Here is a 64,979-nt window from a genome sequence, read left to right as displayed (position 1 = left end):
GAAATTAGGCTGTGACTTAATGTCACATAGATATTCAGACTCTTTTCTAAGCACGATATTTGAAAAAGTTGGATACAGCGAAAAAGCATACAAAGTTAAGTCGAAATTTCACTTAATGCAATTCTTAACTACAATGTAAAAAATTTGGTGTATAGTTTCCACCATTTTTGGTGTTTAGGTAAGCTAAAATTTTTATATTGCATGAAATCACATTTTTTTTTCACTGTTATATCTTTATTAATTTATTCATTTTTTTTTATTTGTTTACAGACATATTTTCATGCTATTAGAATCAATTTATGGCTTCATTGCAAAAACATTTCGTTTTTTTTAACGTTTATTTCGTTTTTTTTTTTACGCACAAGCGTATTTTTAGTAAGATATTCCTACTAATTCTTTCAAACAAGTAATATTTTCACAATTTTATACAATTTTGTGCATAATAACTACAGTACTGTACTTAAAAATGTATTTAGTTTACCTCAGCACCAAAAATTGCGGCAATTATGCACCAAAATTTTTTTACAGTGTAGTTTAATACTTAAAAATAACACATTATATGATTTTTACCTTTGGCGAATACATAAATTGAATTTAAAAAAAACTTATCTTTGAAAATAATGTTTCTAGAAAAAAAGAGAGAGAATACTTATATCTAGAAAAAAAAGCAAACATATTTCAACAATAAATTTTGGTTACAAGTTTAAAAAAAACCTTAACCTGATTAGAAACGAATATTCCTAAAAAAATATAATACAAATAAAAATTGTTTTGCTTCATAGCAGAAATAAAAAAATTAAAAAAAAGGTTGACAACTTGACGCACCTTGTCAGGACAAAACATGATGATAAAAATTTCGGAACAAGTCGCAGTAGACAAAGATAAAAAAGAAGCAGGAGGAAAAACTTGGGTAGCAAAAATTTAATACCATCATTACATTTGTTTCGTTATTATCTTCATTAAGTTCGTTATTTTTTATTAATTGGTTTATTTTTATATAGCATCATTCATTCATGAGCCATTGCTGCTATAATAGTTAATCTCTCAAATGTATTTAAAAAAAATATTGCATTTTTAGTTTACAAGTCAAATGAATAAAAATTAATATTACAGTTGTAGTTTACAATTCAAATGAATTCGAAAACTATATTATCTTAAGAGTTTACAAGTCAAATGAATTTGAAAACTATATTATCTTAAGAGTTTACAAGTCAAATGAATTTGAAAACTATATTACCTCAGGAGTTTACAAGTCAAATGAATTTGAAAACTATATTATCTTAAGAGTTTACTAGTCAAATGAATTTGAAAACTATATTACCTCAGGAGTTTACAAGTCAAATGAATTTGAAAACTATATTATCTTAAGAATTTACAAGTCAAATGAATTTGAAAACTACATTACCTCAGGAGTTTACAAGTCAAATGAATTTGAAAACTATATTACATCAGGAGTTTACAAGTCAAATGAATTTGAAAACTATATTATCTTAAGAGTTTACAAGTCAAATGAATTTGAAAACAATATTACGTTAAAAGTTTACAAACAATACTACATTAGTTTACAAGTCAATTTTGTAAAAGATTACCGAAAACACTTCTAACAATTACTATAACATCTAATAAAAACTAAAATTTTGCTGCTTGTGAAAATGAAGAATACTAATTTTAATTATTAATTTTAGTTATTTGATTTTAATTATTATAATAAAATCAGGATGAAAATTATATTAAATGTTTTAAACAATAATATTTTTATGTATTTGTTTTTTTTTTTTAGATTTTTTTTTTATTTTTACTTTTTTAAATTCGAGTAATATTCTTTGTGTACTAGTAATATTTTAGTGCAAATATATATGTTTATGCTAAAGAAAAAAATCTCTGTTTTAAGAACAAATTTCGTATTCAAAGGTTTCAAATGGATTTTCATAATAAAAAATAAATTGTAAATCCTTCAGTAATGCATTACATGTTAAGTAGCTCTTTTTTACGAACAATCAAAAGATTGTTTCTGAAATAATGATAAAAATACGAAAGGGAAATGTGTTGTAATCTCTTAGTCAATAAATATTTTCTATATGAATAAACAGTTCACAAAAGGTGGATCACTTAAAACTCCAAATGATATTCCATCTGGAACTTAAAATTTCTGAGATAACTAGAACTGTAATCGAATTTTGCTTAAAATGGCTGATGCCACAACAAAGTTCAACACATCTATTATTGACGCAAAATAAATGAACTTGCGTCAAACATTAAAAATGACCTGCATGAGATAGAATTTTTGTAATCGTAATCGAAAAGTTTTTAAGTTTTCCAATTGAACCAAATACGTACACAGCACTAGATAAGAACCCCAGAGGATCCCTGAAACTAAATAAATGGCCTTCAACCACCAAAATCATTTAAAATATATTAGGATAATAAATGTAGAAAAAGAATTCCAAAAATAATGATGGCAACTATTTCTTGTCTCCAAAGGATAGCCTTGTCTCCCCAGATCTCGAAGGAGAATAAAAATCTAACCGCATTTTGCCATATCTCTCAATCCTACAATTCATCTTTATAAGAAAAGGCGGTTTCCAGAAATTAAAAAGTAAAAAAGAACTTTTCTAACCAATATTCCACGGGGGAACTCTATTGCTGGAAGGTCTCCCTTTAATCGTCTGTCAGCAAACGATTAATCTAATAAATTACTTTTCAATCGATCACCTTCTTTCTAGTCTCGTTTGTATGGCAACATCTGCTATACTCAAACGAAATCTAATAGAAGTTCTAAAGAAAAATCTTTTGAGCTTTAAAATTATAGTTTTACTAGTGGAGTAAAAAATACGCTGGAAATTTTTGAGAAAGCAAACTTCCAACTAAGTTATTTCGGAAGAAAATTATACAACTTCATGTTTATTTTTTGACTTGATTACTAGATATATAAGCTACAGAATTGAATTACAATTAACACTAAACATACCATAGCCGGTCAAAGTACCGTTTAATAACTTTTGCATCGAAAATGCACTTATCATCTTATCGTTTTTGCACATTTGACTTCATGACTTTTTCTAACAATTATATACAGTTAATATTCTATTATTATTATTATTTCGCATTTTGTTTGCTTCGAATAATACTTGTCTTATACCTATTTCTACCACAAGCGGTCAATTGACCGGGGGAACAATTTATTGTTTTACAAGGTTATCGGATCAGAAATTACGATGTAATGCGTGTTCAACGTATTGCGTTCGATTAGTTGCACATTTCTGCGAAGACTGTTCCGTAGTTAGTTCAATCAGAATAACTGTGAATTCAAATTGCTAGGAAGAACCTAAAATTTTAGATTGGTATTTTTGAGTAAGAAAAATTGACAAAGCGATTTACCAAAACATTTAGTTAGTTTTAGTAAGTAGCTTTTATTTTATTTTGATAGCTTTACTTCATTTCTAACTAACTATCAGTTTTTACCCAGAAAAATGTCAAAACAATCAAGACAGCACAAGTTCTTAGAGGAAATAATATTAATTATACGAATAAATATAAGATTTATAATTCTTATGTATTCTTATAATTATAAGAATAATTATAAGAATTATGGAAATAATAATAATTAGAAGAAATATGTTTGCGGAAAATGTACAATGGAAACACTCCGTATACGTAAAAAATGCGTTGAGCAATGCATTAAAAATTCTTACTCTTTGTGTTTGTAATACATAAAAATTGGCAATATACAATTTTGCTTAATTATAATAAAGTTCTTTTTTGGTTTATTTCCTTCCTAACATCTATATTTCATACATTCAATAAAGAAACATAAAGTCCGGTTATTTGTCCGGCTATGGTAGACATAGGTATATATTAAGTGTTGCTATGTTTAGTGTCAAATTAAGGAAGCCACTTTCCCCATCGTTTTTTTTTTTATGGTAAAAGAACATCATTGGAGAAAAACTTGGGAAAATGGAATTTTCATTAAAATGTCCAATGTCTCCATTCAAAATTTTGCTCTTTCAATTTGCGATTGCAAGATTCGTGTGAAAAAAAAGTTCTTTACAATTCGCTTATTTTAAAGTTGTAATCTATACATTAAATGTATCTTGCCTTCCCAAATATTTTTAAATTAAGTTTAGCATGCTTAACTGAATTTTGTCACGTAATTTTTTTTACTAACTTTTTATCGAAATAGATGTTTAAAAATATTTCGTAATGAATAAAATGTTTTAAGTTGCGAATGTCAAATTTCGTTACTTAAAATATCGTCTACATTAATCAATTAGCATATTTTAGGTAACCCTCTCAAACTATTTAGATTGAGTCCTAGAAAGTGATGGACCGATTATTAAATCAAAGTTTTCTGACATAAATATTTATAATATTTATCTATTATTATAGACAAAATTAACTTGTTTGGAAAGAAAAAAAATACTTGTATCTTATCCTCTGTTATTCGGTGCTTATGAGTTTACGCCAAGGTACGTATTTTTTTTTTCTCTCCAGTTTCAGTAAACTACAACAGAAATTTTGTAATACAAAGATAATTTTTATAAAACTATTATCAGAGCAGCCGACCGGCCTGTGTAGGGAGAAGGGAACTGTCCTTACATCAGAAAGGTTCTGGGTTCGAATCCCGGGCAAGGCATGGATGTTTCTTTCTCTCCATTTGTGTTCTCTGTCCTTTCTCCTTTGTGTGAATGTGACCCGCCCTTTAAACGGGTTGTTGTAGTATGACGTGGGCGACGCTGCTCCACCGCCGTGGCTTCGCCACAGGTGACCACTGGGTAACGAAAAGAGAGTTAGCAGTTCTGGCACTTTCTGTGGCCAATGGACAATAGTTCCTAGTGCCTGCCTTAAAAAAAATTTTATCAGAACTTAACATTATCATTAGCCAAATTAAACTTTTATATGTATGTTTAAATTGTTTTAAATCTAATTCAATAAACTAATAATACAATGTATTTGCTTTTACCAGGAAAAATGCTTTTTGAATCTACAGAAATTCCGTAGGTGTATGTAAGAATGAAACATTTTTCAACCACTTTTTTATTTTTATGAAGGGTAAAAAAAAAGGCACCGTCCGTTTTAAAGGACCCTGCGCATTAAAAACAAAACGTGAAAATAGTACCCGAATCTTTGTTTTTCTCATTCATTCGTCCAAATTTCGATCATCGGCTTCTTGTACAATCCTTCATCGAAGCGTGGCACGCCAAACCTTCATTAACACTCTTCGAAAATTTACTTCTCTCAACTCTTCCAAAACTTCCGATCTTTTCTGGCACTCCCCCTTTCAGAAGTATGTGGAAAGCTGGAACTTTCATTTTGATTTTCGTTTGTGATCCGGTTTCATAACTCTCTCCACCCCCAACCTCTGATGTACAACCCTTTTCTATTTCGATGGAGTTAAGGTGTACGAAATTGGATTGGGATTTATCATTTAGTAGGAGGAGAATTGCCTCCGGGCTCCGGGCTTGCTCCGGGCTTAGAAAGTTTTGCCTCCAAAAGAATAAAAGGGTATTTTAGCGGCGAGGAATGCTGGTGATTAAGAAAAAGAGAAAGATTTATTGAACTGTTGTTCTGTTTTGATGAAATATAAATGGCATTTTTCTTAAATATTCTGCTTGATAGATTGAATTTTGAACATTTAATCTCATAAACTGAAACAGGCATGACAAGAATTAAAAATCAACGGCAACTTTAGAAATATTGGGAAATCAAGTTAATATATTACGGCAGACGCAAGTATTTGTTACTTCAAAATAAATGCAAACAAATTATATAAATGTATGGAATATGTTCTAATTTAAAAAGAAAAAAATTATAATTATCTGGGTTATTTTTTTTAATTGATGAATTGGAAAGGCAAATTTTTATTTTATTAGCATATATAATATAGAATTTTTCGGCTGCAACATGGCGTGTTATGTCTGCTTTAGAGTTCAAAGCCTACAGCAGCCTACGATCTCCTTCTTGCTGCATACGTCTTTACTCATACTTTTTTATTTCAGTATTTGCATAGAGCGGGTCCGTGCTATCTCAGGGGATAGCGCACTCACCTTCCAATGAGTGACCCGAGTTCGAACACCAGTGATGGTGGTCGAGACGAATTCCGCAGCCGGCACGCACCGACCACAATGCTGATGTAAAATATCCTCAGAGGTAGAAAGATCACGGGGTCGAGTACCTTTGCTTTCAGGTTAACCGTGTGAATTTTTCCTCTCCATGTCATGCAAACGTGGGTTAGTTTCATCAAAAAGTTCTCCACGAGAGCAAATTTCTCCCAATACTTGATCTTCTGGTTTGGGTCCAAAATTTCAAGGCTACGGATTTTAACACTAGTGGTCGTAAACTCAAAAATTGGGTTGGGTTTCAACAACGGTTATAAAATAAAATTATCTGGGTAAGAGGCGAGCAACGAGATGACCTAGGTTCGAATTCCAACGTTGGATGGTAGATACGAATTCTGCTTCCGGCTCACACCGATCACAGTGCTGACGTAAAATATTCTCAGCGCTAAACGGATCGAGGGCTTGAAGCTCCTTGTTGTCGAATTAACCATGGGCGGTTTTACGTGGTTTTCCTCTCTATGTAACGCAAATGTGAGTTTGTTTCATCAAAAAGTCCACCAAGAAGGTTCGTTTGTCCCAATGCTTGATCCCCTGTCTTCTGCTTCGGGTTAAAAATTACAAAGATACGGAGTAGCAGAATTGGGTCAGCTGTTCAACGACGGTTATATTAAAAAAACATATAATAATAAGCTGGGTAGGATCTTATTTTAGTCTTATTTCACTGCAACAGTTATTTATTTTCTCAAGTATTTAAATTTCTCAAGTCTTGATGATTAAAGTTCTAATCTAGTAATCCTGAAGTGTTTTAAAGGTGGAAGAAGGTTTCAAGTACGTTTTAAAACAAACAATCTGCGCGTTGTTAAAAGTTTCTCTATTGTCAGAAAACTAAAACACAATGAGTGCGAACGCTGTGAGGCAAACAGTTGAAACGAATATCAAGAATAACTAAAATTTAACAATTGGAAGTATTCCTGCTAAGAAATTAAGGCAAGACATAAAGTTTAATGTCAGTTTATTCGAATTCAATATTATGTCACTTTCATTAATTTACACTGCTCTTCAATTTCGTCATCAGTTCAAATATTTACGTTGTAAAAAACATGTTCCTTCAAAGGGATATTAATTGGTTAATGAAAATTTTAAACGACCATGTTCACTTATTATCATAATAAAATCAAACACAGCCTGAAAAACGTATAACACCGCCAAAAACAAAGGAATTCTGTACCATTCCTCCAATAAATTTCAGACTTTATTCTACCTGTGGTTTTTTTTTAGACGATGTCTGGAAATTACCTTTATATTTATTAAGATTATGTATATGCATTTACTTGAAATAATTCTAACGTTTTTAATACGTTTTTTTTTTCGACTTTTGGTAAAGAGAAAAAGAGTACTAGGTAAGCGAACTGTAATTAGAATCTAAGTTGATTCGTTAAGTTCTGTTATTCGAATCAGTGATCCGCACCACTTGATTCGAAATGAGATAGGAATCACTTGATTCAAATCACTGTTCTAAATCACTTGATTCGAATCACTGATTCAGTTAGTGATTGGAATTCCTAGATTCGTTTCGCATAATTCGAATCATTGATCTGAATCACTGATCTAAATGACTTGAAACGAATCGGTGATATAAATCGCCAATCAGACATCTGAATCACTTGGTTCGATTCACTAATCCAAATCGCCTGATTCGAATCACTGATTTAGATCACTCTAACCGAATCACTGATCTTGATTCGAATTACAAACCAGAATCACATGATTCGAATAGGGGATATGAATTACTTGATTCGAATAACTCATCCACGTCACTTGATTCGAATAGTGAATTGAATCGCTTGATTAGAATGATTGATCCAAATAGTGATTGGCATCACTTGATTCGAATCACTGATCCGAATCACTGATACAAATCAGTTGATTCTAATCGATAATCTGAATTTGCGATCTAAAATAATACAGATATTGCAGCTCCATGGCTTCTGAAGATAAAAGCCACTGTTTAAATACCTTATACATGAAGCAAAGCAATAATTTTAAACTATATATCTATATCATCTTGAATTATTTGGGCTTTATTTGGACTAATAACTTAGATGTTTTAAAAGCTATTTAACTTTTTTAAAAATCACCAACTAGGCGATATATTTCCATCTAGGTGAAAATTATCAAAATAACTGCCTTATTCTAAATTTTTGCAAATTTCTGTGAGCCAAGATAATGAAACATTGAAGTAAGCTTTTGAATCTTGAAAAATTAGACCACGAACTCTTTTCATTCTCGTAAAACTGTGTGACTTTTCTGCAAATTGACGTTTTACGTCATTTCCATACATAACCCTGACTTTAGATAAGTTAAACTTGAGGTAGCAGTCATGAATACCTCTGAGTAGTTGTGGAAATTGCAGATTGTTCGCAAAATAGCATATGACAACAGTACTTTCGAAAAACAACCTTAACCGAAACTTGGCTTTGTGACCAAATGTAAGATTGTGATTTATTTGATGACAGATATGTTGTGTTTTAAAAGGATTCAGCTACTGTAAACATGGTGGTCATTGCAATAAAAAACTATTATGAGACTAGACACTTATATTTATTTGATCTGGAATGCATTTTTATCTCTATGAGAAGGAAACTGTTTTTCTGTGCCACATATTTTCCATCTCTTGTAAGTACTGACATTTATATAAAATGTTTTGATTATTTTTAAAATTTTACTTCTGATCTAGATATTTTTATAGATGGTAATTTTAACATATCCATCAATAATGATTTCGTAAATTTAAATGGCACTAATCGCTGTTAATCGAATTGGTACACAATTTGAATCGTATGAATAGTATTTTTTAAATTTTAACAAGTATTTAGATCTGATTTTAACAAATATTAGTCTTTGTAGTGTTTTTAAAAAGCGTAGTGAATGACTTCTTCGTTCTTGAAGATCGACATCTCCTTTCTTTAGTTATTTACATCGATTTAGAGCCTGTTCATAAAATAAAAAAAAATGATGTAAAGTTCAAAGTTAGATATGCCTATGAAAAACTTGTGGAGTTTCATAAATAACGTTGATTGGAATTTTCTTCAAAACTTCAGTGTTATAAATATAGCTTTTTCTAGTTTTTAGAATGTACTTTTTGACATTTTCAACAAAACTATCCCGATCAAAAACTCTAAAAATATATTTCCTTTTTGATTTTCTCTTAAAATCCAAAACCTAGTTACGGGCCTGAATTGCAGAAAAATTCCAAGATTCAATTAAATTTGGCGAATTTTAATCGTTAAGATCAACTGTTAAACTAAGTATCAAAAATGACTATCTGAATTATGTGCATAGTATTGAAGCCAGTTTCATTTCCAAACCTCAGTAATTTTGGAATATTTTACGATTGGTTATACTTTATAAAAGAAAATAGATCCACAAATACTATTATCTATAATGATCAAGAGTATAAATGATATTAATATTTCTAATATATTTGATAAGTATTTAAGCTCTATTTTTAAAAATAGCTCTAAATATGATAAGATCGCTTCAATGATATTATTAAAATCGATAGGGTCACACAGGATGCTTTAAAAGATCTAAAATCTTCTTTAACTATTGGGGTTGATCTTATACCTTCTTTCATCATAAAAGGTTGCACATGCTTATTTGTTTACCCTCTTCTCATTTTGTTAGCATTGCAAACATTTTGTAAACAAGTTTTTGTCTCGTTTATTTTGTTAACAAGTTAAACATATCTCAGTTGCACAACATGGTTTTATGCCTAAAATGTCTACGGTAACAAATTTGCTTTGTATAAATGATAAAATCACGTCTTATTTTAAAAAGAGCTTGATGTGGTTTACACTGACGTTTCTAAAGCTTTTGGCTTTATTGATTTTGTTAAATTGGTTCGTTTTCACGAAAATGTTGTTCAATGGTTATTTTCTAATTTAATCGATCTTTATATATATATTAGAAATTCTATTTCTAGTAAATTTATTAATTGTTCTGAAGTAGCTCAGAGCAAAAATCTTGGACATCTGCTTTTCATTTCATTTATAGATTGCGTTTTTAGGAATTCTGAATTTTTAGTTTTTGCAGATGATTTTGAATTTTTAACTAATAAATACGAATTCGGATGCCATAAGTTTGTAACATGACATAGATAGCTTATATAATTGATGAAAATTAACTGTTTAGATCTTGATATTGAAAATTGTTTCATTTTTAGTCATACAAATAAATCTTAGCCTTTTATATTCTCTTATAAAATCAGCAATATTATTTAAACCCGTCCGAGTTTTATGTCTTGGTTTACTTGTCAATCTAATCTTGATTTTTTTTTTCTCCTCTCACTAATTAATTTTGTAAACTCGGTTTTATAAAACGTAAAACTTCATAAACAAATTTTAAAAATTCTTAATGTTACTTTTATTGGTTCTACTTTGGAATATTGCAGCATTATTTGGAATAGCTATTACAATAATTAAAAGCATTTTATTGAAAATTATCAGAATATTTTTTTACGTTTTCAATATTATGAAACAAATAAGCAATATCCTCATGGTCTTCCAATTGCAAAATATTTTTGATGTTTCCTCCTTGGAAGTATTGAGATTTGTCTTATTTCTTATTCCACTATAAAATTGTTAATAATACGGTGGATTGTTCTGATATTTTAATTATGTTTTGGTTTTCAGTAAATAGTAACAATGTAATTCAATACAGTTCAGTAATCGTCACAATTAAAAATAATTTGTAAGTTCATTTCGTTAATATAACATTAATAATTTTTCTTTATACAAATTTTATTACATCTTTAAAGAAAATGTTAAAAAACTTGATATTTTTAATATGTCTTTGAATGTTTTAAAAAAAAATTATTGTCAAATCTTTCATTGTTGAAATGAAATTTTTAGATTGTATACACCACAGTAATTAGATTTTATCTGCAGTATGTGTTTTCTCTTAAAATAAAATGGATTCAAATCGGTGATTTGAATCAAATGATACATACCGTAATTTGATAACTTTATTCTAAATTATTGAATCAATCACTGATCTGAATTGATTGATTCGAAAAGTGAGTTGAATCGATTAATTTTTATCAATGTTCCGAATCACATGATTTGAATTAGTGATTCGAATCACTGATCTGAATTATTTGATTCGAATGGTAATTTAAAACACTGATCCGAATCGCATGTTTTGAAATAGTGATCTGAATTACTCGATTCGATTCATTGATCCGAATCGCTTAATTCAACTGGCGATTTCAATCTCTTGATTCAAATCAGTAATCTGAATCACTTGATTCGAATCGTTGATTCTAATCATGATTGGATAATTAGATTTCAATCAGGTATGAATCCCTGATCTAAATCACTTAAATAGAATCGATAATCTGTATGACATGACTTGTTTAGTGTTTTGAATCGGTTAATTCGAACCACTGATCCAAATTGCTTGAATCGAATCTCTGATCTGAATCCATTGATTCGACTAGTGATTTGAATCTATTAATTCAAATCATTGATCCGAATCCCATGATTTTAAACAGTGATCTGAATTACTTTATTCAATTAGTGATTCGAATCACATGATTTGAAGCAGTGAGATGAATCACTTGATTCGATTTAGTGATCCAAAACACTTGATTCGATTAGTCATTTGAATCGCTTGATTTAAATCCCATGCTTTGAATCAATGATCTCAATCTTTTGATTCGAAACGTTGATATAAAAAGGCATTCAAATCATTCGTTGAAGTCACTTGATTCGAATCACCTTACGCAAATAGTGATCAAATCATTTAACTCAAATCCTCGATCCAAAACACTTGATTCGAAGAGAATTGAATCACTGATTTGAATCGATTCAATTCACTTTTTGAATCAATTTATTCGGATTAGTGATTTAGATCGATGTTTCGAATCAAGTAATTCGGATGAGTGATTAGATTCAAGTAGTTCAAATGAGTGATTTGAATCAAATGATTCAAGTCAGCATTCACCTCATTGATTCATATCAGCGATTCAGATCAGTGGTTCACTGTGATTCAGATCACTGATTCGATATAAGTGATTCGGTCATGCAATTTAAATCTTGTTTCAGATCCGTGATTTGGATGATTGAGGTACGGATCAGTATAAATTATTGAAACTTTTGATCAAATGTAAATCAAATTTTTTGTTTTGAAGTTTTTTTTTTTATACTCTGCACCTTTTTTTTATTAATACATTTTAAAAATTTTTTATCTGCATCAATGAGCTATAATTAAACATCGTTAAAATCTCTCTCTCTCTCTCTCTATATATATATATATAATTATATATATATATATATATATAACCGCCACTGAAACAGCTGACCCATACTTGGGTCGTCGGTTGTTCAACGAGTATGAATATTTAAATCTGAAATTTTGAGCCAAACTCAAAAGACAAGGGAACTAGTATATCAAGCACTAAAACAAACAGTCTACGTGGAGTAGTTTCTAATGAAAACAAGCAACATTCGCGTGTTACATGGAGAGAGAAACCACGAAAACTACCGATAACAATGGAATTCTCAATAATGGAGCGTCTATCATTGATAATATTTTACGCCAGTTCTGTTGTCGGTGCGAGCCGGGAGTTGAATTAGTATCGCCGGGATTTCAATTTGGGTCCCTTCATTGGGGAGATAGCATTCTGATCCTTGAGCCAACGTAGCTCTCTTAACTACTGCCCTCTAACGCAAAATAGTACTGAAATATATGTTTGTCAAAGGTTTCACCGGATTTCATAATTTCGGAAATTTATTTTATAAAAATGTATAACCATTCAAGCTAAGTTAGACTGTATTTTGTTAGCATTAAATAAGAAAACTTGGATTGCGAAGCTATTGAAAGGAACTGCGAAGGCAGTTCCGGAGGTCGGGGAGTGCAGCGAGTATAATTTAATCTATGCTTATAAATATATATGTGTCGTATATATTAAAATCCTAAAAATATATCATTTTGCTCTAGGGTTCCGTGGAGTATCTTTGGCTAAACGAATTTTATAACTGTGGACAAAAATTTTCCAATTCGCTTAAAAGGTTCTCGAAATATGGTAAAATACGCAACTGATTTTAAGACCGCTCTCCTGACGAAACTATAAGGAACACATTTCCCACACTGCGGGTACTCCTATATTTTGGGGGTGTCAGAAATCCGAATCCGTTGAAAAAAAAGGCATGTTATTCCGAGAAAGTACCTATTTGTGTCTGATTTCGTAACTAAAAATATCGTCTGCACTAACTCATTAGCCTGTTTAAAATCACCTTCTTAAAACATTAAAATTGAGTCTTAAAACGTGAGGATCCGATTATTAGACCAAAAGTTATTCAGGGTGATCCGTTTTTTTTTTTTTTTTTTTTTTTTTTTTTTTTTTTTTTTTTTTTTTTTTTTTTTTTTTNTTTTTTTTTTTTCGCATTGCTAGCACTCTTTTACTAATAGGAACCTTTTGCTTTATAAAAAAATTCGGATAATAATGAGTTCACAATTAGCATTGTATTTCATTTAAAAATCACACACAACCAGGAAAGAAAATCGTATTCACAAACTAACTTTATTAGAGTTTTTTGTTAAAAAATAATTATACAAAATATGTATAGTTTTAAATGCATATTCATGGAGGATGAAAGGATATGTTTTAATCCTCACAAAGTATAGTAAATTAAAATTTGTAAATGACACCAACGTTTCAAAAACATTATACATAAAAAAAAAGAAAACATTAAAAAAAAAACATTTAACTTTGTCATCTCTAATTTCTTTAGATATTCGTTTACAGCTAACAGATATATAAATTAAAGTTTTTACAAAAATACAATAGTTATTCACAAAACATTTTGTTCAAACTATGAAATATAAGCGAAAAAACATTATCTAATGAATTTAATTTATTCATAAAGTAAACATACCCAAATTAAACAAATTTAAATGATTTAAAAAAAAAAACAGAAAATGTAAAATAAAATCATATGTACACAAGAAATAGCTATTTACAATTCTAAATAATATTTATAATTTTTTAATCCTTAATTAATTTTGATTTGAAATTCTTTACAATAATGAAAAATAATAGTAAAAATATTTACATTTTATTATTTTTTGAATCCTTACATTAAAATTTCAAAAATTAAAGAATTCAAGAAAGCAGAACTCTTCACAATAAACTTTTTTTTCGAAATAATGTTCTACAAGTGATGCTACATATAAGTTATTATCAGTGGCCTAGTCATGATACAAAACATCTCAGGGGCAGTACAAATATTACGCAAGCACCTGTTGGTGATTTGTTTATTTTGCTGAAAAAGTTCGAGGTGCGCGGGCAACAATTACGTAAGACATTAAAATCTCCTTATTTTCAAAATGCAAAAAATTGAACAAAAAATTACGCTTGGAAAAATTAAAATATGGAATTAAATTTGTAGAGAGAAAAAGATGGAAAAAAAAACTCTTCAAAGCGTTAAAATATGGAATTAAATTTGAGGAAAGAAAGAATTGTAAAAAAACTTCTTTGGAGAGTTAAAATATGGAATTAAATTTGTGGAAAGAAAGAGTTGTAAAAAAACTTCTTTGAAGAGTTCAAATATGGAATTAAATTTGTAAAAATAAGGAGTTGTAAAAAAACTTCCTTGAAGAGTTCAAATATGGAATTAAATTTGTGGAAAGAATGAGTTGTAAAAAAACTTCTTCGAAAAGTTAAAATAGGGAATTAAATTTGTGGAAAGAAAGAGTTGTAAAAAAAACTTCTTTGAAGAGTTCAAATATGGAATTAAATTTGTGGAAAGAAAGAGTTGGGAAAAAACTTCTTTAAAGAGATTCAAGGGTCAAAAATTTTGATGACAGAGGGAAAACACAGATTCCTAAAGAATATTCTACCTCAAATTTTGTAAAGTAAATGAAAACACAAATTTTTTGCTGAGCAAAATTACATCTTTCATTAGCAACAGCAATAAAATTGGATTACTAGAATAAAGTTTCAAGTTAAAGAAGAAAAAAAACAAGGGGAGAGTATTTAGACTTTCTTACATGTTCACGTTATATTTAAAGGACCCCTAATTAAACTTTATAAAAATTTATGTAAATAAGAAAAATTGCGCATGGTTTCAATGAGTCTTAGAAAAGCTTAATAGTGATAGTAAATTCGAGTAGAAATTTCTTTTTAGATGTAACTTTTTATGATTAGATGTCCGATTGGCATTAGCGTTGTTAGAGGGGAGGGGCCATGGGTGTACGTTCCACTCAATAAATAGAAATCTCTAAAAGTTCCCTGCCATATGTTAAAGAAAGAAAAATTTCAAGCATCTTCATCGATTTAAATTTAGCTAAAAGATAAGAAAGATAGATTAAAATAATTTATCTTTTTGCAGATATAAGATTTTTTTTCTTCTTATGAGTGAAATTTAGAGAACTATTATGACTGTGAAAGTTAAAAGCAAGAAAAAGGTAAAAGAAATAATTATTATTTTTGTTGGTATAAGAATTTTTTTCTTAGGTGTGATGTTTAATATTATTACATATATAATGACTGCAATTGTTAAAAACAAGACAGAGATAAAAAATAATTTAATAATCTTTTGCAGACATAAGAAATGTTTTTTTTTTTTTTTTTTTTTTTTTTTTTTTTTTTTTTTTTTTTTTTACTTCAGATTTATAGAGCTATTATGACTGCGAAAGTTAAAAACAAGAAAAAGATAAAAAAATAATTAATCTTTTTGAAGAGAAAAGAAATTGTTTATCCTACGTATGATATTTAGAGAATTATTATGACTGCATATTTCAATTTCGTCCCCCCTAAAAAATTTTACCCATGTACTATTGTACTATAAAAACTCTTCTAAAACTCTAGGAAACTTTACATAGTAGAAAATTTTTTTTTTAAAAAGAATTATCCTCCTAAAACTTTGATGTTTACAATGCAATTATAGCCATGAAGGTTCGACACAACAACCACCTTCAATTTTTTTTTCTTAATCAATAGAATAAGAAGTATGATCAATATTATTGAACTTACACCATTTTCAAAATATTTTTGAAAAACATATTATGCATATCTCAAAAAATCAAAACTTTAAACAAACTATACAAACAAATATAAACTTCTCTTTTCCATTACAAACAATATATTAATACAAAAAAAATTAAAATTTAACGATCACAGACACAGTTAAATAAAGACAATAAAAGCAAATTTAAATATTTGCACTTGAAGAATATATAATGAAAATAAATTATGATTCAAGAAATTAAAATAACAAGACAGGTGTAATTGAGATCATAAATTTAAATGAAGAATAAATGCACTTCAAAATATATGCTTAATGAATATGTATTTTGTACTCTAAAGCAATATGCTCTATGAAATGATTTGACTTCATGCATAAATTAGTAATGTAGTGAAACAGCGAATAAAACCCAATATTGTAATATAAAATATTTTAAATTCGAAAAATATAACCAGTACACATAAATAAAGCCAATATTTTTATTTTGGAAAAATATTTCTCGCAGTAATATTAAATAAAATTCTGTTCATTTAAATTTACATAAACCTCACTCAAAAATTCTAAATACTCTACAGTCCAGAAGATGGCGCCATCAAATTATTTATTCTATTTTGATAAGGTTCAAAAGTTAAATTTTCAATTAAACTGACTTTCTGAAATCGCTGAAAGTGAAGCTTTATTAAGTAAAAAATTACTTATAAATATCGATATAATATATTTTACTCACACTTACATAGATCCTTTAAACATTTCGATTACAGAAATTACTATTCCTTGCAATAAACTCAGGGAAATAAAATATCATTGAATTACAGCTCTTTCTCTGTTTTACAATAACATTTAAACAAAGTTTCAATAAAAAATCAATTTTTAAAAAAATTATATCTATATATAAAAAAAAAAAAATTAACAAACATTTTTGACCAAAAATGTGCGTGCTCCTCTAATGATGTTAAAAAACAATGGTATTGCAGATGCTGCCATCTATTGGCAAAATGAATAGGACTTCTTTAAATTATGATCTGTAAAGAAGAAAGAGAAAAATAATTTAATATAAAATTTATAAATATAAAAATTAAAAAAATGCATAGTAACATTTAACAATTTTTTTCAAGGGCTACTTGAGAACAAAATACATAGATATTTTTACATAGATTCTAGATGGAAAAGAAAATTCTATGGAATCACCCTGAAAGATTATAAATTTCTAGATTTTGGTAAAATATTTCACAAAATAAGGATGAGTTATTACAAACTAAATAAATTTAAAACTCTGTTGGAATAAGTGATAAATATTTTGCTATTCATGATAAATATTTTGGTACATAAATATTAGCAAATAATTAAGTAGATATTACTGGACAAATAAATGGCATAATTACATCAAAATTCACTGTAATAAGAGCAATTTCATAACTCCGTTCACTTAATTTTTTATCGACTTATTTATTTCTTCTATTTTTATTAAAACAAAGAATTTTGAAAGAATAACAATAAAAATGAGACCTCATTGGAAATCACCTTTTCACAAACTAGGCGTCACAAAAAAAAAAGACAGACATAATTTAAATTAATTATTTAAAAATAATATAAATAAATTATTTTACAAATAGATGTCAAAACTGATATATGTTTTTTGAAAAAAATCCAAAACTTTACAGATAAGCATGTGCTTTCCACCATTAACGGATTTTGATTAATGGATGAAATTTTAAAAAAATTCCCCCTCTCCATCTTTCTCTTTTTTTTTTTTTTTTTCCCCTTCTGAGATAGAATGCTTTCAAATCGATTTATCTTATTACCTTGTTGCTATTAGATGTTTCAAAACATTTATAAGGGAATGGGGAATTATCGAATAGAAAAATATATTTCTTAAATTACATCAGGTATGTACGAATTTAACAAATTTGAAAAAAAATCATACAATGCGCATTTAGCTATAAAAACAAATTTAATGCAATAATAATAATTTAAACAGGTTTTTTTAAAACGTGAAAAAGAAACATAAAACATCTTTTTAAAAGTATGCTTAAAAACACATGAAAATATCATTAGATGTTCACTAAATAAAAAAATTTTTTAAAAAAACTAATTTTATAAATTTAGAAAAGTCACATAATATAACAAACGAACAATTTGAATGCAATAATAAATAAATTGACTTAAAAAATATGGAATCTAAAAAAATATTTTTAACTTCTTTCAGAAATAGCTTTTAAATTTTGTAAAATCAGAGAAAGAAATAAAGGGATAAACTAAACTAAAAAAACATTTAATATTTTGCCCTACTTTCCCTAAAAAAAATCAAATACTAATTTCACGATTTGATAAATCTTATATTAGACATTTAAATATTACACACGAAACAATTAAAAATAATTAAACTAATTTAAGAACGTGGAATTTAAAAAGCAACATTAATTTAAATCCCGTTGTTTGTGAAGAGTTTAAGATCAGTTAATGTAGTCTCAACTACTTATTACAACTACTCAATGTAGTCTCAACGGCCTTATTGGTAGAAAATTTTAAAAAATATATATATAAATATATAAATAAAACTCAAAATAAAATATTTTGCCATTATTTCTCAACTTGAAAAAAAATAATTACGTAACAAATTTGAAAAAATTAATGTAGCTAATTTAAGAAGCGTGGAATATGAAAAAAAAATAATTATTAATTCTGTTTATTAATTATTTATAATTTGTTTATTAATTAAAACCGTTAATAGAGAAAAATATTTTTTTAGCCACTATGTTTAAAATTTTGAATAATAGTAACGTCAAAAATTATACTACAAAGATATAAATAAAAAAAAGAACATAAAACAAATTGAAATCAGGCCGTTGTTCAAGTAAAAGGCGTGACAAGTTGACCTTGATTTTATGTTTTTCAGCGAATAAGAATACACCAAGCTAATAGCACATTTTGTTGAGGCCTGAGGCAATCACTTTCTCTTGCAGCTAGAACTTATTTTTTTTTCTTCACTTAGCATTTTTTTTTCCTCGTCTTATTAATTTTATCAACTTGATCAAATCAAACGATGAAGTTCGTCGATCGCTAAGATAACGTAGAACAATAAATAGTTCCAACAACCTCAACGGTATTAATATATTTTATAACAATACGATTATAAATTTGGTTAGAAACTTGGGAAAATACTTTTATAGTCAAAATTTGATTTATTTAAAATACATTTACACAAAATATTTTTAATATTCTAAACAATAATTAATTTATTTCTAAATATTAGGTAACATGTCCATTTAATGAAACATCTCATTTTGCAGCAGAGTAAATAAGTCCTGATGCTAAATGAGTAACAATATTCTAGAGAGATCTGAATTTTAAACTGATAAGTAAATCGTTAACACTTTGCATATTTATAAAATTTATTTTAACTTTAATTATGGTATAATTACTTCTTCAGTTTTAAATCGTACAAATGATAAAAAAAATTCGGGATTATTAAATGACAAATTGAGTTATTAAATGGTAAAAACCGAACTTTTAAAAATCTGAACTATAATAATGTTAAAAGTACTTAATGCACGGTATAATATTAATGCATTGAAGACAATTCTCTGATCGAAACTTGCATGTTATTTTAAATATTTCAATATTAAAACTTGTAGCATTGTTTAAAATTACAAACATATTTGACTTTTGAAACAATGTTTTTTTTTTTTCAAACAATGGATATGAGAAGCACATTTTGGGAAAATGCAAAAAAATTTTTTGATGTAGAAAGCACTGTATGCGAAAAGTGGTAGGACATTTATAAGAAGGTATTTTATAAAAATATCACAATGATCTAATTTCGGAGCGATATATAAATATTTTTATATTTAATAAAACATGGTGATAAAATGATGTATTTTTTCACTCATATAACTATCAAAAATGAAATAAACCAGTTTTTTTAGTTTCCTGAAAAAAATACATGGGAACTTTGGTTTTTAGTGGGTTAAAGATATTTCAAGTTAGACATATTCAGTGGTCGGTAAAATTACACAATTTTAACAACAACCACTTTTTTTTTTTTTTTTTTTTTTTTTTTTTTTTTTTTTTTTTTTTTTTNCCCTTTTTTTTTTTTTTTTTTTTTTTAATATGATGATGACAAACTACTTTTGAAATGCAGTCACAGCTTCACTAGCTTTAAGAGAAGAACTTCGCTGAGGAACTTAATTTATACCCATGTTCAAAATGGTTTTGTGTAAAATATTGGCTTATCAAAACATGAGGAATTAAGAAATATGTATTCATGTTAACATGAGCCAGTCTGTTATTCTAATAATTCATTTTTTCACGCATTTGTTCATTCAACTTTTTAGGCCTTTCTCGACAACGAATACTTAATTTAAGAAGCTCTTTTATTTCCTATGAGAAATTAAGTGCATGGAAAATTAGAAAGAAAATATGTTCCTTTCCACTGAAATAACATCAATGTTTCATGACTGTACATTGCGCAAAATAAAAAACGGACAACCCTGAATAACTTTTGATCTATTGATCGGATCGTCACGTATGCTAATTAATTAGTGCAGACGATATTTTAAGTTACGAATTCAGACACGAAAACGTACTTTCGCTCTGCATAAACATTTTTCTTTTTCTTTGACGGAATCGGAAATATGGGCCAAATAGTTTGGTTCGAAGGCCGGTTCAAAGTTGAGCAAAATCGGCCGAATAGTTCCTGAAAAATCAAATTTTAAAAGTCTGACATTTGAGAATATTAGCGTGAAACTTGAAGCAATGACCTCCTCAATCCTCGTTTGTTTGAATGGTTTCATGAGCCATAAATTTCTAGAGAAGAAATCTTTCCTAGAAAATGCGGAACTTATCTTTTTTTTACTGTCAAACCAGTGGTTTTTCTGCCGTATATTTTTCTTTCCTTAATTTGTAATTATTTTACACAAAAAATTTTAACCACAAAAGAAGTTAACCCAGAGAACAAAAACCTATAAATTTATTTTACAAACAAACAAACAATATTTTATTTTATTTTCCTTAGAACAGCGGAACCAATTCTGAGTTAACGACCATCAATGTTCAACTCCATAGCCTTCTAATTTTGAACCCAATCTAGAAGACACCTACATCAAGATTTGGGACAAACTAGCCTTCGTGGAGAACTTTTTGATGAAACTAACCCGTATTTGCGCTGCATGGAGAAGAAAACCACAAACACCTCGTCGAACGGCAAGGGAATTTTTACTCATGACCCATCAACCATTGAGGATCTTAATGTGAGCACTGAGGTCGGTGCGAGCCAGGAGCAGAATTCGTATCGACCAGCCAACGCTGGGATATGAGACTATGTTACCCATTCTATATATGAAGATATATAATGTTAGTATTGTGCACAACTAATACGAATCGATGTATTACATAAGGGATTATTTGTCCAACTCTACTATTAATAATTATCTACTATTTATAATTATCCAACTCTACTATTATAATTTCAGAAAATATACAAACGTCATAAAAACTATCATATTTTGCGGAACTCCGATTTTTAAAACAATCAGAAATAATCAATATTCAGAGAAGAAAAAAAATTTCAGTTAATTGTAATTACCTCCCTGTGGTAACACTCCAAGCGGAAGGTGAATTAAAACAGAAATTTTTTAAACTAATAGCATTTTTTAACATTTATCAGAACTTGACAGGATTACAAAATTTTCTGATTTTTATATAGTTGTTTAAATTATTTATGCGTAGTGGTGCTCAAAATTATTTTAATTTAATAAAATATTAATACATTACCTTTGTTTCGACTAAAACAATATATTTTTTTGAAACTACGGAAATGCCGTTAACTGTGAAAGAATTTCGTGTATAGTTGCCACCATTTTCGGGGGTTAGGTAAACTACAGTGCATGTAGTCACATCTTTTGTTTACCTTATCACGGTTATAGTTTTATTTAATCATTTTTTGTTTGTTTGCTTACTGAGAATGCATATTTTCATGCGCATGAGAATCAATTTAAAGGCTTCGTTGCAAAAACATTTAATTTAAAAAATAAGCAAATTTTTAGTACTATATATTTGCACTAATTCTTTCAAACAATTGTTATTTTGTCAATTTATATTTTACTTATTTATTATTATTATTATTATTATACACGACAACTACAGTTATGCACTTAGAAAGTATTTACCTCAGCACCAAAAATGGTAGCAACTATCCACCAATTTCTTTTACAGAGAAATTTTCTTACAATTTAGAGGATATGTAATATTGAAAAACCTTAAAACCTATTATTTATTAATTAAACAAATATTTAAATATTATATATCTGTTGGGAGTGGTTCGTTACTCCTCTGAACACATTAAATTAACAGAATTAAGTTTCGGTCGTGTATTGGCAACAGATAATTTTTTCTTCAAAAAACGTAAGTGACGTCATTCTTGCATATCATTACAGAATCTGTTTTTAAGATAAAAAAAAAGCATATGTCACTTCACTATGCTGCTGTTTCCGGAGATGATGTACCATATTTTTTAAGCTGTATTCTAAGTAATTATTTTCAGTTGTTTGCTGTATCGAGATGGTACTATATGTTAGGGGTGCACAACCTTTTTCAGTGAAGGGCCACTTGAACAGCAGGTAGATTAACGAAGGGCCGCACGCATATCTAGTCATGTTACCGGCAAATATGATAAGTTTTATATAAATATTAGTGTTACAAGCACTTAATATTTTTATGAGTAAACTTAATAACATATTTGCAAAAAATTAAAAACTTTTAATTATTTGAATTTATTTAAAACTAAAAAAACTGATACTTATTTTTAAAAAACTTCTTCAATTTTTCACAATAATTAATTTATCAAACGTATATAGATATACACATATACATAAATATTAGGGGGGATGTAAGTTCCAACCAAAAAGAAGCTTTCAGTATGAAATGCAAAAAATATACGATTTTAGAGTAATATAAATTTAAATTAAATATTTTAATTTAAGAAAATTTATAATGTTTAAACAAAAACCAAATTAAAAGAATTTCTTTTATTGCGTTTAGAAGTTCCCGCAGGCCGTGGGCCAAATGCGGCCCACAGGTTGTGCCCCCCTCTATATGTAATAAAGAAATATTTAAAATCTACAAGTTTCCTCATATGAGTCAACACACTCACTAACTACAGTACATGCTCTGCTAACAATAAAAAAAAAATTTTAAAAAAAATTTATTATCCCTCTAAAATTTATTTGAAATAAAGTCTTCAAAAGCAAAATAATTAATCATCGCCATTTCATATCAAATCAAAACTAATGAAATATATAGGCCTATAAAACTTTTCAAATATTTTCCAGTTAGTAAGTGGCAGATGTTTAATTATTCAAAACTTAAGGAAGTTAATATGCGTTGATGACCAACTAGTTAGGCATGTCTTCTTAACCTGATGCCATTAATCATGGTGGCGTTGCATTTAAATGTCCCCTCGCGTATCTCATTTATTTTGCCCAAAGGATGACATTGAAAAAGGATTTCCTGGTATGCGTAATTAAATTAGTAATTATAGATACTAATAAAGAGGATCCGGATGTTTATTAATGAAGAAGTCATTAAGTAATTACGCTAAAAATGTTAAGTGAATTAGGAAAAATAAAGTCTATCAAATACGCAAAACCTACAAAAATTTGCGTTTACTAATGAAGAATTACAATGACTGCAATAAATCTAAATTTTATGGAGACTACAACCTTATTATAGAAACTACAACTTACTAAATAAAGAAGAAAAAAAACTTTGTCAATAACGCAAATCCAACTTTATTACAGAGACTATAACTTACAAAATAATGGAAAGAAAAAAAACTCTCTCAATAGCACAAAATCTACAAAAACTGTTTAGCGTTTTCTAATAAAGAATTACAATGACTGCAATAAATCTAAATTTTATGGAGACTACAACTTTATTATAGAAACTACAACTTACTAAATAAAGAAAAAAAAACTTTATCAATAACGCAAATCCAACATTATTACAGAGACTATAACTTACAAAATAATGGAAAGAAAAAAACTCTATCAATAACGCAAAATCTGCAAAAATTGTTTAGCGTTTTCTAATAAAGAATTACAATGACTGCAATAAATCTCAACTGTATGGAGACTACAACTTACAAAATAATGACGAAAAAAAACTAGATAAATTATTATTGAACTAGTTTTTTTCTTTCTAATCCACAAAAATTGCTTTGTGTTTTCTAATGAAGAATTGCAATGACTGCAATAAATCTTAATTTTAAGGAGGCTTTAACTTTATTATAGACCACAACTTATTTAATAATTGTCAAATTTGTGCTCTAAAGATACTTGGATACCCAAAATAAATATGACTTCAGAGACAGCACAAGAGGGAATAAAAATATAACAAAATATGAGAAAGAAAATAATTGGCACAGCGCCATCTATTGATATTAATTTAAACATAAGTTTTAGACATTATTTCACAATAATGAAGGGGGGAGGGAATCTCAATAAATAACGTTAAAAAAAACTACAAAAATTGTTTCCTGTTTTCTTATGAAGAAGTACTACGACTGCAATAAATCTAAATTTTACAGCACTCTTTCTTCACCGCAATCACGAAAATATAATTCCAATGGTTTTAGTATGGAGATGGAGAGCTGTAAAAAGTTCGGTGAATAAAAATTTTACTTGTCTCGTATTTCACAAATCAATGGAACAGTATAAGCGAATCGAAGAATTTTCGCACAAAATCATATAAATCGTATAAATCGATCATATAAATCGTCATATCGTATATATCGTCATCAATCATATAAATTGTATTTTCAAAATTTCACGCAATGACATGATTTTACGACACAATGTAAAAAATTAAATAGATAATTAGTTCGCTTATTATTAAAATAAATAATAAAGAAAATGTTAAAAAAAATCATATTTCGAATGAAATACTTACTTTTTTACGTCAAGTCAATGCCGAGAGGGGTGTCGCTGAATCGAAGGGATTCCCCGGATTCCTGGGATTCGTTGAGCGCTGTATCACATGAAATCCCAGATTCTGAATCTTTCTTCTTCGTCCTACTATCTTCCACCCCTTCTTCACTCTGATCTGAAATAAAAAATAAATTTCAATATAATTCGCATTCTAATAGAAGTTATTAATAATAACTAAAAGCTAGATTTCCTGAAATGAGTCTGTGCCAATTCACACTCATTTAGGAATTTTAAATTCAAACGCCAGAATCATTTATACCGCGCTAAACAAAAACGATATTAACACATCTCCTTCCTCGTGAGGATTCATATATTGCAGTACATAATAGATATTCAAAGAATACCGGCCAAGTGCAAATAATACTGAACGGATATGTGTAAAATATTCCACATAATCAACCCAAACGGTGAAAAAATTAAGTTTGTGGGGGGGAGGGAAAAAAAGATAGAGAGTTATTTAATATTTTCAATTTGAAAAACGAATTTTCTAATTTAAATTTTGCCGATGTCTAAGTATTTTTCATTGTTTGCAAGGGACTAACGAAACAAAAGCGTAAAATGTAATAATTAATTACTAATTATTTTTCAACTAGAACGGTAAAGTAATATTCAAATAATTTTTGGGTGTTTCGAATAAATGACCACTAAATTTAGTTTCAGGAATTGAAAATAGAAGCGATAGTTGGCATTACGATTACAGTTATTAAATTGTTATTGTTATTTTCTTATTTTATTACTTTCTTATACCTTCTTTGGAAAACACGCTCACATAACTTCACCCATAACTACTATCTTCTTTCCAAATCAATAACTGTCCTGAAACAGGTTCCCAAAAGATATCACCTATTTCGATCAAGACAAGAATGACTTTTTTCAAAACTTAAATAGGGATTGGAGTTATTGTTGTTGCGTTACTAGATAAAGTTTACGAGGGTGGAGAGGACACAATGACTCGTTTGCCATTGTCCCCCATGTCTGCACACGATTTCCACAAGAATGGTTCCAAACATTCGAAAATTCTTCCACACGCCATTCGGAATTGAAAATCGGCAGCTGGGGAAACCCCTGAGCGTTTATGGATCATAAAAATGTAATTCCATGTATGGGACAGCATTCTGAAGAGGGGCGAAAAAATATTTGTCCATCCCTGGTTCCCATCACTTGAAATCAGTCGTATATTTTTGTCAAGAAACTAAGAAGCCGTTAAAACTGATATATGGATTGAGATTTTGCACTGGAGGTAATATTCCCCTGGATTCTTATGTAAATAAATAGAATTCCTGCGTGAGTGGTGGATCCGAATTTGCCAAATCCTGGTACCGGCAAAAATTGAAAAGCTGATCAGTTGCAGGTACCCGACAAAAATGGATATATACGGCCATTTCATTAAAAAATAACAGTTAATACAGTTTCAGGTACTAGAGGTCGTGGCTGTTAAACTAAATCAGGACAGTACTTTGCTAAAAATAAAAGTGGTGACAGAATTGCTGGGAAGTCTTCTGCTTCTAGGGTGACCGTAATCTGGAAAAAAAATTCTGTAGGAAACTTTATGAGTTTTAATTTCATTTTAGTTTTAGGAATTCAGTTGGTCAGTTTTAACATCTAGATGCATATTCTTTTAATTTAAAACTATTTTTGGTAGGGAGGATTAAATAAAAAACAGTTTAGATAATTAATCATTTTCAGTCACTTTTTAAATTATTCAAGACCACTCTGTGGCCAACCTGTACTCCGCTTTCTACAGAACTGTTTAGAAAGTGCTCTAGAAATAAAAGATTAAAGCTTACAGAATTTTGTTCAATTTCAGCAACACATTAAGAACCTTGTAACAAGATAACTGCAATTTTACGAAATGCAAATTTTACAAACGTTTAATTACTCTTATGCATTGCAAAAGTACTAAAAATTATTTTTATTAATTAAAACATCGTACATTTAAATACCACTTAGTATTAAGAATATATATATTCTTAATGCTTACTATTCTATTTCACAATCCAATATACGATAATGATCATAAATTTTATTGAATAGAAGATGCAAGCGGCCCCAGGAGGCCAGCTCAAGAATTGCGTACAAATTCTATATGCCAATTTATTAAGAAAATTAGTAATAGATCGCAGCGTCCCGTTGAAAGTGATAGCCAACTTAAATTGAAAGTTTTAAAAATATTTCTGTTTTAGACTTATTTTTTATTTTAAAAGCATTATTCTGATTTATCAAATCAAAACTACATCTCTAGCGTACATGATGCCTTCATAATTTCATCCCATTTTTTCTCTTCTCTTCCTTTCCTTTCTTTTTTAAATAATTATAATTTTAAACATATAATTTTAAGTACCATAAATTTAAATGAACACAGACATTAACATAAAAGAAAAAAGTTAAGATTACAGAAGATAACACAAGTATTATTCGAGTAAGAGGTGATAATTTCTGCGAATCCGGATTCCATTTTGATCGAAACAATAAACATTTCATTAAAAACAATTAAATAATGATTTTTCAATTTACGTGTTGTTGTAAGCAATCAAATTTTTTATCAATTTTATTTAATTTCTAAAATCAAAGTTAGCAATCATAAAAAATCTAAAAATGCGAAGTCCCGCAGTGCAAAGACACGTTTCCCAAGCATCACTGGCTGCGGTCAGTAAGTGGGTGGGTGACCACTTTGATCAGCCTGCGAAGGGACCGAGAGTGCACGGTATCGGTCCTCGTTAAACTGTTTTGTCGTAAAAGAATGTGCACGACTTAGTGCGCAGGTCATCTAGTTACCAAAACAGGGAAGCCACACCCTCTGCAGAGGATCAAAATTGTGAAGTCATGTTTTCTGGTCATCCTCAGGGATGTTTCTCCGACCGTCGCCAATAGCTCATTGTCTAGCTCTTGTGCGACGTAAATAAAGTACCTACCTACCAAAAAATGTTAAATAACATTTTAAAAGATTAAAAAAAATACAAGCAATTTTTAATTATATTCACTATTTTAAAAAATTAAAAAAAAATTATTAAAGCAGCAAAATGATTTTAGATTCTGTTATGTTTTAAATCAATTAGGAAGAACTCATCCTCTAATTATCATACTGGCTTCAATAATAATAAAAGATTACATGAAAGAAAGAAAAGTAAATGCGCAAAAAAAGATAAACTCCTTCATCCTAAATTAAAACATATTTTTTAATAACTGTGCGTATAAAACTGTCGCGTGAATGAAAGGCACACGACTTAGGAATAATTGCGGTTCATTTAGGCACCAAGAAAAGAAAGACCGCGATCTAATGAGGACCAGTCTAGACACCCAATTATGCATACAAGTTAAGACGAACAAGCGTTAAAAAGAGCATAAAAATCTTTCAAAACAGCAATACAACAACGGAACATCAACAAAACTTATCTTTTTTTTAAACGCTCTGATAGTCTTCAGCATCGAACTGTACAAAAGCACTTAGTGGAAGACAACTTTTTTTTACCAGCCTTTGAAACCCAAAGGCCTAACCTTGGGGTTTGTAGCTGGAGGAGGTCAAGCCAAGTTCGTTCTTCCGGCAATGTCAAGGCAATCGGAACCCCACGGCAAATCGCAATTAGGATCATATAATTATCAGGACATTACAGTTTGAAGCTCTTTTTCTTTTTTAATCCAACGCGCTCTAACTTGTTTCGAAGAATCAGTTGCTATCGGTTTCCACGTGTGTCTAACAAGCTTGTGCAAGATTAATCTAATTGACTTAGGCGAAAACCTTGAAATGCTAGATGGATAATATTATGTATATAAGGAATATATAAATCTACCGAAACTTCTGTGTCGATGCAATGTGTCAAATTCGGACTTGCAAATCTAGTCCTGATAACCTTTTCGGAAATCTGAGATTCACAATAGTAGGGAAAAGGAATCTCAAAGGTCACCCAAGACGAATCGATATCACTCCATTAGGATGCAATACGAGATGGGAATCGAATCAGGAATAAAGAAGCTTTTTTTTCCCGCATCATTCGGTACCTTTGTTCTCGATTTACCAGAAATAAAAACGTGAGGTGCGAGGTATTAGTTATGTCTTGTATAATATATTCGATTATCAGAACAACATGCGTACACGAGGCAAACATTTTGAATGATGAGATCAACTTTGGAGCTTAAAATAACCAAATTATATCGATTGCGGTAGTAAGAATATATAAGGTTTATCTGTTTAGATCTGCAATTTTTAGTTTAGTTAATGGGATTCTTCGAGCAGAAATAAAACCTTCAAACAGTAAGATAATCGACAACATAACTTTATCTTATTACTTTTAGGAGTTATTTAGTGTCGAAATTATTCGTTATAATTACATTTTTCAGGCTGACTGATACACGAACAGAACAGAACTTCATAGGTATAAAATATCTATCCATTCCGAAGTCAAATACACACTTAACTTTGTAAACTCAGTATGGTCAATTCAGCTATGTTCACGAAATATATAAATATAAAATTTTAAGTTGATTTGAATGCAAGGTTCAATGGCTGACGAGCTGGGACTTTCCTAACTGCAGACATTACGACACAATGTGCATTCTAAAAGAGCTTGCTTATTAAACGGATTTGTAAACTAATTTTGATGCAAAAAAAGAAAAGATCATCAGGATGATTTAAGTTCGTGACTGTTAATATTTATTTTAACTATTTCAAAGCCAATTATTAAGGTGACTGTTTTTTTTATATTAAGTCGTTTTTTTCCAATTTTTTTTATTATATTAACACGCAACATTATACTAGGATATACGTATGTACACGTAATACTTATACTAACACGTAACATGACTAATAGTTGTAAACCGCGATTGACTTGGTTGCAAAGTTCAATTTGTACGAATAATACATAATATCTATGAAAATTGTGTGCATCATTTTTGCAGAAAAACCTTTGATTATCGTATGCAAATAAATTGTAAACTCAGTTTTAATATAAGCTATCACAATTAAGACAAGCATTTTAATAAGAGCTCTCATTAATTGTGTGTAGTCACTCTTAATTTTCATTTAATTCCGTTATTCAATATTTATTTAAATAATTGTATCCTACGATCAAGAATCATATATTAGCATAATTATCAATATTTATTTTATTAAAAAAAGATTAATCTCCTTTGACTAAGAGAAAAGACAAAGAAACCTCTAACTTAGCGACTGTTTTTCAAAAGCTCTTCCGTTAGATGAAATATATTATTTTTACAATTGTTGTGAGTTAATTAATGTTATTCATGATTGTTTCTTTAAACGTTTTCACCTTTTTAAGCAGCGGTTCCCAAATTTTTTTTTGGCTATGGTGCCCTAAAATATCGACCTTCTTTTCGCAGAGTCACAGAAATTCCTTAGCAATTCTAAAAAAATCAATTAAAGAAATGAAAAAAAAATCTTTCATTTGAAGAATGAAATTATTCATCGTAATATCAATAATCTTGACATTTTTTGTCAGCTAAGTTTTTCTGACAGTTTACTTTCATTTCAAAAAGGAACCGGAATATTAAATAGATAATAATTTATTGATGGCCTTCAAATCTAATTACTGATTTCGAAACTCATTACAGGTTTTAAAAAAGTCCTAATCCTTGAAACACCTGTGACCCCTTCACTGAACCCTAGGGTTTCGCGGAATACCTGTTGGGAACCACTGCTCTATCTATACTAATCATGAATATGGTGTTAAATGTCTATATGGAAAGAAAAAAACCTCGATTTTGAGAAAATAAAAAGATTTGTCATCGAACTTTAAAATTCTTTAAAAGCTACAGAGATACCAACTGCTCCGGACACGCCAAAATAATTTAAAAACCGTAAATAACTACAACAAAAATTTGCAAATATTTGACTAGTTATGCTTACTATTTAAAAGGCGAAATATATAACCCTTTGAATTATTTAGAAATAGTGGTGGATAAAAGCCTAATAACTTGAATTTATTAAATCAAGAATCATAGTTAATAAACTACCACTCGAAAATATTTATTCGCTTTCCGGAGCAAGTTGGCATCTCTGAATCTATCCTACTAAAAGTTTAATAAATTTTTAAATATTTATGGCTTTGGTCATTTTAAAGCCTAAATAATTCTTTGTGGCAAGATAGAGACCTTAAACTATGTATACTATCAGGGTAAAAATCAGGTATTTCAACAAAATGTTCGGTTTTTTTTTTTAATAATTATCTCTATTTAAGCTTTAGTTCAGTAGCCAGCCAAAACCCTTTAAATGTAAAACACCGATTTTTAGACATGAAGTTCAAGTTATTCTTTCGCATGCTGACAGATAAAACCGAAACCAGAAGTAAACTCATGAAAACGAAACTAAAGTGTTTTTTGTTTTGCTTTGAGTATTTTTATCCTTATTTATTTTCAGAAATAATTTTAAATTCATTTTCGGAAGAACGTTGATTTTGAGAAAATTTCTTTACTCTCAAACGCACATTACAAAAAAAGTTTATTACAGAATTCTTAGAATGTAGATTTTGTATAATGTTAGCTATGTTTTGAACTAAAAGCTAACGTTTAATTTTGAATTTATTATTTTTATTTTTTGTTATTTTTACGAAAGAGCATTTAGAATTTTTCGTTAAAAATTCGATATTAAACAATGTATTCAACTCGATTTTTTTCTTCAAAATTTTTCTAAGATTTTAGTTCAAAAACACAGGTATTGCCATTATTGATCGATAATTTTTTTTTAAATTTATGCATTACAATTTGTTGTAAAGCTGTTAGCATGCCATAAATTTTTTTTAGTTTTTAAGCTCAAATTTTCCTATCTTTATTTCGAAACATATTTTACAAATCTTTGAACGTTACTTAAATTTATAATTTTAGGACCCCTGCTTGCCGAATATAAAATTTTAATGGAGCCTTTTTAAAACAATAACTGTGTCGAAATCAATCGGATAACTTAAAATTATAACTTTGTTTCGAGATAAATATTCAGTGGCTGTTTTATTTTTCTTTATAGCCTAACTAAGACAAAAAAAATTAAATTAAATAAATAAGTAAATAAAATAACGCTTTGTAAGATATTATGCGTGCTTGTTCCCAAAAGAGAACGTACTAATTTTTTTTTTAACGCATCTAAAAATTCTCATACATTCTTAGAGTTTTTAATTAAAAGATGGCGTCATACAGATGATCGTCATTGCTTTTGGTTTAATTAATGATGTACTGCTCTGACCAACACAATATCCATTAGACGATGACTATAATTGAAACAGCTTGAAAAAACTTTCTTTTCCAAGAATTGGCAACATAATTAATCATATTGGATCTTAAAACGCACACCACCGATGAATCATTTTAATGGCGTGCTACGTCATTGCTTGTTGCTTTTATTGACCAATTTCAAGAACATGCCGTCGAATAATTGAAATCGTTATTGCGACAGATGATCATTAAATTGAAACAAATACCGCTTCAGTTGAATATACAAGAACAAAGAAATTATTTTTTATTATTTCTATTCTATTATTACAATTTTTTTGGTTCATACAAATTTTTGTATAGTGATAAAACAAGCACCGAAAAAAAGGCATTTTATGAATTTAATGACCGATTCGATTCAGACCGTTGATCGCTAGTTTAATAAAATTAAATAACAATTTATTTGTACTATTTTAGTAAATTATTTCAATACAAGGGTTAATCAGAATTTAACGAAGAAAAAAAACTTTCAATCTCTGATATTTTTTAACTGTAAATCTATATATTTTTTTTATTTTTTACTGTATTTTTTATTCTATATAATGTACCAATGAATAATAGTTTCACAGGGACTTTATCATAGGATAAGTTAAAATAATGAAGTGTTTCACTTTAATAATTTTTTTTTAAATAATATCACAGATCAAAAAGTATTACTTGTATATTACAATACGTTATTTGAATTTAGACAATTTTTAAATAGCTTAGAATCCTCATCCTTTAATTAAAAAGAATGAAGTGTGAAAAATTCCTTTCCATAAGTTTTAATTAACCATTTTTTATAAATTCAGTTTTTAAAAATGATTTAACTCGCACTCAATAGCTCGAATCATTCGTTCTTGTCATAAATCTGTTAAAAGAGTTTTTTTTTTACTGAGTGCACTTATCTCTGTTTACTCTTTTATTAACAACGCGAAATCATATGCGGTATATATAAAGAAATAAAGAAACATAGGCTATTTCTAAGATTCGAAATGCATAGAGACCAAAGATGTACGAAAACAACTTAATATAATTTTACAATATTGCCGGTAATAAACTACTGATTTATAAGCATTAAAGACATAGTTCCTATAGAACATTATAATTTTTATCCTGACTCAGAAAACAAGGAGACTAACAAAGAAATGGCATCAAGTGCAATAACTAATTCTTTTAAAATACATAAGTCATAACTGCAGTTTAAGAAACAAAATTAAATTTATCTATTTAGGTATATTTAAGTACACATTTTGATCTGTGTCATTGAAAATTTCAATTTCTTTATCGCACATTTTGAAGTCTGGCATGTTTTTTAAACACGCATTTAAAGTTATGTCTGTTTTCTCAAACCATTATTTTTGAGCTGTATCCATTTTTCGAACGCGCAATTCAAATTATGCCCATTTTCTTTAATACTTCTTTGAAGCTATATCTATTTCTCAAATGCGCATTTCAAGCTATGTCTAAAGTAAAAAATTAACCATTGAACTATAACATCTAATATGAATCGTTTTCTTCGTTGTGCATTTTGAGGTTTGTCATATTTATTAAACACGTATTTCAACCTATGTCCATTTCTTTAAACACTACTTTTGAGTGGTACTTAATTTTTAAAAGCGCATTTCAAGCTATGTCCATTTTCATTAACACGCTTGTTTAGTTTATCCATTTTTCAAATGCGCATTTCAAGCAATCTCTACGCATGCTTTTTGAGCTGTATCCATTTTTCAAACACATGCATTTTAAGCTAGATTTCCTTTCACACACCTTTTAAGCTGTCTCCTTATTTCAAATGCGCATTTCCTTTCAAACGCCAATTAAGTTGTATCCAATATTTAAACGCGCATTTCAAGCTACGTCTAAAATAAAAAAATTCCGTGATGAACTACAACTTCTAATCTGAAAACAATCGACTAACTTACGTCATCATTACTTTTTACGGAAGAAGATTAATACATGTAGCATAAACAGGCGAGACTTGCCGAACAATCGAGATTTGAAGTTAAATAAAATAACTGTAGCAGAGTTTTTCCAGTTAAAGAACTGCTATTGCCGAGAAGCAGATGTACAGGTATGGCATGAGTGAAATCACTGCCATCGACTCCAAGAGTCTATATTTAAAAGTCAAGTGATGTTCGCGGTGGTATGTCAATGAAAACAAGCAACTCTGCCAGAGGTTTTAAAGAGAGAAATTACTCTATATGCTTTAAATTCCAAGCATTGCTCATTTGTTAAAAACCTATTTATAATTTTCCAAATGGGTGAAAACAGGGTTCTGTTTTGATGCAAAAATACGAACACCAGCCTGTTTGTAAAAAGTTTTGTTTTGGAAAATTTGGAAAAAAATCTACTCATAATTTTTTAAAATTAAAAATTAGTGTATAATCTGGTACTTTCAGACAGGATTCAATTTTTGTGAATGTGTGAAAATATAATTTTTAAAATTTTTTTTAAATTTTTTTTTACCTTAAACCGTTCGTTATCGTACCAAAATTTCTCCATTTAATTTTTTAACTTAACTAACGCAATAAACTAACATTTATTCTAAATTTTAATATCACGAAGTCAAGTAATATTTACAACAAAATAAAATAAATCGCTAGATTGATATTTTCCCTGGGGTGAATACTTTTTTTTTAATGAAGTGTCCATTATTTTTATTATTAATAAAATGTAATATTAGTAGTGGAATTGCAAAAGGTGTTCGGAATATGTATACCAGTAGCTTTCATATAGTTCACAATTCACATATTCATAGGTACTATTTATTTTTCTTCTTTTTTATATAACGTAAAATACAAATGACACCTGGATTTATCCTGAAATTTTTTATTTATTTATTTAAAAAATGAATAAAACTATTTTCTTTTGCTACAAATTTTCTTATTTTATACACTTATGTGTTATATACCAAAAATATAACTTGTGTGATTTTATTTTTCCATAACACACTCGATTAAAACATAAGCTATCCTGCTTGATTTTCTAATAGTTATTTATTTATTGAAAATTAAGTAATAGTAAGCTGATTATACTTTATTTGAGAATTAAAAACACATGAATGAGAATTTTTTGGGATTTTTGTTGTGAGAATGTATATTTAACGCATTAATGAAAAATTTCTCATTGATGTTTAAAATTCACTTTGAAATAACTTTTAATATTCCTTATCTTTCTCATCATAATGATAAAAATTTCTGTTATTTTAAAAATACAAACTATAAAAGTTTTTACGTCTAATTGGAAAGAAAAAGGGAAAAAAATAGTGTCTATGGGAAGCAGATTTCTAAATCTATTTTTGTTAATAACAAAATTTAAATTAAAAACCAAATATAAATTTGTTTTGAAGCTCTCGAGGAAAAATCTATATTGCCTTTGTTACACAAAGAAAACATGAAATATTCGTTTCCTTTTAGAAATGACGCTACAAATCTTAGCTTTATAACAGTGCTTCATCTTTTTAAAAGAATAAAAAAATCACAATTATTAATAAAAAAATTCTTGAAATGGCCTTGTAAAAAGTCTTAAGCTGTTCCTCGAGGTAAATGAATTATTTTTAGTATTATTTTTAGTATTTAATGAATTATTTTTAGTATTTAATGAATTATTTTTAGTATTAAATGAATTATTTTTAGTATTTAGAGTAAACAAGAAAAGAACCCATTCTCCGAATAGTCGAAACAATTTAAATACGTTCAAATTTAAAACCAAAAACATAAAATTTGTTTTGAAATTCTCAAAGTTAAATCCATATTGCCTCTGCTTTACATAAAAAAATATGTCATTTCAGAAATTCCCCTATAAACATTTTTATTAAAGTTTTTTTCTATACAGAAACAGCTATAAAAACAAAAAACGCTATTATGATATAAATCATGTTTATTATATTTTTAGTTTTGTCAAATAAACAAATGATTCTCAGAATAATTGTATTATTTCGAGACACTCGGAATAATTTAAATATATTTAAATTTACAACCAAAATTGTTAAATTTGTTTAAGTTCTCTTAGTTAAATCTGTATTGCCTCTGTTACACATAAAATATATGAAATATTCATATCATTTTAGAAATGCCGCTAAAAAAGCCTTTTTGAAATGTTTTTTTTTATTTTTTTTTATTTAATCACGTTTATTGAATTTCCGTGATAAAAATTTCTCGAAATGGCCCTGTAAAAACTCTTAATCTGTATCTCGAGATAAACGAATTATTTCCAGTCTCGTCGACTTCAGTTAAACAAGAAAAGAAAAAAAAAATGATTACGGTATTAAAAAAAAAGAAAATTCTAAACCCACCCACCCTTGGGAGTAACAAGAACGGGGGATTCGTGACAATCTGTCTTTTTCTCTCCGCGTTCCATTTGCAATAAGTGTCTTTAGAGAGAGAAGAAGAAAAAAATCTCAGCTGAGAGAAAAGAAGAAAAAAAAGAAAGTAAGAAAAGTAGAAACTGTTTCATATCTGTTAGCAAAAGTTGAAAAGAGGCCCACTAAAGGATCTTAACCTTGAGCAGATCCACGCGAATGTAAGGAGCTAAAGTAAGGGGCCCTCCTCAACAGCACGAGTGATAGGGCCGCACATGACGACATATAGACCAAGAATGGCATTTGAAAATGGGGCCATCAGACCCTTTCGCAAGAACTTCTTTTTGGACATTTTTTTTTTATCCATCTAATAAATGAAGATACTTCAGAGTAATATATATATTTTTTTTCCTTATTGGCGGATGTTCAAACCGATAAGATTAAAATAAGTGCTGTTTTTTCTACATTTAAAATTTATCATTCTGTCCATATGAAACATGACTTTATGATACATAAGTTTCGGAGTTATCTGCTAGTTTTTTTTTTTTTTTTTAATAGAAATACAGTGATTTCTATTCTATTTTATTTATTTTTTGCTTGCAATTTTGCTATCTTTTTTAGTTTGTTACCGGCAAGTGAATTTATGTTGTGCTAAAAGCTTTCCTGGTTGTTCGGAGTTGCAGAGGCAGATAGGTAGGTGACTGGTAATCTACAGTAGGATCAGCGCTGCGAACAATTGTTCATCGTTTATGCGCGCAAAAATAAAAATAAAACGCTTTAATGACTTTTGATCTAATGATTGGATTTTCACGGAATATGAAGTAATCTTCACATAATTCTAGGGTTTAGTTACTTGCTTGTTTCTGGTGCAAAAGCCAAAAAAAAAAAAAAAACTGTACAGAGCAACACTAGGTCAACACCAAAATGCTTGGTTGATGGTTTCTGGGTTTAAACATAAATATGATTTAAAATTATTACAGAAGCAGATGTTTTAAGCTGCTTAAATCTGAATAAACATAAATTTTTTTCGACGGGTTTGGATAATTTGTCCTCCGAACTCTAGGAATAGGAATATCGGTTAATTTTTTTTAGTTGTAGCAACTTATAAATATATTGAGTTTTAAGGTAAAGTAATTTTGCGTCATTTTCAACCATGTAATTTTAAATGACAAAATACAAAATTGGACAAACAGTTTCTAAATAATGAAATATAAAAATTTCGGATTTTAAATTTCCATTTCATAAATTTTCATATAAATTACCATATTTAAGATTAGACCACAGAAGACTGCATTTTACGACGTGAAAATCAGATAGATTAAAAATGTATAGAGTATTCAGTTTTTTTTTGTTTTTTTTTTCGCGCACTATACACTAAATTTTTAACTAATTTAACAAATAATCTGGAAATTTTAAAAACTGGAAACATGCACTTAGATTTTAGGAAAGAATGCAAATATTTCGAAAAAAAAAAAACAATTTGGAAGATGTATTAATTACAAAATTATTACATAATGTTTGTTTCTAGGTTCATATTCATTTGTTCGAGTTTCAGTTCATGTTTAATGAAAGAAATATTTATTTTTGTAATTTATGTATACATCTCTTAAGAAATACAAAAAAAAAAAAAGATTTGAAACTGATGTTAAAAAGTAGTATTGCATTCATTGAAACAACTTTATTATTCTTTTTAGCAATGGTGTTTTAATAATGATAAACTGTCTCAATTAATAAGAGGGTTTTTTTTTTTTAAAAAAAACTATTTAAATAATTTAAATGTTTGTAGTTCTTATCAAGTTATTTTTACGTTTAAAAATTATGAATAGCTCTCTAACAGTATTCTCTCAAATCAAAGAACCGTTCAAAAGTAGTAAAGAAATAAAAAAAAGAGATAAATTTCTATCAATTTGTACAATTGTAACTACCATTTTATAGAGATAATTATACTTGTATGAAAACTATGCCAGATCTATACCTTCCCACATTCGAGTTTCGGGAGCAATATATTTATCAGTGGTATCAAACTAAAACCAAGATTTTTTTTTTCAAAAAAAAAAAAAAAGAAATTTTAGAAAACTCTTTATCAGAACTAAGCATAAAGGATACTCTAGCTGACCATTAATGTATCTGTTTAAACTTATTGCATGTAGAAGTGGGAGAAATTCTCTTTATTTTAATTTATTATAATATTTAATAAAACATTACCTTTATGATTAAAAAAGAAAAATAATTTCTACAACTATGGAAAATCCGTAGAAGTTAGAGGATATGTTTTTTTGACCTCTAAATGCTAATGAGGTATTTTTAAAAAGAAAATCTCACAAGCAAAAAAGCAAGTTTACATCCACAATAAAATTTTTCTAAAAGAGGAGGAAATCCTTAAAAAAAATTTATTGTCTGTGTAAGAACTAGCTTATCGAATAATTTGTTTGGTGCTTGATTATGCAATATATATTTTTAACATTTAACAATTTGTACAAAAAACAATCAGCAATTTAAGTTAGTCACCTATAAAAATGCATTCAGGCATGTATAAAATTTTTTTTCTGTCGGTATGGCACAGTGTTATTTACTATTATTTAACAGTTATTTCACTCTATTATCAGTCATGGTTCTGCATTTGATACTCGAAATTACAAGTAAATAAATACGTTGAATTCAAACATGAGTTTATATTTACAATGCAACCTTATAATTTCCTCCGTAAGAAATTTCTTTTATTTATTTTTTTATAAGCTTTTAGAGAATTCAGGAATTCACTGGGTCGAGAGTGTATAGTAGATAAGCGAGTAATAGAACCGTATAATTTTACTAACATGGTGTATTTTTGAAACTTTTTTTTAATCGCATCATAGCATGATGGATGCGATAATTAACAGGTGGAAAAAAGAAGAATTTCACTCCCTACACCCCATAGAACGATCCCTTCACATTGCTTTTGAGAATTAAAGAACACTCCCACTGGTTTATGTTTGGTTGGCGACTGTTTTTATAGTCAAGTTATTCATGTATCCATATTCATTAAAGCAGCAAGAATCGTCTGCGTTCCCAGTTGAGGGCACTTTGTTTTAGTGTCACTGGCCTATTGGATTGCAGGGATGTCAATTTTTGGAGAAAAACAAATTGCTATTTGATAGTAAGGCATCTTAATTCGATCGTTATTAACACTAGAAAGACTGAAACTTAGTATATACCTATATTGCCCAAAAGCAGTCAAATTGACTGCATTGTAAGAGAATAATGTGTAAAGAAATTTGTTTAAAATTAATTTTTAGTATTTTTTTACATTATTTACAGTTATATAACAAGTTATTAGTAAATATGAACAATAAAAAAATTATATGTTGTACAAAATCCTAAGAATCACTGTACTTATTAACAATTAGAACATATTATAGACAGACGGCTCTGTTTTCTAATAAGCTACATACGCAAACCAATTCAATACCCTATATACTGCAGCAAAAAGATGCGGATTAAAGATTAACAAACACAAAACAAAGATCATGAAAATTAACCCAAAGGAGAATATAACAACATATACATTCAAATTTGTCCAATTGAAGAAGTAAACAGTTTTATCTACCATAGATCAATTATAAATGACAGAAGAGATACAAATATCACCAACAGACTGAATGAAGTACGCAATGCTTTTGCTATTCTAAATAAATTTCGAGCATGCATTAAATGAAAAAAAAAAAAAGAATATTACTATCAAATGGGACGGATCAGCAACATGGTACAACTTGAAAACAAATACAAAAAAAAAGTTACAGGCTTTTTATCAACAAATGTATCAGAAGAATTCTTCATATAAAATGGTTTCACAAAAATATTTAACAATGAATTTATTCAAAATCAGTAAGCCAAAAACCAATGAAAATGGAAATCAGAGAACGCAAATGGCTAAGGATTGGACATACTATCAGAAACCGAAAAATTCAAAGTGAAACAGGACCCCAAGATAAACGAAAGAGGAGCCTATCTAAAATGACAAGCCGCAAAACTATTATCAATGAATTAAAGATAATAAACAAAACATGGGGAGAAATAAAGTGCTTGGCTACCAATAGGGTGAGAAGGCGAGTCACGACAAAGGCCCTATATGCTCCCTACGGAGTGAAGTGGTGTAAGAACATATTGAACAACAATACAATAGAGAAATGCACACTTTGGCCCACTTGGTGAACAGATATTAGACAAAATTCACGTTTTGATATGTTATTCTCATAAAATTGATTTGATTTCGAGTTGTTACGTCCACATTACTACATAAAAATAATTTAAATGTTCTTTAAAAATACTTACATTTCGAATCATATAGCGTTGAGGCTTTTTCAGTGTTGATGAAATTGAAACATAATCCAAAAAATGTTCATTCTTTACAACTTGATGGAATCTTTTGCACAGCAGTCGGTATCCCTGTATAATTTGGCGACTAACTTAACACTCAAGTTATTCTTCAAATTAATTAATTTGCGATTAAGTCACTATTTCTGAATTAAATAAAGTGAATTAGCATTAACCCTTTCCGGGCCGCTGACATTCGACGCTTTTCGAAAAAAATTCTTATAGTGGTAGATAAGTTTGTTTTAATTTAAGATTCTTTGTTTTGTAGATTTATAAGTGAGATTTATAAAATTTAAAATCAATCATAACAATTCCAAAAGGGATTTATACCCAATGAGATTTCTAAAATTTAAAATCAATCATAACAATTCCAAAAAGGGATTCATCCCCAATGAGACTCATAAAATTTAAAATCAATCATAACAATTCCAAAAGGGATTTATCCCCAGTGAGATTTATAAAATTTAAAATCAATCATAACAATTCCAAAAGGGATTTATAGTTAAAACCAATATAAAGTTTCAGAGCAAGACATCAAAGTGTATGACTGTCACAAAATAGGTCACCAATGACCAAAAGTTCTCCATGGAGGAAAAAAACCCAGGAACAGCAACCAGTTCTTTGCTTTGTAAATGTGATATAAAGTTATTTTATACAACACTACGTATAAACAATACAAATGTTAATATGAAACGCTTCTTGGTGGCTTTTTTAAAACGTTGGAAAAATCACCGAAAATTATGAGAGCTTTAGTCTTTAATTGTCTGCCACTATATAAAATACTTCCCAAAAAGTGTAGCAGTAGACAGCCCTGCTTATGATTGGCCCTACCTGCCCAATATTTATGGAAATTATTAAACGTTTGACCAATATTATTAAAGTTTGTACCAATATTTACGGAACAACCAGCATATTTACTAGTGAAAATTTACAAATATACAGAGAGAGCCGTGGTTTCAAAGGATAGAGCGTTCGCCTTCAATTAGGTGAAACGTGTTCGAATCCCAGCAATGGCTGGTCGATACTAAATCCGCACAAGGCTCGCACCAACCACAGAGCTGACATAAAATATCCTCAGTGGTATATGGATCATGGGTTAGTCCCCTTGTCGCCAAGCTAACCTAATCCTCTCTATGTAATGTAAATGCTGGTTAGTTTCATCAAAAAGTCCTCCACGAAAGCAAAATTTCTTCCAATAACAGATCTATGAGCTCCCTTGTCTTCTGGATTGGGTTCAAAATTACAATTTGAGTTGAACATTGGTATTCGTAAACTCAAAATTTGGGTCGGCTGTTCAACGACGGTTTTAAAATGAAATAAAATATACATAGATGCCAACTTGGTCCGTATTCTTTTTCAGAGAAAGTAAAATTTATGTTTTAATATTTAATTCTTGGTTTAGTAAATGTAACGATCCCACTACTACATATAAATAATTTAAACATCAATAGTGGTAAAAATAACCACTTTGTTCGAATTATATCGTGGTGAGTGTTTATAAGAATTTCAAAATTTCTCTTATCACATAAAAACAATACTTTTTAGAAAGCGAAGCATCCCTTTATATAGAGAGCTTGCTTGCTTTGTTTTGTAGGATTATTTTTTTGTAGGGGTAGCAATATTGATGTTTTAATGGTACTGTATGCTATTTATGGTACTTTATAATTTTGATACTTATTGATATGGTACTTTATAATTATGGTACTTATTGATATGGTACTTTATAATTATGGTACTGTAAATTTAATATCATATGAATTCGTGTACCGAATCGGTGATTCTATTGAGTTCAATGTATTGTACTTATAGATATGGTACTTTATATACGGTACTTATTGATAATTTATGGTATTTTAATTTGATATCATATGAATTTGTGTACCGAATCGGTGATTTATTGAGTTCGGTGATTTTATTGACGGTGATTTTATTGATATATTTTACTAAATATTTGAGCTGAATATTCGGCAAAATATTGCGCATAGTTCGAAACTATAGCTTTGCTCATTATTTAAGGTACTCTAACTGTAGCACTATAATTTTTCTTGGCGATAAGAGTTTCAGAAAACACGCTTAGATGAGTTTGTTGACTAAACATTTATTGCATTCGAAGATTATATAACCATCTACAATTTATATTTAATTTGATAACCATAATGTAGTTGTGAAGCATCTTCAAATAATAAAGGATAATTCAATCACAAAAAGGGGGATGCCCGCATGTTGTCGGGGGATAATTACAGTTTCTTTTCTTCTACGCATTTGTTTTCATGTAGTCACGTGTTTTCAAATGTAGTACTACAAGAAGAGATCTTTGGCAAGGCGCCAACATGTCAGACGACGAGCACAAGGACGCAAGGACATTGACCAAAAAAACGTTCCTTTCAGTTCTTTATTTAAAATTGCATTTTTTATTTTCGTGTCATTTATGCGCGATTTTTTTTTTATTCATCTTTACAACTAAATCCGATGTAGCTACTTTGCAAGATGTTGTTTCCTATTTTTTTTCAATGCTTCTTAGAATGAACATTCCTTCAGATTTTGTGTAAAAATCGTTCTTATCCATTGATGTAAATAAATTTCTGCTCACAATTATCGCAGTAAATGTAATTTAAATACTACTTGGAAAAGCGTTCATCGAGAAGTGATAACATTTCCAATCATGACTATTTAAAGTTACTTGATTATCAGGAGTAACACTTGAAAATTATTTTTAAAAAAATAACCAAAGAACGTTTTTTCTACTTTTTTTTTTCTTTTAAGAAAAGAAGTTATTAATACTTTTTCTTTCTCGCGATTTTAATATGGATATTTTCTTGTGAAATTTCGTTCAAGTGAAAAAAAATATTAAACGGTTAACAAGATGTGGTAACAATAGTATATCTTCCGAATAAAACATATAAATGAATTGCGATTGCTACCAATTTTTCATAGTTCCCGTTTAAATAGCTGACCTCGATTTATTAAATGAAACCTTTAGTTGCGATAGTTTTAACATATTAATGATTAAAATTAAACATCGAAATATTATTAAAAGAGTGGGATATTACAGATTTAAACTGAGTACAAATTTAAACTGAGTTTCCCAGCTACCACTTTTTCTTCAAAAAGGAACTGTGCTCAAACTTCAGATCGAAATACAAATATTACACTGCGAACCTTTTTTTTTTTTCTGTTGCAGGAAATTTTTTTTAAACAGATCTATCTTTTCCACTGCTGATTTCAAATCTGCATTGGTTTTTCACTAAAACCAAACCTTTTATACAATTTAATAAAATATTCAGAATTAGGATTTTTTCTAAAAATTAACTCGAGTGATTTCTAAGTGTTCCAACTTCTCTGCAACGTAGGACGTGTAAGAAAGAAAACAATAAAACATTTGAGTTAATGATGCGATAAATTAGATCTTAGGTTTTTTTGTCTTAAATGTTATTTTTATAGGAAGAGACTACTAGATATTTGAATAAATGCAACAAATATTTTCCAGTGTTATTAGTGTAATATACCAGACAGAATTTTTTTTAAGAAAAGAAGATGCGAATTGTGAAAGACTTGTGATCTAACATATTACTGTTCGTGCTGAATGTACTTGTTAGGCAACTTATGAAAGATTATTATGATTATAACACTTGTCTCAGCAGGCAATAGTCAGGCGACCTAACTTCGCACATGTTGAACACACGCACAGTAGTCTGAATGGGGGGGGGGGAGCCAAAAGTCTAAGCATTTTGATAAATTATATATTATGAAATTTTTAGGGATTTTGAGGAACACTGATTACGAATATGAAGTCAGATTTGCGAAATTCAATGAGTTTAATTCAATATGTCGGTGAATTATTTAATTAAATGTTTAAAATTTGGATAAAAGAGTTTTTATTCTTATAGAGTATATGTTCAAAAAAGAAAAGTCTGAACTATGAAGATAAAAGAGATTGTAAATTAAATATTATTTTAAGGCAATTAGATAAAAAAAATACTGTATATAACTAAAATGTGTTTACTTATCGTGCTTTATATACTAGTCAATTAAGCAATGTTACTTCGGTTTAATATTGTGAAAAGTTGTTTTTATTTCCATTTTGTTTTTTAAATAACATATGCAACTTTGAATATGCTCCGATTTCTGTATCCAATCGCTTAAAATTGTTTTTTAGAAACCAATTTTTTAATTACGATAAGATTTCTGACCTGGTGGCAAGATATCTACCTTGGTACTCAAAATAAGTGGATAATTTCTATTATTAGCTATCACATTTGGCTTTAAAACAAATCGCATTTTTTCCTCCAAATCCAATCTTTTACTCCAAAAAATAATATATCATACCCATTTGGCGAACATAACCTTTCTTTAAAAGCTGAAGAATTGAAACTCATTGTTTTTACTCTTGTGATTTATTTTGCAAAATTAAGACGTTTCGTCAGCTGCGGTAGATTATTAGCAAAAATTTATTTATGTGGATTTTGGATATTTTTCTTTTTTTTGCGATTTTTTTAAACAAAATGTGGTAGCTGATAATAGAAATTATCCATTTTATCAGAGCACGAATGTCTGCTATTTTTTTCTTCTTCAAAAAGCAGTTTTCAGTACAAAATGTTTTATTTACAACCTGTTGGCAAAAAATGCGCTTAGGTCAAATGACTTACCACTTTTTTTTCCTTTATAAAGAAATTTTTTCGATCCCTTTAAAATAGAACATGTAATTTTCCGGTAGACCTAAGACTAAATCTAATATTACGATGGTCGAATTTCAAAAAACAAATGCTAAGAATGAAATAATAAATGTCCCCACTCTTTTTTCTGACAGAAGCACCGTAGTTTAATGGGGTTAACTTGAACCTCTGAACGGCGTTATCTTAAAGAGTGTGTAACAAAATAATAATAATAGTAATAAAATGACTTAAAAAAATACTAGTAATAAATTTCCAGACAGTGATTATTCTAACCTAACACTAGATTAGAATTAGTCTCGCCTAATATTTCCGTTGCCAGGTGGTGAATGATGGGAAAAGAAAACCGCAAATAAAAGAAAACAGGAAAGAAAAAGAGAAAAAAAGAATTCTTTCTTAGCGACTTAACTATTCACAATGAGAAAGAATAATAATCTCTACTATAAGCACCAACGGAATAAAGATGCAAATCTATCAATTTAGTTATCGCTATCACAGCTTGGAACACATTAACGAAGAATATATATATAAAATTAAAAAAAATACATAGCATAAATGAAATAAAATCGCACAGCAGGTAATGGAGCTTCAACATTAAAAATTAGGGGATGTGTCAAAATTAACTTATCTGAAACATTTCTACTATTTTTTACGACAAATACCTGCTAGCTTATTTTTTTTAATTTTTACAAGAGATTTAATGTAATTATAGTGGTAGCACAATGTATGTTTTTTTCTTTTTAAATTTTAAATTCATTAATAATTCGTGGATTTAATATTTAATTATTTTAACCATCACAAAACATATGTTTGTTTCAGCTTAGGAAAAAAATACTTTTGTTTACAATTGTAATTTAATTCATCACATAAACAGGGAATTAGTTGAAACTGTCAAATACCTGCGCGCTTTCCGGAAGATTTTTTTAAAAATATTTTTAAGGTGGTAGCAAAATTTTAACATTCATACTTTATCTTTGTTTTAACAAATTTGACGTACTATAATTTTAACAACCTTTATATTTAAATAGTAAAAACATAAAGAAGACTTGCTTTTTATCTTAGTGGGTTTCAAGTCGTAGCTACAAAGTGAATTATTTGCCAGCAATATCACTTCAATAGTTATTTCACGAACACTAGGAAAAAACTTTTTGGGACAATGTATATATTGGCAGGTATGAAGGCATTACGGTGGCGTAGTCTATTATGGTGTTGCTCGCACCGCTAGTTAGAAAGCTGGAGGTAGAGAGTTCGATCCTGGAGGCTGACAAAGCAACCGGTGGGTATACGCAGCAAGGTCCTCTCCTTAATTGTGGCGTGCACTTTTGGAGTGATGGATACCAGTTCAGGCGCAATCCACGTCGTTTGTGATCAGGGTCGAAATAACGTGACATTCCTACCACAGCCGCTAAAAGGTTAGAACCCTCAGCACTGTGGTCGGTGCGAGCCGGATGCGGAATTCGTTTTGACCAACCATCGCTGGAATTTGAACTCGGGTAGCGTCATTGAAAGGCAAACGCTCTATCTCCTAAACCACCATGATCAAATGCACAAGTTTGTGAGCAACGTATAAGTTCATACGCATACTCTTGTCTGCTCCTTCAGAAATAAAGCTTGCGACACACGCATGACTTTACCGTATCGCATCATAAACTATTATCGCTTTCTCACCACCACTCCCTACTTAGCAGGAAAGTGGGGAAATTTATCATTCATTCGAGTGAAATTTTAAAACATCCTGGTTAGGAGTACATTATTAAATTGAAAAAAAAAAAAAAAATGCTAGTAGAGAGAAACTGATTGCAGATTTGAAATCACGGAGCGAAAGTAACCAAGATCTGTTCATGTATCATGCAACAGAAGAAAAAAAAATAGTTCCCCAAGGTTATCAAATCATTTGATGTTATCAAAAGTGTAAATTAAATTACTTCATTATTTTAATTTCCTCGCAGCTTTTATATTTCTCACCAATTGCCGAAAAACAATTCTAAAATATTTTTATTTGCGTATTTTCCTTCTACATCTGATCTTTATGAAAAATCAATTTATTAAGTTAGGAGCTTAGAAATTTTTGAATGATTTATCAATAAAACTAATTCATTGAAGAGCTTAAAACAACTTTAAAATATTCCATACTGGGTTATTATTTTCCTCTTTATCAACCAATATTCCTTGCTGCAAATGGACGAAAATTTCATAATCGCGTTTTAAAAATAAAAATGCTAAGTTAATAGACGTCTCATGGGCATCGTTGGTGGGAGGGGGGAGAGTTGGGGGTATTTATTGGTCCCCCCCCCTCATTAATCAGAAATATTTAAAACATATACAGACAAATAAAGAAAATTTTCACGAACTATCATCAATTTAAATTAAAGTTAAACACAATAAGAGGAAAAAAGTAAATAATATTTTTGCAGATATTTAGTATATTTAAGAATTTTTTTTTCTCATGTGAGAAAGCTAGAAAATTATTGTGCCTGTGTAATTTAATTTCGTCCTCTTCAAAAACTGGGCCCCTGCGATGCCCATAAGAAGGCTAATTACGCAATAAATTGTCTTAATATAATGCAACTGATTTTTTTTTTTTTTTTTTTTTTTTTTTTTTTNTTTTAATTTTTTTTTTTTTTTTTTTTTTTGTCAAAAAGCCTTACGCGCTTACAAAGTTAACCTTCAATTTGTTAGCACTACGAGTGGAATTATCCTAAAAAAAATCTTTTTTTTAAAAAAAATAATATTGATAAAAGATTAATAAGTAAAAACTAGTAACATTTTACGAGGACGGCATACCATGGGAGAAGTTTTTCATTGCAAATTCTGTTTCCCCTCAATAAGTAATTTAAAATTTAAACTATTGTAGCCATAAAGTTTCAAATACCGAAAAGAAATTTTTAAAATATCAAAATGAAAACAAATTATTACAAAACAACTTCTCCATTGCATAATCTTAAGTTTTCTATTGATATTTTGAATTATTTTTATTTATCTTTTTTAAGCAATTTAACTTTATGGCTTACTCCAGGTTTGCCTGAATTCACTTTCTTTTAAATTGGTAATGGAGGTGAAAGATAATTTGCGATGAAAAGTCCCTAAACCACGTTCTGCCTCACTAAAAGATAACCTGGCATATGCAAGCACAGTCCCTCAATATTTAAAAAACGAAACTAGAGGGGGGAAGAGAAAAAAAAAGACGAACGATACTAATGAGCTTTGAGATAAAAAAGAAAAACTTCGCAGCCTTCAAGTCGTTCTTCAACCTGGGACCTTTATAAAGCGTCCACCTGACCTATAAACCTGTTTGGCCTTGAGTCATCCCCAGTTATTTTGCACAAAATTTCACTCCCTCCCTCTCAATCTTATTTATTTATTTTTATTATTTTCCTTTTTTGGAAGAAATTAGTTGCGTCATGTTCGAACACGATCCCGAGTTTCCAATCTACAAGAAAAGGGGCGGAACCCAAAATGGTCGTTCTGTGTCTTTTTCTCCAGTATTTTTAAAAGAGAAACATGGCAACAGTCATTTGTTACTTCTACCTCCCAACCCCCCCTCTTTATAAACTTTGCTTAGATATTTTTTCATGGCGATTCAATAGCGGTTTATTTTTAGTTTCGTCGTTTTTTTTTATATATATATTGTGGCTCCATTTTGAATTGTTTTTAAAAGCGTTTTATTTAATAAATAGCCGTGGTGAATCAGGTGATAGCTCGCTCACCTCTCATTGAGGTGCCCTGGGTTCGAATCCCAGCGGTGGCCGGTCGATATGATTTCCCGCACCTGGATCGCATCGACAACAGTGCTGAAGTAAAATTTTCTCAGTGGATCATGACGGATCATGGATTAAAATCCCCTTGCCAAAGCTACCCGTGGGAAGTTTTCGTGCTTTTCCTCTCCATGCAACGCAAATGCGGGTAAGTTCCATCAAAACGTCCTCCACGAAGGCAAATTTCTCCCAGTACTTGATCCAGGAGTTCCCTTTTCTTTTGGATTGGGTTCAAAATTACAAGGCTACGGAGTTGAGCATTGGTAGTCGTATATTCAAAAATTGGGTCGGCTATCCAACGGCAGTTATAAAATACAGTCAAAACGAATAAATGAAATTAAATTGAGCCTTTTAAGAGTGGTAGCACAATTAATTATGCTGGTGTGTATAGAGGAATAGAAAAATAGTGAAAAAGACATTTTAGAATTAATCCAGACATAAACAATCGATTTATAATCATAGCCAATGATAATAAGAATAATGAAAATAAAACAATTGATTAACGTTTTAACAAAGAGTCATTATAGCAGAAATTAAGTTATTTGAATATTGCCATGGGACACAAGATATTACGAATTCTAAAAATGAGATCATTCTGAAAATAGAGAAAGAAATCTGATCTGACAACATCACCCAATCTTATTGCTTTTCCACTATCCTTCTCAATCGTTCGTCAAACTCAAATTTTAGTTCATCATAGCTCATCATATAGCTAAAAGCGATTAGATAAACACATTTACGATTTATTTTTGCGACAGTAAAATGTGCGACAAAATTCGACAAAATTAACGACAACACCGAGCTTGAGGTGAATGAAAAGAACATCCTTTTTCATCTTGAAACTCTATGGCCATTATCTATTCGATGCTCAGAATTTATTTAGTTTCGTTAAAATCAACGAATGATGTCATTCCAGTGAATTTTGTTTTTCTAGATATATACGAAAACCATATCTCAAACCAATGGTTTACGAACTCCTCGCCAACTTTCTCGAATTGTTCTTGATCAGAACTTATTTAGTTTCATTAAAAACCCGGAATGATGCCATTCCAGTGATTTTCGTTTTTCTAGTTGAATGCGAAATCCAAATCTCAAACCAGTTGTTTACGAGCTTTTTGAATTGATCAGGTTGTAAGATATTATAGGAAATAACAATAAATAACTAAAACAAATATAGAATGCAAATTGAATAATCACTACTACATAGTGAAAAGAAAGTTTTAAAAAAATCAAAGTCAATTTAAGAGCCACACCTTACATTTCAACATATAAATTTACGTTTCAAAACTTTGAGACGCTTGGATTGGTACCACTTCCTTGTATAATCATCTATAACTCCTAAACGAAGATTTTCGTAAACATAAATAATAAATAATTCGAAAACATACTGATTTAATGAATCAGGATCAACCAATACATATATAAACGAGAGCAATGTCATCCTTAAATAAAAATAAAGGAAGATTCATTATTAATTCATGACAGGCGGAAGCAGTTCGTAAAAGAGTTATTTTTAAATGCACCAATCCAGTTCAGTCGGAAACGCGGGTTGAAAAAGCGAAGTAGAGTAAAAGGAAACGGCCGATATTTATCTCATTCCACTGTTTACAACGCCGATAACATTAATGACGAGTAATTTACTCAACTGATATAAAGCAATAACTATACTACTGCATATAAAGGCGGCCAATTAATTGGGTTATAAAATAAACAATCGTTTTGTAAGAAAATTGATTCCTGTTAACACTTCCTTTTTTGGATAACGGTAGAGTGCATATAATTTATTAAGGTTCAGAGTCAACAAATTATCCTTTTTTATTAGATGTTATTTAACAAAATAAGTCAATATTTGGTTAAATTTACATGAGTTTGCAATTAAGAGGTTGCCATACCTCGGGAGAAACTTTTCATCGCTAATTCTATTTCTCCTCAGTAACTAATTTAAAGTATAGATAAAGGAAGTTCAGACAAACCTAAAGTTTCAATTGCTAAAAAAAACATTTAAAAATATGAAAATGCAAAGAAATTACTTAAGAATAGTTTCCCCATTGCGTAATCATTGGTTATTCTCTCATAATTTTTATTTTTTAAAGCTTCATGTCTTACTCTAGGTTTGTCTGAACTCATTTTTTCTGCTCTATAAATTTGAATCGTGGTGGCTCAGGGGATAGAGCGTTCGCCCTTCCAACGAGGTGAACCGAGTACGAATCCCAGCGATGTCTGGTCGATGGAATTCCGCACCTGGCTTGCACCGACCACAGTACTGACGTAAACATATCCTCAATGGTAGACGGATCATGAGTTAAGAGTTCCTTTGCAGTCGGACTAACCATGGGAGATTTTCGTGGTTTTCCTCTCCATGTAATGCAAAAGCGGGTTAGTTCCATCAAAAGACAAATTTCTCCCAATACTTGATCTATGAGTTCCCTTGTCTTATGATTGGGTTCAAAATTGCATGACTACGGAGTAGTCGTAAGTCTATTAGTAGTCGGCTATTAGTAGTCGTAAACCCAAAGAAATTGGGTCGGCTGATCAACGAAGGTTATATTATAATAAAATATAAATTTGAAATTACTTATAGAGTGGAAAGAGAATTTGCGAGGAAAAATTTCTACTACGATATAGATCCTCAAAAGAGATTGCAACTGCAGTTACTGAATTATAATTTCGAATAGAGAGCTCATTTCAGTTATAAATGTCTTTGTCACTAAAATTTGCTCTCTATTCGAAATTATAATTCAGTAACTACAGTTGCAATCTCTTTTGAGGATCTATATCGTAGTAGAAATTTTTCCTCGCAAATTCGCTTACCCCTTAACCTAACTTTTACTTTAAGTTAAAGAACTTGAATCAAGCTTCAAATTAGTAGTCTGTAAAAAGAAGATCGTAATAATTGCAAAAAGAAAAATAACACATTCGAATAAATAACAACATTTTATAACCGTTTCTCTTCTCAATGTAACGAAAAGAAGAGAAAGGAGACCTTGGCCCAGAAACCTGTTCTTCGACCTACTTATTAATCCATATCCCTAGGTTCAATATTTTTATCTCATACAAGATAATTAGATAAAGAATCGTTATTGAACTTAAGTCAACGCCATATTCAGTCCCATAAACGTACAGCAGCTATTAGAATTATCCTTTTTAAATTAAAATGTGTATAAGAAATCAATATTACTGCAAGTGATTGATTTATCATAAACTTTAGTAAAAGATTTGTTTAGTTATTTTTTTTTTTATAACCGTCGTTGAACAGCTGACCCAATTTTTTGGGTTTGCGACTACTTATAATTTTGAGTTTTTTGGGTTTGCGACTACTTATAATTAACTCCGTGGCCTTGTAATTTTGAACCCAATCCAGAAGACAAGGGAACTACTGGATCGAGTATTGGGAGAAATTTGCCTTCGTGGAGGACTTTTTGGTGGAGCTAACCCGCATTTGCGTTACATGGAGAGGAAAACCACGAGAACCACCCACGGTTAGTCTGACGGTAAGAGGACTCTAACCCATGATCGGTCTACCACTGAGGATATTTCACGTCAGGACTGTGGTCGGTGCAAGCCGGAAGCGGAATTCGTATCGACTGGGATTCGAACCCGGTTCGCCTCATTGGAAGGCGAACGCTCTGTCCCCTGAGCCATCGCGGCTCTTTATAAGATTATTTGAAGAAAAGAAAGAAAAAAAGCAGTCGGAAATTTTAAAATTCTCGTAACTGCTCCATTATTTTTAATCCTTTTTTAAGAAAAGCTAAGATTCGTCCTTTTTAACTGTCAGGTCAAAAATACTTACTAATATTGATTTAATTGAGAACTGATAGCTTAAAATAAGTGTTTTTAATAATATTTATTTTTCAGTAGTACCATACGATTTAAATATTTGAACGCTCATTAACGGCTATCTTTCAAAATGAAAGTCTGGCAGAATTAATCTCTTCGATTATCCTATCTTGTTTGAAGAGATAGCATTTATTGTGTATTTAGCTCTTCATGATAACTGTAAGTGTGCGATAACAGCCCTATAACAATTCAAGAGGTAAAAAAAGATTTTGACAGTTACATCTATTTAGAAATATCTCACCTTTTATCGGGGAATGAAGTGTAATCCAAAATCAGAGGCATATCGTGGGAGAAAAATTTAACTTCTCAAACCAAACAATAATTTATAAAGTAATTAAAATATCATACCGTCAAAGTTATGGTCAGAGACTCTGATTACTAAGGATTCTTCGTATTTCCTCGAAAATATTTTTTTTAATGGTAGCAAAGGTGATTTATCTTAATATATTAGAATTAAAAGAAATTTTGCCCACCACAAAATCGAAGTAATTTAAACAGATATATATATACAGGGATCTGTCCAGACATTTTGGGAAAGGTCCATTTTTTGTGAAATTGTGAAAAAATTACTCACATTCTTTTAACCAGAGTCCGCTTTTATGAATTTGTGCAAATAGGGTCCGTTATTGCAAAAAAAAACTTTTTCAAGGAGTTTTTAAATTGTAAAGACATACATGATAATGCTCAACACTGTAAAATTATAATTAAAAAATTAAATTTTAAAAAATAAACAACAATTGCTGCTTCTAAATTAGAGATGCAACATACAAATATTTGGTATTTAGCCTATACTGCTGAACGCAGAATATTCATTTCGGACGAATAATGGAAGAATAGTCTGCCAAAGACAAAACTTAATTCGTTAACATCCATCTTTCTTGTTTTCTGCCCTGGGAAGGGCTTATTCGATTAACAAAACAATAATGAAGATAAACAAATTTGTTAAGGGTCCGATTAAAAGAAAAATCATTTTGTGAAGGGTCCGTTAACGGACCCAAATTTCTTCTAAACAGACCCCTGATATATATAAGGTCATATAGACGAATGCTTAAATTCTAAAGTTCAAATATTTTTTAAAATATTCTGTTTAACTTCACTATCACTAAAAAAATTAATTCGCAAAACAGCCTCAAATAGTTAGAGTAAGTGGTTATGTATATTAACCAACATCTAAATATGATTTTAATTTGTTTCATTGCTGCATTATCTTTAAAGAATTCTGTTTATAAATTAATATCTTCAAGTTAATTAATGAAATCGATTAGCATTAACCTTTTCAGGGCTGTCAATTTTCTACGCTTTTTTGGAAAATTTCTTTTAGTGGTGACTGGGTTTATTTTTTTAAAGTATGATTCTGTATTTTGTAAATTCGACTTTAAAATTATTTTTTAGAATCGAATACGACTACTTTTAAAATCGAACATCGTTTGTTAAAAAATGTCGTTAATTAAATAAATAAATAAAAATCAAATAAAATAATTTTTTTAATTGAATATGTGATTTCTTTTATTCTAATATTAGGGGGCGATATTCTCGCATTTTTTAGAAAGGTAATACACTAATTATTTTCTTTTTCGCATTTTATAATTCATCATCACATTAAGAAAAGAAAATCGTAAAATCTGTAGCAGTAACTGCCGATGAAAAAGATAGACCACGAAATCACGCGAATCGAACTCTTCAAAAAGGGGTTACTAAATGCGTGTTTTCAGTTCGAGATTTAGTTCTTGTGATAAATTATATCGGATTTTAAAAGCTATGTAGAAATCAGTAGTAATAACTGCATGGAAAATTGGAACAAAAAGAAAAGAAAACCGAATTTTTTACTTCATTATTCTTTATTTTTCATTATTCTCCAATGAGAATAGAAAAGACACAAGCATTTCCCCCCCCCCCCACTCNCCCCCCCCCCCCCCACTCCGAAGCGCGAGAAAGACATCTTTTGAATATAATTCAGAAGAAAAGATAAAATCTTTCGAAAACTTCTGGAGAAAAGAAAAACAACATTTTTAATTTCCCAAAGTAAAAATCCTTCTGCAAGATCTCAGTAACGTTCTGCGACAATGTGGCCGCGTCGCCACGATTCATTATAATAAATTAATGTTACATTAATTAAAGTTGCCCGTATGCAATATGTGATAAAAACTAACTCTCATTTCAGTAAGAAGTTGATTTTATTTTTTATTAAAATGCTCAAAACTATCATATATATTCATTTATGTGTCTGAGGTCGTTTACGGCTCTCTTTCCATCTAATGTTAAAAACCAATGATTTCACAACTAGTTATGTATGGAATTTTACCAAATAAATTTAAAGTTATGTCTACCACTCTAATTTTTAAAATAAATTTTTTTGATTAGTATCAATATTAAATATTTGTAAAAATCATTTTTTTATACGAAGATATATTCGAGTGATATTTTTTTAATATAAGTTTCTTGATGTAGCAAATTCGATTTACAGGGTTTTTCGAATAGCAGGGAATTCGTTACATTAAAACTTCGTTACGAAATTAATAATGACCGCAGAAGAGCACTGATATTGATCTTGAAAACGCCTCGTTCCGCGCGAGTGCTATCAATTACTGCCGTATGAGGTCGATGATGCGAGTAATAGTTTGTTCAAGAACTCTGCAATCAAGCCGAGCATTTTTCCATCGGTTAATTAGGAAGTATACGATACTTGTAATGATTTGTTTTCTTTTCATTAATAAATAATTCTAAACACACCAGTGTAAAGTAAAGCATGCAATTTTGGTTTCTTTCTCTTCTAATACAAAAGTGCGGGTGTTAAAGAATTTCTTCTTTAATTCTTTATTAGATGGCAAAATTAATAAAAAAAATTGCGCTCTATCAGTTCGTGAAAAACTCTTACAGTAGTATCTACAATAATGCCATTAAATGCAAATGACATATAGACGAGATTTAAAAGCCGATGTACCATATTTGGAACATGTGTGTTTTTCAAAATGCTAAAGACTGGTAGCTCATAACTATCATTCTTAGCACTTAAAATTGGAGAAGTTAAATATTTCCATCAACCAGATCATATTAACACGTTGAATGTCATGGGGCACCGGTGACCAGCACTGAGTTTGTCCGTAGCACCACGGGGGTCACCGGTGACTGGCGAAGCCAAGATTACTAGAAACTCTTGTTTTTAATATTTTTATATTACCGCTAATGAAATGGTTTGAAGAAATTAATGCAATATAGAACACACAAAAATAGTTTTATTTATATACACAGAGATGCCAACTTGCTTCGGACAGCGAATAAATATTTTCAGGAGGTAGTTTATTAATTGTGATTCTTGGTTAAATAAATTCAATTTAGTAGATTTTTATCCACCACTATTTCGAAACAATTTGTAGGCTCATATAATTCATCACTTTCTTCAGATATGTCATGCAAAACATTCTTAAAAACTTGCAAAATCTGTCAAATTTGCAAATATAGTTTGTAGTTATTTACCATCTGGCCAGACGGGCAAGCACCATGTAAAATTAGCGTGGCATTCAAAGTGTTAATAATATAAAATTATATATCTTACATATAAATCGTTCTGAAAGCAAGCAGTTATTTTTTGTTAAACAAATTGGTAGCTAAATGTGGAAAATTTCGATTTAAATTATATGCAAGTCCGCTACTTCTTCCATCATTAAGACCCTTTTCCCACTGCAAAATAAAGAGTATGGTAGTTAAACAGTTAAAAAGCAAATTAAGATCTAAAGTTAGTTTTTAGTTTATTATTCATTTGCATGATTCATGAATTTATAAAAATTTTCTAATTTTGATATGACAACGTGTTAAGATTTCATTTGATGTTATGTGTACATTTTATTTTTATCGTAAATTAACATTTTTAAGTACACATTATGCTATAAAATCCATACGCTATTTCGAATTCGGAATACTTAATGGTGAGGATTGTCTGCTCTTTTATCTAAATTTAAGGTAGTGGAAAGGGGCATTTGTTAATGTTGATCTGACATTATGAAAAAGAGCACAATAAAATAACTATACACTAAGTAATATGGCATAAATTTCATTCCTAATTAATCCTAACATTTTTATTTTATATTTAAAGTTGTTCCAAAAGAGCAATAAAAAATAACAATGTTCTTTCTAATTTAGATAGCACTTGAGGAAACAAAAAGAGAAATAAAAATTAACATTATTCTTTTCAAATTTAGATAGCACTTGATGCTACAAAAAGAGAAATGAAAATTAACATTATTCTTTCTAATTTAGATAGCACTTGATGCAACACCACATGACTATCAAATCTTCATAAATATGTTACGATTTTCTTAGTATTAGCAATAGAAGTCTTTCAAAATCGCATTTATAACTAAAAAATAAATACTAAAATATACCATTAGAAAAAAAATTCCTTTAAAACGGATAAATTGGCAGCTCTTTATACGTCATACAAAAATATATAATATATAAGTATATGCAAAATTTACAATTTATTTACAATGCACAATTTTTAATGAACTAAAATATTTAGCATCAAGCACATTTTAACTTATTTACAAAGACTTTTGTCAGGAGAATAGAAATGAATCACATGAAAAACTTGACTGTACCAAATTGATGAATGTTCGTTTTTTTCACTGATAATTAATAGCATGAGCTTGAAATGAACATTTAAAAAGTTGGTAGTATAACATTAACACCTTGTTATATATTATTACACACTATTAGCTCAGTCGTTACTATTTTGCAAGATCTAGCCTTTTTTAACCAATTCATGTCCGGCCATAAATTTTATAATAATGTAAAAAACTATTTCGTAGAGACAATATAAAATGATGCAAAATAAATGCTAACACTGAAGCTCTAGTGCTATTACTTTAAAAATAAAGGAATCGCTCTTTTAAAATGATGCTTGAATCAAATGGGTAACATTTTAAAATTATTGCAAAGAACAACTAAAAGAATGCATGTATATGCCATAATCATAGTAAATTGAAAGCATACTGATTAAGGAGAAATCTATCTTTAATGAGTATTTCAGAGAGGCAAAACTTTCTCCGGACAGCAAATATATATTTTAAAGTGGTAGTTTATCAATTGTGATTCTTGGTTTAATAAATTCAATTTAGTGGATTTTAATCCACCACTATTTCTAAATAATTCGTAGGCTTATATCATTCACCACTTTTTAATGCTTATGTTATGCTATACCTCTTAAAAAAGCAAGCAAAATTAGTCAAATATTTGCAAAATTTAATTTGTAGTTATTTACCGTTTTTTTAAAATTATTTTGGCATGTCCGGAGCAGTTGGCATCTCTGGTATTTCATGAGAAAATTGAGGGTTTCAGGAAATAAAAAAAAAAATAATTGTCAACTAATTCTACAACTTTTTTTCAAAGCATTAATTTCATATAATATAATAAAGTTGTTAGTGCAATTTCCATTTCTTTCTAATTCAAGAAATTCTAGGATTTGCATTATTTTTATTTTTTTATCTAAGAATTTGAAAATCCACATTAAAGAATAAATATTTATGACAAAGTTGCTTGTGCATTTTCCATTTTTTTTCTAATTTAAGGAATTCCAAGGGCGACTATAAATATAAGAAGTAGTAGAGAATACTAATTTATTTCATATAATTAATAATTCAGTCAAAACTACAGCCATAATTTAACATTATAAATGATTCATATTTAAAGTGAAAAATTCTATGCATGCACTATTAATTAAAAAAACACAGTAAACAAAAAAAAATATGCTAGAAATAGTTGCTAATTTTAATTTCTTTTAATAAATTTATGCTATTAATAGTCACCAATTTTTTTAATCTCCGGTATTTCAAAACATGGAAACCTTTGCTCACATTTCAAAAACAATGTATTTTCGTTCAATTTACGATTGCGTCAAAATTTTTTATTGCTGATTCCATCATTTTTATCTATTTTCCAGGACCCTGGTTAAACGATTAAGGCCGTTCTTTTTCTATGTATTTTCTGAGGTGCAAAATACAATTTTAAAAAGAAACGATTAAGGATTGCATTTCACATTTTTATTGCTAATGACACTAGTTTTAACTTTTTTTCCAGGACTCTGGTTAACTTATTATATACAATTTCTCGAATTTAGACCGATATTTGGAACTTAATATTACTGATATGTCTTGACTGATAAAAAGCTAAAATTGAAATAATAGTGCACCTGTTTTGGATGTTTTCATACATAAATTTTTTTTCCAACGACATAATAGGTTAATTATAATAAAATGCATTGACAGGGTTCGTACGGTATTTAAAAAAACCTTAAAGGTGGTAGCTAAAGTAAGAAAATAAAATCTATACTTATAAATTTATATGCACCAATACGCTTAGTATTTCTAAAGAAACTTATCTAATTGCAAAATTACTGATTTATGTTTTTAATTTTTAAGATTGGTTGGTTGGATTTTATTGGCGCAAGAGCCAAAAGCGGCTATATTGCGCCAGGCACTAGGTCAAAATTTGGTCACTAGGTTAAACTAGGGTTTTATTTTTTAAAGCAGAATAAAGTCCTATGGTTTTGATAAATTTTAAAAGGTTGTGATGTATAGGGTCACCAAAAAAATAAATTTTTAAGAAAAAGCTGCAATATTGACACCACTTTTTACTTTTTTTTTAAAGATTGTACGAACCCTGCTTGATCACTGAATAAAAATGGTATAAAAAAAATAGTTTACTCACGTGATCGTTTAGAAGCTCTCCTTTGGCCTTCACCTCGCCGGGGAGGATTATCTAAGGGCGCTCCCTTTCCATTTTTGTAATAACCACTGCTTCCTTCAGTTCTCAACCAGAGGTAACGCCCCGGCAAGGGTGTTTCTGTTTGAAAATCAAAGTTCCATTTCTGTTTCTGTTGTTCTATTACTTCTTCTGATGCCTCGGGAAAAGGTGTGACTTTGAAATTTTCGTCAAAGAATATTTTTCGGCAAGTTGGTGACTGAGGAATGGAACTGAGAGGAGGTGGCAATGAAGTATCCGGAGAATTTGTATCTCCCGCTTCCTTTTCGTCACCAGTCTTAGGGCACGCAGTTCGTCTCTTACCACTCATCGTCCAGAAATTACCACTTAATTTCACGAAAACACATGACCGTTTCTTTCTTAACCTTTTATTCTTAAACGATTCCAGATTTATTTCTTATAAATTACTATCATAAATAAATATTATCAGTATCTTCGAACAAATGATACTATTATTCGGAAAACAATTATACCTGATACACAGCTTAAAAACAGTTTTATGAACACAATCTTCAATTTTTTTTAAATTGCAATTTGAAATAAAATAAAAAATAAGTTATATTCTACAGATAAAAGGTGCTGCAACCATTTATCAATCTTTTTTCTTTAGAATAAAATACAAAAGTATCATAAATCTTCTGCAAACGATATAAAAAATGTCCCCTCTATACGTTCCGCAATCATCATCAGTTAAGTAAAAAAAATATAAATTCCACGAAATGTCTTCACTTAGTAAGATGACGAAAATGAAATGTTTTTAAAAATTTCCAATCAGATGCAATGCAAGTTAAAATCCATGGTGCAAAATTGTAGATGAATGATCGTTACGATGCAAAAACACAGAACAAATGTTTGCATTTCAATGCTTACGTCTTGCAAAATAAAATGGTACTTTTAATTCCGTTGCGTCAGTCCAATGGCAAATTTTAAAAATATTTAGCATAATAATTACATACTTTCAGGCATTCTTTCGTTGCATTCGCCCTTAGTCTGTACGTGATTCTTAAAAAACCGCTCTAATTTTTTTTTTTTTCGAAATAAATTACAATTCAAAATAATTTTCCACGTTGATCGTAATGCGCCGGCGCAAACGACACCACTCTGCACGTCATACGACTCGTAGAGTGCACACGACGTAAACAAAACTTATCGCTCACAACCAACGGTTGAATTTTCCACCCTCCCCTCTCTTAGCGTTTTCTTCTTTTTTTTAATATTCTTTTTTCTTTTCTTCTTGACTTAGCGATTGCTTAGCAAGCCGTCACACAGCGTAACCGAGCATGCGTCACTTTCTAGAGAGGGGGTCGCCATGAGGCGAGAATCCGGGGACTTAGGGTTGCCAACGTAGTGATAATCTATTTGGCGATTGTCGCCAAGTTTTTGAATTCAAAAAAAAATGAGGAGGAAGGAATTATTGTTGGATTTTTTTTTATCCGTTGCGTAACCACAGTAAATAGCGCTTTGAGGTAAACAAACTGCAATGCCTGCCTTTGAGTGATGGGACCAGAGTTTGTTTACAACATTTTTCGCCATTCGGGAGCAAATGGGTACCACTCATTTTTATTTCCGACTCTCGTTCTGTAGTAACTGCGAGACGTAAACAATTTCTTCCTTTTATTACCAAGAGGTTATCTAGAATGCGGGATTCTCTTGAGTGACAAACGATTATTTTTTCGCGTTTTCGGTGAATGATTGCTATGAATTTTTTTTTTTTTTTTTGAAAACGATTTTTGATGAAAAGTTATAAAATACCTAAAAGCTGCAATGAAATTGAAATTTCATATTTATCAAACAATCATAATTACCAAATATATATTTCAACGTTTCTTACTATATATAAAATTCTAATGATGGTGTCGCAGTTTTCCATTGTTGTCAGTGCATTTTTACTGGCCAGAAAATCATGTGGTGTGATCCAGTTTTTCCTCATTCGTCTCCTTATTGTTTTGGTTGTAATCAGCATAAAATTAATAAACGTCATGCTTTTCTATAAATATTTTTGAATCCCTAACTTATTTTCCTGTACTGCTATTATTACGCTTTTAATTCAAGAGTTTAAAACTAAGAGAATTGCTGTTTTCTTATTAGTATTATAATGTAAATCTGCCTTAAATTTTAAGATAAAGTTATTTAGAAAGGTGGTCTAACAATTATTATTTTTGAGCAAATAACATTAATATACTGTTATAAATTACAGTTAAAGAGATCTGTTAAATGATTTAGAACTTAACGATCAGCTTCATGCACAATGAGATGCAGGCAAAAAAAAAAGTTTTTAATATATCCTACCGTTTGGTAAGTGAAAATATTAAATTAAGGATGTGAACTCATCAAATTTGTTTCAACAATATAACGTTATAACAACATAAATGTTATTTAAAAAAATGATTACTTAGAAAAATCACTTCTGTTTACCAATAGATCTAAATATCTAATATATATAATTCTCTTACGTGGCTCCCAAATTTTGGCTGTATTTCTTTTCCGCCGGTGGCAACGTTTGCTTTGTTTTGCTTACGCTACTATTTCTGTTACACGGCGAATCGACCCATGATTGCCGCTAAAAATGTCACATGCCAAATCTATCTGAGGTGACTCAACATATAGCGCTTTTAAAAACGGAAACTGAAATAACCAGAGAGCATCAGCTGCGGCAATCTCATACTATTAAGCTAGGCAGAAGTGAGTAGTCTTTGTCGATAGATCTCTATTTTAGTATTTTGTCGAAAGCGCTTTTTTTCACGAATTTATATATTACGAATTTATTTGACGATTTTTGATTTATATCACGAATTATACTATAGCACATTTCTAATAGGTTTAACGAATTACATGTCATTTATTTGAATTCAAATTTATTTTAATGACTTAGTATTTACTAAAAAGATGTAATTTTTTTATATGGATTTGAATGATTGTTTTGAATTCTTAGAATTGTGTGCATTTGAAATGTACCTAAGTTAGTAGCGAGCGAAGCGATCTTGGTACGCGAAGCAAACCATATAAGATTGCGTAGCAATTTTCGGGGGTTGGCGAGCGTTAGCGAGTAGGGGGCGCAGTCCACTAGTTTAAAGATGAATTAATGGTGAATATTCATCAACAGATGAGATTTATAAAAATTTTGCCTACCACAATGTATGAATAATTCTGGTAGCTAAAATGTTCTTTTTTTTATATTAGATAAGTAAATAAAAATAATATGAATTTATATCGATATTTCACTTTCAGATTAAATATTAAAGGCAAATATTCAAATAAAATCCGAATGCTTGTTAACTACTTGCATGGATATTCATACTTAATTACTCATAAAAATATTACTAAGAAAAAGAAAAAGCATTATAAACCATAACTTTTGTAAAAAGCAATAAAATTGTGCAAACAATTTTGTCGTATAAAATTTTCCAAAGCTTGCGGCTAAAAGAAAGATTGTTTACAGAGAGTTAATATAGAAGTTAGGTTAAAAATTTACTCTTAATTTTAAAATAAGGAAAACTTTGTTTTGATTAACTTAAGAATATTTTTGTGTAAAAGGATCAACCAGGATTTGAGATCAGGATAAAAGTTATCAATTTGCCTTATTTAAATACATTGAAAGGCATCATTGAGTAAGTTAGATAAAACACAACATGGCCAAAAATTTCCTCGATCGTTAGGATATATAGTAGAATGCGGTAGTGAAATAATGTTAAAAGTAAGAAAAATTTTCGTAAAACTAAGATAATGCTCCAAAGCATAAGTGCTCGTCTAATCTAATCCATCTCATTTTTGTAGATCGTTTACATATGTTTGAAAAATTTATTCATTATTGTAGATGAATAAAAATGAAATTTTATGAATTTAAATATAAAAGTTGCTACCACTAACAAATATTTTCATCGAAAACCGTGCAAGTTGATAGCTACGACATAAAAAGGTATATGAAGATTGTCGGTGAGCTTTTTGTTTTGAACGTAGCTCAATATGCGTGTCAAAGAAAATGGACACAGCTCAGTATACGTGTCAAAGAAAATGGACATAGTAAAAGAAATGGACATAGCATATATGTATATTGAAAGAAATGGACACAACTCGAAATGCGTGATTAAGAAAATGGACACAGCTTGAAATGCATTCTTCATAAAATAGACACAGGAAAGCTTTTAAGAATAAATTACAAATATGAAATAACATCTGTTAAACACTAATTGTGCTGGGCGCTCAGTAAATATGGAATACCTAAATATCTTGACATAATGATTGAATTTTTGCATACTCAATCTCAGAATTACGGTTCGAACCCCGGTAGCGGCATGAAACTCATCCAGCTTCAGATCAATGGGTAACAGCTTGTCTAGGAAGTAAAGTTGGTTAGTGTGCAATCCTAACCACTGTACCACCATCAAGCCGTTAATAACGAAATTGTAGAGCTTTAGTCTCCCTGACCCCTAGCATAAAATGGATTGTTGCGGGAATGATTTACTTTTGTTAGCGTGAAATCTGAATGATTGGAGAGGTTAACTTTAAATATGTTAATTAATTTGTACAGACGATCTTTTAAGTTACGAAATTAGACGCAAAAAAATATTTACTCAGTATAAACCTATTTTTTCCTGGCGATTTTCAATTCTAGAACCTCAATTTTTTCAAAACGAGCAATCAAAAGTTTGACCATCTTGATGTTAATTATCCGTTTTGCATATTTCAATGTATCAATAAACTATTTAAACGAATAAAAAAAAATTCTCACAAACCTATTACACGTTTATTCAAAGATAATATATATTTTTTAACAAGACGCGTCAAGATCTCGGATTGAAAAGTAGAGAAATTTTTACATCATTTTCAATAATTAAATTTCAAGCAGCAAAATTTTAAATTTGAACTGAATCGGAAGAATAATTTCTAAGAAATGAAAGCTTAAAGATACAATTTTTATAATTGTATTACTAGGAAAATATTTTACCAATTTTGAAGAAAATTTTAATCTAGTTTCAATGATGTAAAAATTTGCATTCTTTAAAATTCAATTTTTTTTCAATCATTATTTTTAAAAAAAATTCG

General features: G+C 29.5%; 1 protein-coding gene across 2 annotated transcripts; it reads right to left on the bottom strand.

Annotated features, from left to right (window-relative positions):
- Positions 1-16,745: 16,745 nt before the first annotated feature.
- On the bottom strand, positions 16,746-61,268 carry LOC107442907 (cyclin-dependent kinase inhibitor 1). Of its 2 annotated transcripts, XM_016056592.3 has the most exons (3): positions 59,883-61,236; positions 25,034-25,186; positions 16,746-17,109 (listed from the first exon to the last, which is right to left on the bottom strand). In XM_016056592.3, exons 1-2 carry the CDS (start codon positions 60,244-60,246, stop codon positions 25,038-25,040), a joined length of 513 nt encoding a protein of 170 aa, XP_015912078.1. In that variant the 5' UTR covers positions 60,247-61,236; the 3' UTR covers positions 16,746-17,109; positions 25,034-25,037. The 2 variants fall into 2 exon arrangements, with proteins under 2 accessions (XP_015912078.1, XP_015912079.1); XM_016056593.4 differs by lacking the exons at positions 16,746-17,109; positions 25,034-25,186 and adding an exon at positions 56,396-56,858 and having other exon boundaries at positions 59,883-61,268.
- Positions 61,269-64,979: the final 3,711 nt, after the last annotated feature.

The sequence above is a fragment of the Parasteatoda tepidariorum genome, chromosome 10, assembly GCF_043381705.1.
Source record: "Parasteatoda tepidariorum isolate YZ-2023 chromosome 10, CAS_Ptep_4.0, whole genome shotgun sequence".
In the NCBI taxonomy this organism is placed as follows: Eukaryota; Metazoa; Arthropoda; class Arachnida; order Araneae; family Theridiidae; genus Parasteatoda; species Parasteatoda tepidariorum.
Note: the sequence above shows the minus strand (reverse complement) of the source record. Positions and strands in the feature narration are given on the sequence as shown.

What these genes read in the sequence shown, in the direction of transcription:
- LOC107442907 (XM_016056592.3), bottom strand. Translation starts at nt 60,246, where the DNA reads ATGAGTGGTAAGAGACGAACTGCGTGCCCTAAGACTGGTGACGAAAAG. An exon ending in GAGAGCTTCTAAACGATCAC is followed by an intron (nt 25,187 to 59,882) that starts GTGAGTAAACTA and finishes TTTTTATTTCAG; the next exon opens with ATCAGAGTGAAGAAGGGGTG.